The sequence below is a fragment of the Phragmites australis genome, chromosome 18 (assembly GCF_958298935.1).
Source record: "Phragmites australis chromosome 18, lpPhrAust1.1, whole genome shotgun sequence".
NCBI lineage: Eukaryota > Viridiplantae > Streptophyta > Magnoliopsida > Poales > Poaceae > Phragmites > Phragmites australis.
Window position 1 is genome coordinate 4,854,908 of NC_084938.1, and position 70,735 is coordinate 4,925,642.

The 70,735-nt window shown below is 46.1% G+C and overlaps 4 protein-coding genes across 6 annotated transcripts; 1 reads left to right on the plus strand and 3 right to left on the minus strand.

Moving 5' to 3' along the window:
* Window positions 1-4,590: 4,590 nt before the first annotated feature.
* LOC133898456 (RNA-binding protein L-like) lies at window positions 4,591-12,027 on the minus strand. 2 transcript variants are annotated; one of them, XM_062339159.1, is made up of 7 exons: window positions 11,536-12,025; window positions 9,697-10,156; window positions 6,846-6,895; window positions 6,633-6,763; window positions 6,449-6,551; window positions 6,195-6,380; window positions 4,591-4,838 (listed from the first exon to the last, which is right to left on the minus strand). In XM_062339159.1, exons 1-7 carry the CDS (start codon window positions 11,917-11,919, stop codon window positions 4,836-4,838), a joined length of 1,317 nt encoding a protein of 438 aa, XP_062195143.1. In that variant the 5' UTR covers window positions 11,920-12,025; the 3' UTR covers window positions 4,591-4,835. The 2 variants fall into 2 exon arrangements, with proteins under 2 accessions (XP_062195143.1, XP_062195144.1); XM_062339160.1 differs by lacking the exon at window positions 4,591-4,838 and having other exon boundaries at window positions 6,202-6,380; window positions 6,449-6,516; window positions 11,536-12,027.
* A 6,759-nt stretch (window positions 12,028-18,786) lies between these two features.
* On the plus strand, window positions 18,787-22,346 carry LOC133898334 (uncharacterized). Its single transcript, XM_062338996.1, has 3 exons — window positions 18,787-19,278; window positions 20,302-20,427; window positions 20,509-22,346. The coding sequence occupies exons 1-3, from the start codon at window positions 18,964-18,966 to the stop codon at window positions 22,063-22,065; spliced, it is 1,998 nt and encodes a 665-aa protein (XP_062194980.1). The 5' UTR covers window positions 18,787-18,963; the 3' UTR covers window positions 22,066-22,346.
* A 224-nt stretch (window positions 22,347-22,570) lies between these two features.
* Window positions 22,571-24,742, minus strand: LOC133898335 (uncharacterized). The gene is made up of 4 exons (XM_062338998.1): window positions 24,636-24,742; window positions 24,369-24,486; window positions 23,023-23,114; window positions 22,571-22,892 (listed from the first exon to the last, which is right to left on the minus strand). Exons 1-4 carry the CDS (start codon window positions 24,703-24,705, stop codon window positions 22,828-22,830), a joined length of 345 nt encoding a protein of 114 aa, XP_062194982.1. The 5' UTR covers window positions 24,706-24,742; the 3' UTR covers window positions 22,571-22,827.
* Window positions 24,743-50,187: 25,445 nt separating this feature from the next.
* Window positions 50,188-57,808, minus strand: LOC133898336 (putative aconitate hydratase, cytoplasmic). 2 transcript variants are annotated; one of them, XM_062339000.1, is made up of 20 exons: window positions 57,513-57,808; window positions 55,906-56,010; window positions 55,272-55,432; window positions 55,103-55,195; window positions 54,746-54,931; window positions 54,492-54,653; window positions 54,017-54,161; window positions 53,782-53,924; window positions 53,327-53,383; window positions 53,167-53,246; window positions 52,995-53,070; window positions 52,724-52,909; window positions 52,571-52,638; window positions 52,355-52,473; window positions 52,142-52,263; window positions 51,900-51,998; window positions 51,275-51,754; window positions 51,091-51,193; window positions 50,759-50,997; window positions 50,188-50,621 (listed from the first exon to the last, which is right to left on the minus strand). In XM_062339000.1, exons 1-20 carry the CDS (start codon window positions 57,766-57,768, stop codon window positions 50,547-50,549), a joined length of 2,955 nt encoding a protein of 984 aa, XP_062194984.1. In that variant the 5' UTR covers window positions 57,769-57,808; the 3' UTR covers window positions 50,188-50,546. The 2 variants fall into 2 exon arrangements, with proteins under 2 accessions (XP_062194984.1, XP_062194983.1); XM_062338999.1 differs by having other exon boundaries at window positions 50,759-51,001; window positions 51,095-51,193; window positions 57,513-57,806.
* Between the last annotated feature and the right edge of the window lie 12,927 nt (window positions 57,809-70,735).

The window sequence follows — 70,735 nt, forward strand, 5'->3', positions numbered from 1 at the left end:
TGTTGAATAGAAAGTTCATTCCCAGAGGATTGCACTTTCAAACCTTTCGAACTAGGAGAACATACTCCTAGCAGTCTGATCGCTATTGATCTACCGGTCTGATTGCCAGAGGCGCTTAGAACCCAAAACCCTCTGTATTTCGGTATAACTGTCGACCCCGCAGTCCAACCGAGCCGTGGTCTAACCGAGCTTAGCTGCGATCTGACCGTCAGCTTGTGTGGAGGCCCAATGACTATCATTTCGTTTCGTCGATGAAATTCGACAAAATTCTTTTCCATTTGTGGGAGATTCCCATCCACTTCATCGCCATCACCTTCTCCCTTAGTTTGCCGAATCTCGAGTTGAGATTCTTTTTAAGGGGGGAGCTTTGTCCACATACCAAAACACTAATTACGTAATTAAGCATGTATAATCATAATGACATTATGTTTTATGCGATTAATTATTATTTTGGATATTCTTTAGAGTGAAAATGGTTTAGGAAGAGATAGGAAGACCCTAACAACCTTGGAGAAAAGAAGAAAAGAAAGAAGAAAGAAAAGAGGGGAGGGAATTATGAGAATTTAGCACCAAAAAAAAACCCTTCTCGCGGTCTAACGAGTCTCACCGTAGTATGACCGCCAGTGCACAGAGGCTCCCTTAAGTGGTCGATCGCCTCTCTCACTCCCTCTCCCTCTCATTCACTCTCTCACTCCATCAAACCCTAGGAAGAGTGTGAGAGCTCCAAATCGACCTATCGACGACTGGAGATCGGAGGTAGGGACTCCCACGAGCTTCCTGGAGGACTTCCCCGAGCTTCTTCCCCCCTTCCTCAAAGTCGGAAGGGTTTCCTCGCCATTTCTTCCTCCGCGAGCTCATTCACCCTCCGAGAGTCCAATCGATGGATCAAAACTTCCCCGGAGGATCCTGATCCAATTCAAAGTTCCTCTACACTGAGGTAAACATCCTCGTACCCTTTTCCCATCGATTCCTAGCTCTAGCCGACCGCTGTTTTGATTTGGACCGAAAAACCCTAGGAAAGCTAGGTGTAGATCTCATTTTGGGGGTTTTACATGTTCGGACCGTGCATGTCATCCGAACGATCAAGTAAAATGTTCTCCTAGTCTTGTGGAGTACTTTAGTGCCCTTCATCACTAAAGATTTCGCCGGAGTCCTCGCCGACGACCCCACAAAGGTGTTGCCAACAGGTTCTGGGGGTTTGACTGCTAGTACGTCGGTTCAAAATATATGTATTTAGGAGTCAAACCGCCGTTAGGGCTGGTATGACCATTGGTTGGTGGTCTAACCCCCATCATGCCTTCGGTCTGACCACCAGAGGCCAAAACCTTCTGTACATCGGTGGTCTAACTGCCACTTCAATACCGGTCTGATAGCCAGCCACTTAGAGTTATATGCACTTAGGTTGTCTTATCCGAGGTTTCAAACTTCGGAACCCTGATCATTTGGTTGTCTTTTGCAAATGTTTTCAAAACACGGCACTCTATTAATATGCAAACACGCATCATATGCACACTTTTTCATCGTTTGATTAATTATGCAATGCATTCTTAATTCATTTCAAGAGTGTTACGTGATCCAAGCGAGTGAAGGTGCCGCCAATCTACCGAATTTCTATGAGTGTTGTGCCGGGAGTATCAGGCAATTGCCAAAGCATTAAGGCAAGCATCTAAGCATATTGCACCTTTTAGTTGGAATAATGTGGAGTCTAAAATGATGAGTTATCGCTTATGTACGTTTGCATGTTTAGTGAGTCGATGTCAGGCTTATATGGGCAGAACCTATGTGACTGCATTACTCTTACCTTGAAATTGTTGATTATCTATATCCTTGTAGCCTTGATAACATTGTTGATGTCTAACTTAAGAGTTATTCAAAATGCTTAGCAATGCTTAGGTCCTCGGTAGAAGACGATCAATGGTTCAACCGTTGTTCGCGAGCTTAGGACTTACTTATTATTTACAAACACAATGACAATGATGTAGGTTGTATGAGAGGTGGGGATGATGCGAGGTGTGGGTGGTGTTAGGGGTATCTTCTGCACCGGAGTTCCTCAGTGTAGTTCGGGAGAGGAACTCAGATGCCATAGACTGTTTGCATCGTTTAAGCATCATCTGTCAGTGTAGTTGGATTTAGCATTTTTCGTACCAACCACATGTTGATCTAATGGTAAGATAAGTCAAATACCTTTGTAATTGTGATCATTTGGGTTTGCACATCGACGGTATGAGCGAGCGGGTTTGTAGAGACACTTGTGGTTACTCCAGGAGTAAACCAAAGTGGGCTCCGCACCGAGCGATATCTGGTTCAAATGGTTGGAGCTAATTGGAAAAAGTTGACACAAGTACCCCTTGGGTGGGCCTGTGTGGTCACTCAAGTCGTATGGTCCTCGAGTCATGTGGGTAAAGTTATACCTCCCTGCATGGTGTAAAAACAATTTGAATTACCACGCTCTCGATTATGAGCATGCTTCTGTTCATTTGCATCGGTCGTAGAGTGACGAATGTGAGATGATATGGTGTGGTATGTTGGTATGGGTTTGAGATGGTTCAACTTACAGTTATGTCAATGAAATGGTTCAATTTATATTTATATGCAAGTTAGTAGTTACAGGGTAGAAAGATATATATGGTTAAGTATAGGTACTCACACATAGGTGTCAGGTTGCTTACGCATATGAATTACTTAACTTTGTGGTCTACTCCTTGCTAATGATTCAATTGCATAATACTTAGAGTCGAGTTATTATATGTACATATTATGGATTAAGTCTTGCGAGTACTTTCATACTAACACTGCTCTTTCATGTTGTACCTATAAGGAGGAGCTCGTATTTGGCTATTTCACGCCCATCGTTGTAGGTGGTGGGAGTGAGTAGTGCAAACTGCTCATGTGGCGTGCTTTTGGGTGGAGCCTAAGGACATATGGTTTCACCTAGCTTCTGGTGTTGATATGTGTTAATCTTCCGCTACGTAGTTTCTAGTTAGGTTAGAAGGTAAATCTGTTTTTTATCCTTCTAGCTTCTTTTTGTTGTAAATTATTGTAAATAGTTAAATGCTTAAGAATTTGTAATATAATTTAATTAGTCGTTCTTTTTTAAGCTATGTTGTGATGCTATATGTTGGAAAGGCATGTATTCCGATCTTAAGCACAAAACACGTGCCGAGACTACCGGGATGGTATTCCGGTTAATCATCATGGTCGCGATTAATTGAAATATTATTTGGATAGTTCCTCATGACTAAGAATACTAAATACAATACCCACATCCTTCTAGTGGACCATGATGCTTTGATTCTCGGTCAAAACCAACTAACTAGTACTAGGATCTAGCCTACTGAGCAACTAGATGCTAAGCTTCAGGTTCACTATGCAGATGGAGGGAACATCAAGGATGCCACCAAATCCCATCTCCCACAGATGCATCTTCTTGTACTCGTTGAGCTTGGATACAACAAGATGCACCGCTCTCACTAAGCATCGATTTGTGACGCTGCTGGATCCACCACCTTCATCATCACTACTTATTGGGGAAGCAGGTGTAGCAGACGATGCCTTTGTACCGCGAGTAGGAGCCAACGAACTTGCATATGCCGACCTGTGAGGAGCTGAAGGAAACACCGAAATCCAATCCTCTAGTCGTTTCTTCACCATTTTTGCATGACGCCAAATGTCATAGGACTTGCAGTGAGAGGGTTGTGGCAGGGATAAGAGATAATATTTGGTTCGTAAGCCGATGAGGAAGTGAAATATCACACCTGTTCGAGAGCTTCCAGGTTAGGTATTACGCGTACAGGAAGGTGGTATATCTCGAAACACCGGCAACCAGCTCTGGGCCTTTGACCTATACATGCATTCCACCACCCATCCTCATCGACACCCACGCGACTGGCTTCGGTAGAACGTGGAACGGTACTAGCTGTCAAAAGAAACCCTGGGCGCCAGCACGATCCGTGAGGGATGAGTGGGCACCAGCACGGTCCATGGGGGACGAGTGGACGCCATCGCGGTCCAAGGGAACGAGTGGGAGACTAGAAACCACATGTCCTGTACTACAGGAAGACGCACATCCACTAACAAGCCGAGTTGTCTAATCACCAAGAAATCTATCACCACGCGTAAGAGAAGTATCTGACACTAACAGTAAAAATCTGAAAAAAAATCAAATACATTATTTATAGAGAGCCACTTCCAACCACTTCACCAATCCTAACACAACACCGACGGTCCAGATGCCAACAACACAAATTGCCAAGAACAGACGTGCTCTTCTTCAAAATTGTTGGGCAGGCAAGCAAAATTGTTAGCCTTATGAGTTTCATATGTAGCAACTTACTACATCACGTATGCTCGAAAACTTGCAGTAGAAACAGTAACCAATCCAAAAGGGAATAGAAACCCATTTAGCAAGCTTTTGGCTGTAGGACATGTTGGCTCAGGTACCACGTAAACAGAAGCATCATTTGCAAGGCACATCGATTCAAAATTCATCGTCCGCCAAGGTGAGGAAACGACGCAGTGAAAGAAAGGAGTATGGAACTGTTTTCTCATTCAAAAAAATAGAAAGAAATACTCGAAAGAGATGTTACGGGATAACATAAACAGCAAGCAACGATAAGTTAACAGCAGTAAACAAGAGGCGACACAGTACATTGTTATTGCTACAGTTACTCAGATAAATAATGATAGAATCACAACGCACCATGACAAAATCTGGAGTACTACAAACCATGTCTGTATAACCATAACCCAGGCATGCATCGGAAGCTCTATCTTACAGCAACTCATTCATCTACTCACGTCATCGCGCCCAAATGATGCGGCCGAGACACTGGATCTCACTGCAAAAAACGACAATAATTTGTCAGATTCTCGTATTAATATACATGCGAACTATGAAGATATGCAGATAAATAAGTTAACTAGTCAAAGAAGCCTAAGAGGGCATCAAGAGCAAGGTCAATGCTCCAATTTATTTTAGTCTCGCAAGAAAATAAATTCAGAGAACTATCGAACAGTTAAGATTTGCCAGTCTTTGTGCGTCAGTAAACAGTACAAACCAAAAGAAGGGGCAAGTACGAATAAGTCAACCAGTGTCTTCAACTCTAGTGCTTATTCAACTTCTGCAATCTCCAGCATGAGTCATTTTGAATGATAGTACCGTATCTATCAACAAAAAGAAAATCTAAACAAAAAGAGACCTGAAAATATAACTCTAATACGTCCTTTCATCTACAAAATATATCATTAATTACAAGACAGCCAATACAAATTAGCCAAGTCTAAACAATAAAGTTCCATCAAATCTAGTCGAATCTGAAGAGAAATTGCATTACTTAAAGTTAGAAGACCTAGTGTAACAAAATAGTGAACACAATACAAGGACACTAGGAGTGTAATCGGACCAAATACAGACGGATATCGTTGTTCCTATATTCTATCTCACTTTTTTTTTTTTTCATCGGAATCAGAGCCAGAGACGGATGGTGCCAGATACAGGTATGGATGCGGATAGTCTCGATCATGAATACGGATTAATACGGATCGAATATGTGACGAGTCAGATATAGATAATGTCGGTCACGAATATTTATTCAGATATTGAGTAAAAGCAACAACCATATATATCGCATATGTTATGATTGTTCGACCATTCCATATATCCAAAACAACTACATTTGAGATCCAACAAGCAAATCAACAATATACTCCAATAGGAGTTATGTTAGAGCAAAATTGGAGAAATTATGAGTGCCCAATATGCTGGCTGAAGCTTCTATTAATAATTTGAACATATTAATAACTTCAAATGAAAAAAGTATCAACTACGAACTTATAGATCTCGTCGAGAGCTATAATTTTCATAAAAAGATCGTCGTCATCCAACTCCATATGAAAAAGTTAAAGCGTAGGAAGATAGGCTCGGATAGTTGTCAAATATATCCGATTTTATTCTCGGATATCCGATATCCGACGGATACATGGCCCCCTACATCCAAATCCGATATCTGACACAACTATCCGAGATCTGGTCCAATATCCGAGATTTCTTTCAGATATCCGATATCTGAGATCTGATTAGCATCTAAAACGGTTCAGGCGATCGGGCGGGGGGGGGAAATCCAGCCCGTTTTCACCCCCAAAGAACACATATCCCTACGAGTCAGGTTGGACCAACAATTAACAAAAAAACTCACCTGCTGCTGCTGTGGATGCTGAGCTACTGGTTGCTGTTGGTAATTTGGATAGCCAGTGTAAGCTCCATAACCATATATATTAGGGTCCTGAGATTGAGGTTGAGCATACCCATAGGCCTCATAGCCTTGCCCGTAGCCATAATAACCAGGATTAGCCCCGGCCCACTGATTGGAATCCTGTTGAGGCTGAAAATACAAACGCATCAGCTTCAGTTGATAGGAGGGGAAAAACGAGTTGGCATGCAAGAAATAACCTGAGTTTGTTTGTTTGACGGGCTGCGCCCCCATGAAAGCCTCACATTCTGCCCTCCAATCAAGGTACCTTGCAGAATTACCAATGCCTCCTCAGCAGAAGATCTGAATGTACAGTAACCGAAACTATTTATATGATTGTACACATCACAAACAAGGGAAAAGTAGGGTGCAAAATCAGCCAACCTGGTAGCATATTGAACAAAACCACATCTTTTGCCAACAGGGATCTTGACATGGACCACTTCCCCATAAGGCATGAAAACTTGTCTCAAGATATCTTCAGTGACATTGGGGTCAAGGCCACCAACAAAAATCTGTGCTCAACAACAAAGACAGGTTATCAATAGCTTGATAAGAACAATTGCTTGGACACAAGAAAGTAGCACAAGAACGCACGGTGGTATTGTTAGGATCATTGTCAGACTGAACTCCCTGAGCACTTGGTACTGTAAATAAAACACAAATAAAAAAAGGCATAATGTAAGAATACCGAACATTGAGGAAAAAAAAACGTGTATGTGGATGCTTATCATGCATATTATGAACTTCAACAGTTGTAAAACGCTGTTCCGTTAAGAAATGCTGCAATGCATATGCAGATATTCCATGCTATACTGCATTGGCTAAAAAATTCGGGCAATCCAATCCACAATAACTAGTTTACAGGATACAGACAGCCCAGATAAGTATAAAGAATTACAAGCTGATGAACAAAAATGTGCAGCAGACAAAAATGGTCTAAATAAAGGAAAGAAAGAATATAACATATCAGTTGTTCTGTGTCTAATCTCCAATTCTAGGAACAACATCAGAGAACACACTTGCATTATGGGGCTTCAATAGCTAATAGGCCCATTCAGGAATTAATATTTAACTGCATGTTTTTCTTAAACAATAACTCCATTCTTAAAAGCCCTGTAACAACATAAACTCATTTAACTAGGCTTGTATGGATGATGTACCTCCAACATATTAAATTTCGGTGGAACTGAATATCGGAAGTCTATAAAAGTTTAACAGTTTTTGTTTCACAGAGATTGTTGGTTAACATTAGTAGGGCAAAATCCAGAAAGTCGGCAACCAACTATTTTCATCTAAAGTCATTATATCTTGGGAGATCCAAAATATATCCACAAGCTCAAAGCAAGCAAAACATAAGGGAACATAGAGCATTTGTGCCCAACATAAGGAGGTAATAAAAAAACAGTAGACTTGGCTATCACTAAGCCAACTGAAATCCAACATCTTGAACGTGACACCAAGGGAATATTTGGATCCCTTGCTGGGCACTGTGCAGCCTTGCTGAGCAAGGCTAGCTGTTTGGTAGCGATCCAAAAAGCTTGTTTTGTCGGGCAAGCTCACTCAGCCCAGCAAGGTTTTCCTTGCCCGTGCAGGAGAGCCAAATTGCTTGCCACTGCTCTCTTGTGCTAGCTCGAATCAGCATCTTCTTCATCGGTGGAGGAGCTCCTCGTCACGCAAAATGGTCTCCCTCGGGATCGAGCCCCTCTTCGCCCGAATCAGCATCTTACCCCACGGGATCGAGCTCCTCTTCGCCCGAATCAGCATCTTCCCCCACGGGATCGAGCTCCTCCTCGCCCGAATCAGCATCTTCCCCCACGGGATCGACCTCCTCCTCACTCGAATCAGCATCTTCCCCGTCGGGATCAAGCTTCTCATGCCAATCGACCACCCAACTCTCCGCATTGGGGATACGCCACCCAGATCGAGCTCCATGCCGCTGGATTGACCTCTCACACGGACGAGCTTGCGGTTTGGAAGAACAGAGGAAAGGGGAGGCAAGGGAACCAAACGGATGTGTGAAATCTTGCCTTGCTTTGACAAGCGAGGCTTGGCTAGCATTGCTGGGCGAGGCGAGCTCAGCAAAGGATCCAAACTGACCCCAAATCTCAGGTTTCCGAAGGCAAATAAAATCATGACTGCAAATGAGCTAACAACTAACAACTAACAAAAAAATAAAGGGAGGGAAGGTCAGCGGAAAAAAATGTTGCCAGTTTTTTTTTCTTCCCTTCTCGTGTGCGCACATTGGAATGCTCCATACTGAACTCTAGCTTCTCCCTTAAGCTCCTTTCTTGGAGAAGCTAGGAGAAAGGGGCCTGAACCTCTTTATACAAAAGGCTTTTAAGACTAGCTAACAAGTTCCAGAAACTACACCCATTGTGGAAAGGTTTAAGCTATTGATATATCACATCAAAGCCCTCTAGAAAGAAATTTAAAAGCTTCCACACAGAAGCACTATCGATGGATAGATACAGCATAAAAAATGGTACACTTATAGAACAAGTCTACCATTGCTGTTATAGCTTAAAACACTGTCAACGAATCAGCAATTTGGCATGTTTCCCCACGTTATTGAGAAGTTATAGAAGCAAATTGGATCTTACATAAAAAAAAATGACAAGGTAATATCAAATGGAAGTTTACAAAAGGCATCAATACAAAAGCTTGCCCTGAAAAATGTTTCAAGCATAACATCCTTCCAAAAAAGGTTACAAAAAGGAAAATGTAGAAAATGTGAACCCACGTGAAAAGAAGTGCAGGTTCCCCATTACTAGGTTATGAAGCTTATAAACACTATATACATGCATTCGACTTGGAACCTTTGAGTGGTGAAGGTTCTTAACCTTGAGTGATAACTTTAATAAAAGAACAGAAAAAAATAAATGGACTGTGGCTGGAGGAAATGAGAGGCAAAGGTTCTTAACCTCAAGTAATAGATTTCATAAAGGATACAGATGGAAATAACTGGACTGTGGCAGGAAGGGAAAAACTAAGAAATAAAGTAGATACCGAAAGAACCAAGATCAAATTTAGGACATAAACAATTAACACTGACCTAACAGAGGCCACGCATTACACAAGACATGCATTGCAGCTCAAGTCAGTTCCAAGGCTCCTACATGAAGAGCCTGTTGGTATCCTGCTTCCAGACAACAGGAATTTTATGAGTATTTCAGAACCCTAATGTATCAAATGATCCGAATTCACAAACGAAATGCTGTGAAGCTACCGACTTGTTCCAAGACTGCAACCAAGCTTCAATACATTTGGAACAAGTAGAGAAAACAAAATCACAGTCTAACTGAACCAGTAGCAAGTAGCAAGTCACAGCAAACACAACAATCACATAACAAAATAGAAACACAAAATGCATGACAACTAACAAGTCAAATGCAATAATATGCAGCTAAAACAATATCAATTCAACTGGTGTTCAGTTATTGCTTACCTTTCTCTTGAACTCCAGTAGTTTTCTTATTTGCAGCTGGACCAATACGCATAGGTCTTGAAGAACAGAGCATCCCATTCATTTCAGTCATTGCGCGAGCTTGCTCATTAGGATCACCAAATTTCACAAAGCCATAACCCTTTGAGCGCATTGTCAGTTTGTCTGTAACAACTTTTGCACCCTTCACAGAAGGGTAATGTACCCTGAATGTCTCTTGTAATATGTAGTCTGTAACATCAGCAGCCAAGTCACCAACAAAGATTGTATAATCAGGGGAGTCATCACGTTTTTCACCAGCAGAGGCCCAATTCAATCGGAATGGCAACTCAACATTTGGCATCATTGTCCCATTGTATGTCTGAAGAACTCTTTCGGCAGCAGCACGGCTTACAAATTCAATAAAACCATAGCCCTGAAGTTGTGCAGTCTGCTTGTCACGAATTAGCTTCACAGATAGTACCTACAAATTCATGAGCAAAAACAAAAGATCAGCATACTCCTATGAATAAAAGCCAAAAAAGAGTTGTGAGTGAAATGTGCAACGGTAACAACTGAGTATGCTGACAACAGAAATATTCTAAGAATGCAACTCAGCATTGCAACAAACACCATGGCCACAGCAGTTAGTACACTTATACTTCAGCTAACCATGAAAACAAGTATAGACAAGGAACAAACCCATTGAAACTACAAACGAAGACCCCAACGATCAAATGCAAACAAAATATTCAGAACAAGAAAAGTTCACATGTTTTACGTTAAAATACCCTCAGAACTGCAAACATTAGAATAAGTAAACCTTCCACGCCAATAAAAAATTAAGAATAAATTTCAAAAAACTGCAGGTCTTCTGGCATATGCATCAAAAAACTACACATTTAGTGGGCACCTGTTATCAAAAAAACTACACATTTAAACAAGTGTATAGGAAAAGTTAAAAATTTAGCAGACCCTATAATATTAAAAATAACAAGGTTTTTTGAGCTATGTATCAAAAAGCTACACACATTTAAGAGGGTGAATCATCAGTCTAAATGTGTAATTTTCTGATGACAAGTAAGGCTAAATGTGTAGTTTTTTAATATAGTTGCTTAAATGTGTAGTTTTTTATAGAAGTTGTTAAATGTGTAGTTTCTTATACACTCGCTTAAATGTTAGTTTTTTTATACATATGTCAAAAAAAACTGTAGTTTTTTAACTTTACTCAAAAATAATTACCACCCTGAGGCAACCAGAAAAGGTATCAAACGAACGCCAAGACACATCCCAGATCCCATACGCAGCATATTAAGAGGAAATGCAAGAGACCCAGATAAACCCAAAAATACCAAAATCTATATGCATTACAATATTCACTTAAGTGTGGTATGCATCACAATTACCCCATTCTAAAAACAACGAAACTCACTTAACTGTGGTATGCATCACAATATTCAAACCCATCGATGCATCTGGAGCAAAATCTTAGGGAAAACACGAAACAGTGTTCAGCTACTCCGGACCATTGCCTAGGAAACCCCTCTCTGGTGCCAAACTGTTGTAGACATACATGAACAGAACATTCTAAATCCACAGTTGATACCAATAACATCATACTCAAGCCCTGACGATTCTAATTCACAGTTAGTTAATCACATATAGCATCAAACTCTAGCGAATCTGAATTCATAATTAATCCCGTATATGATCAAACTCTATTTATATCATACAACATCCATGAACGCAACTAATTAACAAATACAGCAAGCGCTATACGGGGTCTGGAAACAAGCATCAATGGACTCCGCGTCGAACGGATACATCGAACGGAGCGAAGCGAAGATTCCCAGACGCACGTACCTCCCCCGAGGATGCGAAGCACCCGTAGATGTAGTTCTCGTCCATCCAGTACTGCAGATCCCCGATCCAGAGAGTCCTAACCTCGTTGGGCCCGGTGGGGGGCGCGGACACCGCCGCAGGAACCGGCGCCCCGTAGTACGCGGCCTGGGGCGGAGGCGCCTGGCCGTACGCGGCCTGGGGCGGCGGAGGCGCCTGGCCCCACATCTGCGGCGGGGGCGGCACCTGGTGCTGCTGGGGCGGCGGGGCGTACTGCTGCTGCGGAGGCGGCGCGTACTGCTGCTGCGGCGGTTGGGGCATGGGCGGCGGGATGGCGCCCCAGTGCGGAGGCGCGCCGGGAGCGGGCTGAGGAGGGGGGGCCACGCCGGGCTGCGGCTGCGGCATCATGGCGGCGGCACGGGTGGACGAGCGTGCGAACCCTAGGGTGAGGCGAGGGAGGAGGGAGGTGTGGAGGAGTAGGCGATTGAGTTTGGATTGGGACGTGTGGATGTGTCGGGGCACGGCTAGATATTTTGCCTCTGCCTCTCTTTTTTTCTTGAGAGGAATTTCTGCCTCTGCCTCATTTTTTTTCTTGAGAGGAATTTTTGCCGCTGCCTTTTTTCAATGGAATACAAATGTATAAAAGAGGAACTAATTAAGTGTTCGTGTGTTGTGATGAAATAAAATATTAAAAATAGTAGTATTAATCACAAACTTAAGATATAAAAATATTGATGTGTTATGGAAGCACCGCCGAACAAATACGTTAGAAGCAATATCGTAGATCGCTTTTAGATGACATTCAAAAAATTAGAAGGAGATTATCCGCTAATTTTTGTCCTAATTTTTTTAATTTATTTTTATTAGTAAAATAGATTCTATATTCGTAACCGATAAGAGACGAATGGGCTACAGAAATAGAATGGATAACAAAAATTGAGTAAATTATTCAAAATTTACATGACTTTATTAGATATGAGAAGAATAGAGAAAGAGATGAGTAGAGAAATGATACCAGAAAGAAGTATGATGCAATTTTGCCAAATCAACAATGGCCACGGGAATCACGAAATGGCATCCCATGTCGCTGTCGCCCCTCTTCGACTGCCACCACTATTTTCGGCATACCCGTTCGGGAGCTGCTCCGCATCATCCAAACTTCCGTGCTCACTCGCCGCTACCAATCAACGGGTCTCCGAGTCCTCCAAAGTAAGCGCCTCACCACCCTCCCCACCTGCCCCGATGTAAGCGTTCAAATCCCTACTTCTAATTAGGATTGGTAAACAAATTTTCCCGACCACAATAAAAAATATTTCCTTTTTCTAATTTAATGTATAAGACTGCTCACTAACTTAGGCTATTAATTTGTGCTTGTGTAATATAATGGAGAAATTGTGGTTGTGAATGAATATGCAAGAGAAATTGTGGTTGTGAATGAATATGCAAGTCACGATGAACTTGTTGAATTGCTGCTCCAATTCTAGTTGTCGGTGTAGCAATTCTATAGATTTTTTTTAACAAATCTTTTACGCCCATTACAACAAATGGGCAGAAAACTAGCGCATGAGAAAATTAGAATCCCTATCTTTTTTATGATCATAGCTAGCTCAGGGCCAATTCGAATACCGAATTAACTCATCAGAGTGATGTTTTTTCACTGATAAAGTGATGTCGAGCTTCCCCTGTCTCCTAATCGGCGCTACAGTATTTTTGAACAGTAAAATATGTCTGCTGCAACAGTGATTTGCAGCGAATCACTGTAGCACAGGTAATGTACGGTAACCCATCGTATCGAATTCACTGTAGCATGGATACTGTAAAGTTACTGTGTCAATAAATCTCGATGTTCGTTCTCGATCCACGACTTGCGGAAGGACTAAAGTCACATATAATGTATTGCACGACAGTCCACTGTAGCGAATTCACTGTAGCGGTGACTTTGGATCTCAGTCCCTTCTGCAAAGTACTCTCTTCTCCCCCAATAAACACCTGCTATCTCGGTGAACGCTCACTTAATGCACGAGATGTGAGAAACTAAGAATAGAATGGATTTTAGTGTGCTAGTGATCCAATTACTAACCAATAAGCTAGTGACAGGTTTTATTGACAGAACAAGTGTTAATTTGCACTGTTATTTCTAAAATGCAAAGGTGAATTGTCAAAGCTAAAAGTCGATTTACGATATGCATTAAGTTCAACATACATGTCGTATATTATCAATTAAAACTTCAAGTGGGATCTGTAATTCTGGAGCAGTACGGTGCACATTGGCGCGCCACATTATACCAGTGTTATGGGAAATATCCATTCCAACTGTTGGCAGCGTGTGAGTTGTCACATTTTGTATGCTGGGAGCATTTAATTGTTCCAATGATTAATCAACTGCTTCTCCCATTTAACTGTCAAAGTAGATAAATTTTATTTAATTAAAATTCGTTAGTACATACTACTGTACAATTGTATACAGAATATGTATCATATAGACGAAGTAAACTACGTAATGATGTAAACGATCTAATGTGAGTTGGTCAGACATTACTGTTCTCACTAAACCTGTTCCCTCAACAATTTTTTTTAGCTTGTCCCATGAGAATTTCCAAAGGGGGGAAGCATGAGAAGCTCTGGCAAGTCGTCGAAGGTTGGCAGGACAAGATTTTGGAGCTTCTGCAGGTACTCAGGGATGGTTGTTAGTTTGTTTTTTCCAATACGTAGGAGTATTATGCATCATTGTATTAAGAAGACATACCAAAAGATTAATTATAAATACGACACAAGGAGACTCATGCAAGGTGGCAACGAAGTGACGCAAGGCCTAACGGACTACTTACAGAATAAGCGATTTAGGTGTCGTGCTCCCGCCGCTATCCATAATTCCGCATCCGTCTTGATCCGTTCAAGAAGCAACGACACCGAAAATAAGCGATGATCGAATAACCTGGCATTGCACATCATTGTCAGTTTGATGCATCTGAAAATGCACATATGCTCAAGATGCAAGAGTGAGGACTCATTATCTGTTGATTCCACATCCCATGTCGTCAATCTGGGCAATCCACGATATGGAATGCGCATGTCTTCCTGCACATATGGATCTTTCCCAAACATAAGTTATAAAAGGTTTGGCGAGCCAGCAATCATGTTGATGTGTTCTTGGCCTAAAAGCCTGATTTGTGAAGCTCTAGCTTGCTGAGGTTAAGGGGCACGTAAGTGTAGCTCCATATTGTTGTTTGAACCGTGCCATGTAGCTTAAGACGTTGAAGATTGCGCAGGACTAGCATAGTTAGCAGTTCATCTAATAGGAGGTCAACTCCTTCGTTAGCTTCTTGGTCCAATGACGTGAGGCACTCCATGCTAGAAGCAAATTTTATAGGACACTGTCTAGAAAGATCCTCGTGAGATCACATCCATACTATCCATCTCGTGATCCAATGGCTGAGCTGAAGATGAGAAAGAGTGTAGACAGGTGTCATCCCAGGAAAGAGGAACTTTCGTAAGACCGGATCCTATAGAATTTACTTCTCTCTATACTGGCAAGATAAGTAAGAAAAACCTTACATTGTGCACTTCTTGATAGCTTCCATACTTGTAGAGCAGAGGTTGGTCAACCTCTTCTTCTGAACCCATGGGCCCCAAGGGACACCATGGAGGTTGTGTAATGATTTTACTTGGTGGGGGGGGGGGCATCCTTAAGATGTCATGCTAGCACATGCCGTAGTGATTGGATTCCAAAAATCCTGTGGAACTTCAACTATGTGGGTGTGGGTGACCTTGGAAGTTTCTTCAATCTCTTGCGTGCAAGGCCGAGGTACCTTAGATGGACCAGCCACCCAATTTCCTCTGGCTAGGTAGATCGTTGCACTGCACCTTTGAGATCAATCACGCGTAAGAACTTGCATCGATAGCTGGTGAAGTTTTTCCCACGGCCTATGATTAGCTTCCACACCTTTGGGATGTAGCGGATAGCAGCTAGCTGTGCTCTTGCCGTCATCATCATAGGGGGCTTCTGGAAATTCACATAACAAGAAGCCCATGTATGGCTGTGCGAGGAAGATCGGTGGTGCGGACGGATATAGAGCCCGGTGGTAAGACTTCAAAGAGGAGTTGAACCGGCAAGGGTTCGAGCCCCCATCCTGCACCCTTGCCCTTCCAGAAGGCCGCGCAAGTTGGGGAAACGCCGTTAGAAAAAAAAGAGGAAGATCAGTGGTGCTGTTATGGACTTGGAGAAAATTGCTCTCATGAGCCTCTGACATTTGTAAGGCAAGGACATTTCCACGGATACTGACGGTAATGATATTATTGTTGTAGTCCATCTGAACCAAATTGATTAGACACTAGGAGATTAACATCTTCAGATAGTCCTGCGCATGCTCCTCCATAGTTCACCCATCAGTAACTTGCATAAGCCCCTCAGCTACCCATAGACGAACTATCTTCTCAGAGTCGATAGCTTCCTCAGTCTTGAATGCAGCAAAGTAAAGGAAGCATTGTTTGATATGAGAAGGGAGGTCATCGAAGCTCAGCATGAGGATCTTATCTATTAGAGGTCGCCTGAATGGTATGCCTACTGGCTTTCTCTGCTTCTGCCTTTCTGGTTGTTGTTTCACTTGTTGCTGCTCTTCTTATTGATTGATGTGGTAGTTGATTGGTGATGGTCGATTAGTGGAAGATAATTGCGCTAGTCGTCCTCGTCACAAACAGGGCTCCACCCTGTGGCGAGAGGCTCTTACCATGTCGGTCCTTTATTAAACTTGATCTATTCTTTGCTTCTCTCGTAACTGGTACATGGCTATCTCTTTATATTTGTTGCTTGTCTTGACTTCTAAGAAACGTATATCTAACCTATGGAAAGATCAAACCAAATCAATCGGATCCCTAACAAAGGAAACTAATCTATCTATTCCCTAATAAACCAATCTAACTTAAGATAACTAAATATCTACTTGATAGAGGGAGATGCAGCCGCTACAGTATCCTGGCTAAGGCCCACAACACTCCTCCATCAGGAAGTTGGAGATTTCTTGTTGTCCATGCAGCATTTTTGGGAGCATCTATACAACACTCGGGCGTTGTATATGCTCCCAATACCTGATTTTTCAACCATCCAATTTTCAGATATACGGCTCAGATTAGATCTAATTTTGTACTAACCAAAAAAACAGGTGCTATTGGGGGCTCTTAACACCCAAATTTTTATTACACCATCATTACTCAAAAATTACACCTAAAAAGTGATTGTAACTCATGTGTAAAGTAACTGTAGTTCCAAGATAAACTAACTGTATCCAAGGTATAAACAAAAATTCAGGTGGTAGGAGGCCTTAAAACACATGAATTTTTCTTAGCTCATATGCCTGCCATCCCTGTAGCACAAATCCGAGGCACCAAAATTCAAGTCGTTGGGGCTAGCCTAAGGCTAGCCCCAATGGCTTCCCTTCGAGGACCAAAATCTCATCGTGAAGGGATTTTCGTTCCCTTCAATGTTTCAACGGTTTTCCTTCATGATTCCCTTCACGACAGGATTCACAGGATCATTCCCTTCAGGACGGGATTCTCTCTCCTTTCCCTTCGCGATTCCCCTCGAAGGGAAGCTATTGGAGATGAGAGAAAATAAAGGGAATGAAAACGGAGAAGGGAATCAGGAAGGAAACAAAATGAAGGGAATATGGTTGGGGATGGTCTTAGAGCCCTCTAAAACACTAAGGTGAGATTTAGCGATTCCCTTTCTAAAAGAGCAGCATGTTCCATCTTCCTAGGAAGAAATTGTGATCAAATACTGCGAGAATCTCCTGTCTCTCCCAGATGATCTGCATCTTCAGAGCTCTCTCATAGTCTCATAAAAGTTAGATATCAAGTCTTGTCCCAATATTAAGTCAATGCCAGAATGCGGCTTCCCTCCTGCCTTGAGAGCATGTTTCTGTTTATTTACATCGGTCGTAGAGTTTTTGGAGTTTGGGGATGGGTGATACGGAAGGGTATGTTGAAAATGGTTGTTTATGACCATTGATTATATGAGATAATTCCAGTTATATTATGTTCAAGTTGTTGGTTACAGGGTAGGAAGGTATATTTAGTTAAGTATAGATGCTCACACATAGGTGTCTAGGATGATTACGTTTATGAATTTACTTAACCTTGTGGCATACTTCTTGCTAATGACTTAAATGTATAATCCTTGGAGTCGGGTTATTATATGTACCCAATATGGATTAAGTCTTACGATTAACTTCGTACTCACGCTGCTCTTTCAGGTTCTACCGGTGTGGAGGAGCTCGTATTTGGCTACTTTATGTCCGTCGATGTGCAAACTACTCATGTGACATGCTTTTAGGTGGAACCTAAGGGCATATGGCTTCACTTAGCTTTTGGTAATGATAGATGTTAATCTTCCATTGCATAGTTTCTAGTTTGGTTAGGAGGTAATATGTTTTTTTATCCTTCTAGCTCCTTTTTGATGTAAATTGTTATAAATGGTTAAATGTTTAGAAACTTGTAATATAATTTAATTACTTACTTTTTCTTAAGCTTTGTTGTGATACTATATCTTGAAAATACTTGTGTTCTGATCTTAGACACAAAACACATGCCGGGACTACCGGGATGATATTTTGGTTAATCATCGTGACCGTGATTAAGCAAATAATCGTCCTGATGATTAATTGGAATACCATTTGATCGGCTCCTCACACTAGTGTTTCTAAAAAAAGACTTTGGCTAAAAGGTGAAAACTAATATGCAATTAAGTTCTAAAAGCCTTGAACAAAAATTACTAAGTTGAGAGCACCATGTGATATAATTTTGAAAAGGTTTCCTCATATTCTTGAGTGAGACGAGCAAAAGTTTCAATGCCTCGATTAAAAGCATCTTAGAGGAAGAACATCCTATATTAGCCTACCTGAGCGTGGTTGACTAAGACGCAAAGGCGTGCCATCTACGACCTCAGTTTAATCCCAAACACAGATAAAAGGTTTAAAACACTCTGTCACTCTTATAATCTTCACGATGTCCCCTTCGTCGTTACCCTATCACTCTACTCCACCTACCAATTCTACCTATTTCTTAACCTACAAGTGGTCTAAACTCCTCTTGCTTCCTCTCGAATCAGTGTCTTATAAAACCAAATATATTTTCCTAATGCATATTTTTATGTGCCTCTTCTGAATTAAACGATGTAAAATCATACAAATGGGAGAAATAGGTCCAAGTTACCCTAGTTGAAACAAACTCTTCAAACAGTCATTTCGTAGTCATAAATCGACACACATGCTCCTCAATCCTCATTGAATGCCTTCTCCCTTACAGGTCCTCGAAAAAACCGTTCTTTCCTTCCGTGCCCCATAATTCCCTCCCCTTGTCGCGTCCGTCTCCAACGTCTCCCAAGCCTCGCTCTCTAGTCCCTCTCCCCTCCACCCTCGCCTCCTCGCGCCGCCGGAGCCCTATCCCCGCCAGCCGCCAATGCCGCCATCCTCCCGCGCCTCCGCGTACTCCTTCGCCCTGCCGCCCCGCGCCCCCCGCCGCCTCCGCCATCACCGTCCGCTCAAAGGCACACCCGCCGCCGCAAGCACCGGTGGCGGCGGACGCCGAGGCTGGCCGGCTACCCCGCAGCTGCGTTGGGCCGCGCGGGGCGGCGAGGGCAATGCCGGCGCAGAGAAGCCGCGCGGGGACCCGGCCACCTCCGTGAGACGGCTGGCCGCGGCGGTGTGGCGGCTGCGCCCGCCGGAGGAGGCACCCGCCGGCGAGCGCGACGTCACCGGCCGTGTCGGCCTCGAGGTACGTAACCCCAACTCGTGTCCCCCCATCACCGAAAAAAAAAGTTCGATTTTTAGCCCAGTTCAGCTCTGCTCCCGCTCGAAATTTCGGCATTTCACTGCTTCCTCCCTCCGATTCGGCGTACGGGAGGCGAATCCAGGACGGCGACGCCTTCATCAAAACGCATTACCAGCCTGACCCTCGTACCATCCTACCAGCATCCGTTCCAGCTCGTGGCGCCAAGCAGTTGCTAGCCGTTGCGGCGTCGCACGGCGCTGCCGAATCGAAGCCCAGATCCCCATTTATGGAGCGTCCCTTTCAGTGTCGCCGGTGGCATTTATTGGTCAGGCCGTGGGCGCGTTTCTTGTGATGCACCCAATCTTGCTCATGTGATCTGCTCCTAACTCCTTCGTCGGGGACCCCGGCCCAGCGCCGGCATTGAATCGTCGGTGCGCCGTGCAATTAAGCGGGCACGGCTGTACCTTCTAGGGTTGTTGATGTGGGAGTAATCAAGTTGTCTCATGCACTGCAGCTGCTTGTGTAGTGTTTACACCACTGGAGTTACTGCTGTTATCTTACCGGATGGTTTGGTGTAAACTAGGTTATGAGTTAAGTTTCCACTTAAGTTAAAGGTGCCGATTATATGCAGCTGTCATTTATTGTTGCCATGAGCATAGCAATAGCGGGTGCTGTTTTTGGAGGATGCTATACTGTTTCATAAAATTGCTCATTGTCGAATTTGTTGAAATCATCTGGATGGTCTGACCAATAGAGTTACCTCGAGTTTATAAGCGCAGATAATACATCTTTGAATTTATTTTATGTACCTGTTATCTTTCACAGGTTTTTATTGGTTTAACGATAATGTTGCGTAGGCTGTAACTTCGAGGATGGGTAGATCTGAGGGGAGCTATCTGAATTTGTTACCTATATGACGTTTTGTTTCTGGAAAGAGATGAAAACTAGCGATATTTATTTTCTGCTTTTGTGACAGTATGTTGGCTATTCATGTTCCTTTGTTGGTTTCATTTACTTCTATGACAGCATATACCGAGACATTTACAAGCTCAGCTTCTGAGGAGGGATCCTCTTGGTCACCACCATCATCTGAAGAATGACAGTTCAAGCCCCGACTCAGTCCTGGAGCCACGTAGTGGAGAGCTTCACAAGGTAAAGCTAGAAATTACTTTCACCTAAATTGCTGTTATTGGTCCCGTGCTGTAAGTTAATTCAGTGAATTTAATTGTGCAGGTACAGCTTCATCTTGCCTCTAACTTGGAGAACGTAACAAAATGGGAGCCTATGAACATAAAGGGGATTGAACCTGATGGGGCCTATGTGATTGCTAGTCAACTAAATCTAGTTGAGGAACAGCAAGGGGAAGGTTATGTTGCTGCCCTCCAGATGGAGCTTCATCAGGCACGGGATAAGGTGAGTGAGCTAGAAGCCGAGCGGCTTTCAGCCAAGAAGCAACTTGATCACTTGTTCAAGAAACTCTCAGAGGAGAAAGCAGCTTGGCAAAACAGAGAGCACAAGAAGGTTCGAGCCATTCTTGAAGATATGAAGGCAGATCTTGAGCATGAGAAAAAGAACCGGAGGCAATTGGAGACTATTAACTTTAAGCTTGTTGATGAGTTAAAAGAGGTCAAAATGGCGGCAAAGCAGCTGCTGCAGGAGTATGACAATGAGCAGAAGACGCGCGAACTTACAGAGGAGGTGTGCAACAAGCTGGTGAGGGAGATAGAGGAACACAAGTCAGAGATAGAAGCATTGAAGCAGGATTCTCTCAAACTGCGGGGGGAGGTGGATGAGGACAGGAAATTGCTACAGATGGCTGAGGTGTGGCGTGAGGAGCGTGTGCAGATGAAACTTGTTGATGCAAAACTCACTCTTGAAGCCAAATATGAACAGTTGAGCAAACTACAGCAGGATGTCGAGGCTTTCATCTCCACTTTCAGCTCTGCCAAAGGAGACAGCGCACTTGTCCAAGCAGCAGATAACATGGTACAAGCAATTGGATCAGTCAGAGCACAAGAGGTTGAATTCACGTATGAGCCACCGCGGGCATCAGAAGATATACTGTCCATCTTTGAAGAGCTGCGCCCAAGTGAAGAGCCTGAGAAAAAGAAGACCGAACCGTGCCATAAGCAAAGTTACGCATTTTACGAGACAGAAATCCAAGAAGCTAGCCCGATGGCTGATATATTCATGGAAAACCGAGCCAAATTGTTCCCAGATGGAAGCCCTTGTGATGAGAGCGAGACAGAAGATGCCAGCAGCTGGGAGACCATGAGCCATGAAGAGATGCAGGGCTCAAGCCGTTCGCCGTATGGAAGTGAACATTCAATCAACAAGATCTTTGACAGAATTTCATGGACAAGTGGAAATGATTCCGAGGGTGGCCAGAACAACAAGCTGTGTGATGACTTGAGCAATAATTACTTGACAGACATGAAACAGCCCAAGAAGAAAGAGTCGGCCATATCGAAGCTCTGGAAGTCATCCCCTCTGAAAAACTTTGATTTCCGCGCGAAAGAAGCTGCAGAGATGATAAATGGGAGATCATCAAATGCAAGTCTCCCAAATGGCGTGTATTCTACTACCAAAGGCGCGAATCAAGAAATGGGACTCAGCTCCCCAAGTACAGCGCAATGGAGCTCTCCGGACTCGATGAACAGTCAGCTCAACCGGGGTTTCAGAGGCTGCATGGAGCTGGTTCAGAGGCAGAGCCTGAAGGCGAAGCTTCTGGAAGCTCGGATGGAAAGCCAGAAGATTCAGCTCCGTCATGTGCTCAACCAGCAAACTTAAGTTAGAACTGCAATCTGCGTCAAGAAATAAAATTCCAAGCAATGGATTTACTTCATTTCTCTCGTGCATTGTAGCATGTAACCTAGTCTCCTGTATTTTCACTACATAGAACTGAATAGCTAGCTGTAGCCTTGTAGCTGACCTGGCCATAGTTGATGCTTCTGTCTAATTGTAGCAGTACATATGACAGGTTGTACCGTTGAGTGTCATCTTGATGTGTAATGTAGCAGTAAACAAGAAGCAATGTTTAGACAAACTGCACTGGCAATGAAGAAATGTTCTCTCTCTCGTCCTACCGACGAGAGATGAGGTTAAATCCCAGTATTATTATAAAGTTTATTCATGAGTGCGAATGCGTTTTCTTATCAAATATACAGGATATTTCAGTGCCGTGGTGATGGTTTGTATGCAGCATTTAGAAGTGGGAAGCTCTGTAGAAACTGCTGCTATGGAGCTCATAGAAAATCTGATAAAAAAGCGCATACGAATTCCAAGCGTGAAATCAGGACTACAGAACACACTGCATTCAATCGCAAGAACAGTCAGCAACATCCCCGTACGTCAGACATTTGCTGAAGAAAGTAACAACGAATTCCCAGTTATGTCAGACACAAGCTCACTTGGAGCTTTAATTTTAGAGACGTTTCATGTTCCAGAATTGTTAGCCAGGTACATATTTTATTCCCTTCACATACATATCTATTTTTTCCACGGCTAGATTGCGAGTACAAGATCTGACGAGTTATTAGAGTACAGATGAGATCACACGTTGCTTTGCTTGTAGAGCTTCGTGTCTAGCACTTGCTTCCCGCACATTGCACACACTCCTGAAAAAAGGTCAATACTATGATAAGAATCAGGATTTTACAAAATTTCGGATAACATCACGTAAAGTCATGCTAATATTTTGAATGTATGAACGGACTTGTATCAAGTACCCAAGACCGAGTTTCTAACCTTTTGAATAAGCACAGGTGTGGCAATATTTTGCATCCTGGTGCACCTGTTGCTTGCAGATTATACATTTGGTGTTTCCATAAGGAGTCCACCTGAGATTAAGCACCAGTGCACAGAGTTAGACCACAATCACAATATCCTACCTTCCAGGTGTATAATTTGAACACTTAAAAGTTAGAAAAAGAAAAGGATGCGATTTCAATAGAGACAAGAAAAAAGATGGCTTTCGTTCAGGAAAATGTCCAACGAGGTTGTGGAATCTGTATATGGAGAACCCACAGCTAAAACTTTAAGCAACATCACAGGTCTTGAGCAAATACAAAGAAAATAGACTAACCAATGGAGATATAGGATAGTTCCACGGAAACTCAAGAGCATCTTACTTGAACATAAATATTGAACCATAATATAAATTTTAAGTTAAAGAGCCCAAATGAAAACTGAAAATCTCAGTGCCCTACTTCTCCATATCCATATGAACCCCTAGCTAATACCTATTTTCATCATTTACAAATGAAGACTCCTATTCCTTTTCCTCAGCTTCTGTTCTTTTCCCCTTTCTTTCCACTATTACTATATTTTCCTGAAAGGTTCGTTGATTCGAGAGGCGATTTGTTCCTATTTCTATGTTCACCCAAATGACACTTAAAAAATTCAGTTAAAAAGACATGTTGTAATAAGGCCCTGCATTGTGGAGGCACACATGCTGTTAGGGGGCATTAGACTACCATGGTACCACCATCATAGAACATAAGGCAGCCGGAACCTGGTCCCAAATGGTCAAGAACAAGAGCTTGTATCACCGGCATATTATCAGCCTGATTTAGTTGATGGGGAATTGAGTTTGTCTAGTTGCACCGAAAAGAGAGGTGCCATGATTTTCTGAAAATATTCCTTTGGGCGGCTTAAAGTTCAAGTCTACCAGCCTGTCCGTTATGTTCGACCAAAACACACTTCAGTCAGTTGCTTGATTACTATGGATCTTCATGTGACCACTTACTATCCCCATAACATCCTGGAGCTGCCATAGCTCTGGTGTTTATTTTTTTCTCTTTCCTTAAAAAACAGACCCTGGGATCCCAAGCAATTGGCATCGACTGTTCACCCATCTGATCTGACTACTGCTCCGTGAAACAATGTTTTCAACAAGCTCCTTGTTGAGCTAACCATATCAATTCATCAACGACAGCTCCCTTTTCCCCTAAAACATCTCATCCACCCTGCGGATCGAATCGGCGCTTGGATTTTTGTGGAGGATACCAGCCGGAACTGAACCGCAAAGAACCGGTAGTAGAGGAGACGGCTCGGTGGGGGGTGGGGGAAACTAAGGTGAGAAGAGAGCTGGCCTGTTCTTCTTGGAGAGGAGCTTGTTCTCGTTGATCTTGCGGCCGCCGCTCTCGTTGGTGTTGCTGGCGCCCTCCTTCCACTTGTCCGGCACGATCACCTTCCCCAGCTTCTTCTCGCCTGTAGGCCAAATTCCATCAAAATTTTCAGAGGAAAAAAAATGCAGATCCCAGCACGGGGGAACTTCTATGGCAAAAGGAAACCGGCGAAATTCGGGAGCAGAAACGTCTAGGGCGAGGGGAGAGAGAGAGGGAGGGAGAGGTTCTTACACTTAGCGCACACCATCGCGCCGCCGCCCCCGCCGATTCCCTGTTGTTCTTGCGGCTGGGGTTGGGACATCGGAGACCCGGCGATGACATTGGGCCAGGCCCGGAACCCGGCTCGGCCGACGAACATCCTCTGCGGGCCCAATCTAGAGCGAAAATGTCAAAAAAAAATCAAATTAGGAAAAATGGGCCCCAAATCAAGAAAATTTGTAGTGATACAGCATGAGGCCTGACTCGAAATCTTTTCGTGAAGAAAAAAGAATAGGCCTCGTAACTTTGGTCGGGCCTAGAAAACAAACTGCACTTTTTTTTTGCACATTTCGTCGTGCTCTTAATTATTTTTCAGAATTTTCATAATTATTTTGATAGCATTTTAAATTTGATAACATTGGAACGCTGCATTTTTTTAAAAAACATATTACCTGTTTGAAGGCGACATGGGTATAGAGTTGTAAAATTTCAAAACAAATATATACATTTGCAATTTTCGGATTTAAAAATATATAAGAAAAAAGTCCATCGCGCAACACCGTGGGGTGGGCTGTTTCGGTCATGTTTCTTTTATCTCGATGTGGGCCTCAACGGGCCCAACGAGTGTCGAACCCAACCCACGTTGCCATGCCATAGGCCTAGTCGGCTGCCATTCACGTTGGCGCAGATCTGGAAGGCTGTCCTGTCACACTGCTTCTAGCGCTTGTTGATCAGGTCGTTTCCTACCTACTCTACAACCTCGCTTGTCGGCATCCCGTTTCTCTCGAGCACGCTCTGATACCTAATTGCTTGGCCGCTCTACTGGTCCACTCAAGGCTGCATGCTCTTTGGCATGTGGGTGATCGCGCACGAGTGCAACCACAATGCCTTCTTTGACTTTCCGATTCTCAATGATGTCCTGATCTTCGGTAGGGTCGGTTCTGAGATTTTAGAAATCAGAGTGAAATTAAAGAGAGGTCTATTAAATTGAAATATAAAAAATAATTAATATATAAATTGTAAAGATAATATTTATTTTATTATTCTGATAAATATTTAAAGTATATCAAAAATCACCTTAAATATTTTCTAAAATCATCTTAAATAAGTTTTTCTAATATTTATAGATGCGAAGTCACTGATAATAATATCAATATCAATTTTATCCAGTAATTTCTTTTTAATACATAAATTACGAATCTATTTAATTTTTTTAAGATACAGACATAGTTATTCGATAATTTCAACTTGGCTCCGTGATGCTTGACGTGGGCAGCTGGTTTACGTGCGGTCAGAGAGGCACGGCGGCGTCGGTGCGCGTGGAACAGCGCAGCCAGCCCAAAGCAGTGCGTGCGGTACGGCCTCGTGCGGCTCACGTGGACGCGTGGAGGTGTGTTGGCTTCTTCGGTGGTTGCAGCAGCACACGACGCGGGTGGACCAGAGAGGAGCTACGGCTCGGGCAGCGCACGTGAGCAGCCCACGAAGCGGCGGGCGCACGTGGTAGGGCCCACCAGGGACACGATGCGAGCTCGGCCCAGAGTCCAGGCGCGGCGACGGTCCAGCGCGGAGGGCCCAGGCAGGCAAGGTGGCGAGCGCGTTCTGGTGGCCCACGGCGCGAGTGCCGACCAGGCACGCGGCCCAGGCTGGAGGTCGTCTTGTGTGATGGGGTACAGAACCGAATACAATAAAATCTATATTCGGTACACGATGTGTCGAATATAATACCGTCATGTTGTGATTTTATATAATTATCAATTTTTAACAAAATTTGTAATTATTTGCTAATTTAAATGTATATTTCAAAATTTCTAATTCACCATGCACGTAATCTCTAAGGCAGTCGGCAGTCTTAACACTTAGGTATGTTTGAACATGTACAATTTAAAATATAGTAGTGACAATATTCCCTCTTGTATCATTGATCATCTCAAGATGATGGTGAAAAGTGATGATATAAATTAGCGGAAGAATGACAGTTGTGTCAGTCAATGCTATCAGGGTAAGATGATTGTCGTTTATGAGGTAGTGATTGGAAGTTATGAGGATAGGTACAAGCAAATCCACCATCATCTTCACGGTCATAGCTCTTGCTCATCCATGATCGACAAACTGGGAGGTACTCCCAGCTCTATAGTTGTAAGAGGTGTAGGCAGCCTGAAACAGATCTCGTCTTATTCGACCGCTGAGTTGCGGCACACAATCATTTGTACGTAGTAGCCATCACAGCAGATCCTCAACTGTAAGATGATGACCGTGAAGATGATAGTGGATTTGCTTGTACCCATCCTCACAACTTCCAATCACCACCTCGTAGACGACAACCATCTTACCCTGATAGTTTTGACTGGCACAACTAGCATTCTTCCACTAATTTACATCGTCACTTTTCACCGTCATCTTGAGATGATCAATGATATAAGGGGGAATATTGCTACTACTACATTTTAAATTGTGCATGTTCAAACATATCTAAGTATTAAGGCTGCCTACTACCTTAGAGACTACATGTATGGTGAATTAGGAATTTTGAAATGTACATTAAAGTTAGCAAATAATTACAAATTTTGTTAAAAGTTGACAATTACATGAAATCACAACATGCTGGCATCATATTCGGTACACCGTGTGCCGAATACTGGGAATTGATCCCGACCTAGGTAGGCGTGGGTTCTTCCCCGTGGAAAGCACTCGGATCGGGCCCAAAAAACCCGTTAATAGGCGAGGATCCCAGAGGGGAGGCTCCCAAATGAGCCCTAATTGAGTGTTCCTTCCCCTTCCAACACACGATTTTTCCTCTCTTGCCATTTTCACCCTCTTCTCTGATTCTAGTGAGATCCGACACCAGGGCTGGTAGTTAGATCGGTGGTGGGTGGGGTCAGCAGCAGGGGCGACTTATTCATGATGGATTAGCATGGTGGGTGGTGATGGTCATAGATCCGGCGGCGGGAGCCACCGGAGACAACAAGAAGAGGGCAAGGTGTTGATGTCAGGGCACACATTAGCTGAGGATGGAGGCTAGTGGAGGAAGAGAGATGGGGAGCCATTGGATTCGAGATGGATCAGAGATTCAACGGCCCAAAATTTGGTTGCTAGCTAGGAAAAAAAATATCCGAGTGGACTATAGACTGGGCCTTTGGCTTTGTAGGTCTCTCTGTAGTCTTTGCAAATGCTTACCATGTTTTTTTTTTCCCTATTTCTTCTCACATTTTTAGATGTTTGGTTTTGCAAGTTACTCTACTTTGTGGTCTTGAGGCCAGTTTGTGGTCGCCTACCTGCTTACTCTGAGACTTAGGTGCTCTAGTTATTTCAAGGTCTGGTGTACATGACGCTAAATTATTTCAATTTGTTGCAGTTAGAGATATCGTATACATGCATTTGCTTTTGTTAGTGTGTTGTTTAACTAATTGAAAGTCAATTGTAATGTAAAGAAAAGAGACAAACAAATAGATTCAAACTCTTAATTCTTATTGACAGATGTGGTGTTTTATACATGGTAAAAGGGTGCCCGTTCGGGAGGCATCGCTCCCGAATGGGTGTCTACCGCCCAACGAGCACGAACAACCATCGGGCAATTGCCAGTTGAGCAACCGCTGGATGGTTGCTGGCATTGATCACTACTGTTTTCTAACACTCCTCTTGATCAATGTCGATCCATGTATATATCATCTTGAGAACTACTCCAAAAATAATGTTAGAAAAATATGAGGAGAGTAATAGTAATATATTGTTAAAACTCTTTTAAAACCCAGTAGAAAAAATAAAGAGAAAATAATACAATATACATTGATTATTGCCTCATTATCATACGAGAAAACCTTGAAAGGGAAAGCCCATAAGAGAGTTTAGAGAACAATAGGTATGATCTGTGGATCAAATATATCTTTGATACCTCATTTAAAAACCCCGATAGAGAAAATAGGAGATATAACATATATTCTTGTGTAGATATTGTCTCATTAAAACTTTTTATGAGAAACCTTGTAAGTAAAACTCATATAAGAAAAAAGAGTACAATATGGTGTATGAACATGTTAAAATTCAAGATGAGACTCTCCCTGATTCTTGCAAATCTCGAAGACGTCGCATACCAATACAATGAATATATTGGAATGTCAAAGTTGGTAAGAATTTTGTGAATAAATCTACGAGGTTATCACAAGATTTAGTTTGCAAGATATTTATCTCTCCATATTGTTGTAACTTATGAGGATAAAATAATTTAGGAGTAATATGCTTAATGATATTGCTCTTTATGTAACCTATTTGCATCTGAGCAACACAAGTAGCATTATCTTTGTAGGTAAGGATTGATGATTCAATGGAGCCAATATCACATGACTTTTTATGTGGTTGATCATTCTATGAAGCTATACACATGTATGTGTTATTTTAGAATGATAGGTGGATGTAGCCACTGAAATCTATTTTGATGACTCATATGATATGGCTATATCTGTCGGTGTATTTAGAACCAGGGGTCCCTAAGTCCCGAGGCCAAACCGGCCGCCCACCACATATCACCACCCTGCAAGGTAAAAGCAGAGACTCGGGAGAGGGTACTCGGGGCTGCGCGTGGCAGCCCCCGAGGACTCGGTGCCCCGAAGGTCCCTCTAAAGTGCTCGGGAGAGGGTGCTCGGGGCTGCACGTGGCAGCCCGCGAGGACTCGGTGCCCCGAAGGTCTCACTCAAGTACTCGGGAGAGGGTGCTCGGGGCTGCGCGTGGCAGCCCCCGAGGACTCGGTGCCCCGAAGGTCCCTCTCAAGTGCTCGGGAGAGGGTGCTCGGGGCTGCACGTGGCAGCCCGCGAGGACTCGGTGCCCCGAAGGTCTCACTCAAGTACTCGGGAGAGGGTGCTCGGGGCTGCGCGTGGCAGCCCCCGAGGACTCGGTGCCCCGAAGGTCCCTCTCAAGTACTCGGGAGAGGGTGCTCGGGGCTGCACGTGGCAGCCCGCGAGGACTCGGTGCCCCGAAGGTCTCACTGAAGTACTCGGGAGAGGGTGCTCGGGGCTGCACGTGGCAGCCCCCGAGGACTCGGTGCCCCGAAGGTCCCCCCAAGATGCTCGGGAAATAGTGCTCGGGGCTGCACGTGGCAGCCCCCGGGGACTCGGTCCCCAGAAGGTTCGCGCAAGATCGTTCAAAGACTCAAAGGGCCCCGTCGCCAGAGTATCATCCAGTCAAGGGCCCGATGCCGCATTTAATAGGCGCGCGTGGCCTGGCATTCTGACATCCTGACATTCTCGGCTGCCCACGCCCCAGTGTCAGACCCGGCCATGCCCTGGCTGGGGGGCGTGGGTTCATTAAATGCACGGGTCCCGTCCCGTTTCCACTTGCGCACCTCGGGATAACGTTACCAGAATCGAAGCACTCGGCCTGCCACCCTGCCCTGGCAGGAGAACAAGACAGAGTGGACGCACCGGGCACCTCTGAGGCTGTCCGGTGGGTTTTTTTTTTATGGCACCCCGAAGCTTCCGCAGCGGCTAGTGGTCGAATGCGCGCCGCCTTCCTCCACCGCCCCTGTCACTTCGCCAAAGTGAAATGATTAGACCTTTCTCCGTGGCACCTGGGCACTCGCGTCCCCTCTTTCCCATTCAGGATATGTCGAGGTCGGCGCATCTATAAAAGAAAAAGAAGGGGGGCACCAAGAAGGGGACGGAGAGACGAACAACGAAAAAGAGGAGGACAAGAGAAAAACAAGAGGTCAGTCAAAGAACAAGAAATCACCACCCCCGATCACAAGACAATCAAGAAACCAGCCAGCTAGAACATAAGAGCCTCCTGCTCTTTGTAAACAGCTCTCCCTCGTGAACCAGATATACCCTTGAAGGATCTCCTTCAAGGATAGATATAACACTCATACAGGAGTAGGGTGTTACGCCTCCACGCGGCCCGAACCTGTCCAAAAACCCGGTGTCCCCGCAAGCCATCGCATTTTATTTCCTTTTCCGCTCATTTCCCGTGCAAGCTTTTCTAGGATCATCCCCCCGGCCGAATCTCTAAAAAGGGGTCTCTCGGGATCCCTGCGACAGGAGTTCACTCTCCGACAGCTGGCGCGCCAGGTAGGGGGGAATATCCCTAGATTGTTTGTTTCCCTTTTTTCTCCACAGGAAAAGATGGCCGGTGGGCATCATCTCCAGTGTTCCGGCTCCACTTCCAGTAACGGAACGCCGCCCCACGGCCAAGAGGTTTTTCCCGCCCAAGGGGATCAGGGCGCTGGGCCCATCAGCGCCGCCGCTGCCGGCGTGCTCTCTGACCCCCAGCAGATGGTCAGGGCCCCGGCCGCTAGGCCCGCCTCTGGATCACGTCGGGCGCCGCCCCGGCGCAGGCTCGCTTTTAGTGAGGCCAGCCCAGGGAGTGCCTTGCTTGCAGCGCAAGCCCTCCTCAGGCACCCTCCCATTCAGGCCACGCCAAACACTCCGGAAGGCCGGTGGATGCAAGACATCGCCGCTTTGGTCGGCACCGCTCGCCGCCAGGTACAGGTCGAGAGTCCTCGCGCCACTTTTCAGCGCGGTGCCGCCAGAGTCGGCTCCTCAGCAGGCAACACCCGCACGGGCCGGGGGGTCTCCAGGCGGAGCATCATCCCCCCGGACGTGTCGGAGGCCCGGGACCTCCGCTTGCGCCTCGACGAGCGCAGGGGCCGCGAAGATGCCCGGGTCACTCTCGAGCGTCAGCGGGAGACCCGGCAGGGGGTTGGGGCAGAGGACCAGGCTTCCTCTCTCCCGGCCCACGACCACCGGGGATCCCCGGCTCGCCGTTCCTCTCCACCAAGAACCCCCGCTCGTGCTGCGGGGTACGGCACCGGTTGCCGTGCCTTCACCGCCGAGCTCCGTCGGGTGAGGTGGCCTTCCAAGTTCCGCCCCGAGCTGCCAGAGAAGTACGACGGGTCCATCGACCCCGTCGAGTTCCTCCAGATCTACACGACGGCCGTCCAAGCGGCCGGAGGCAGCGAAAAGGTGATGGTAAATTACTTTCATGTTGCCTTGAGGGGTTCCGCCCGCTCCTGGCTTATGAACTTACCCCCAGGATCTATCAGCTCCTGGGACGACTTGTGCCACCAATTTGTGGCCAACTTTCAGGGTACGTTCGCGCGTCCCGGGCTGGAGTGCGACCTCCACGCCGTCCAACAGCAGGAAGGGGAGACGCTGCGTCGATTCATACAGCGTTTCAGCCAGGTCCGCAACACTATTCCGCGAGTGGCCCCCCATGCTGTTATTGTTGCCTTTCGGCAGGGCGTACGCGATGAGCGGATGCTCGAGAAGCTAGGCACGCACGAGATCGAGACCCCTGCGGAACTTTTCGCACTGGCCGATAAGTGCGCCAAAGCGGCGGAGGCCAGGGCATGGCATGCTCCTCGCCCCACTTCCGATCGACCAAGTTCTTCCCGCTCTGATAGGCGGGAAAAGAAAAAGAGGAGGAAGCGCGAGGCTGCTCCTGTTGAGCCAGCTCAAGCCCCCGCTCGTGGAAGGCAGCAAGAGCCCGATCGCCGACAAGAGCGTCGGCCCGAAGCCGATCGGCGCCCCGTCAGGACTCCTGCTCGGGCTCCTCCTAGGGCCTCGGCGCCCGCGAGGGCCCCAGCACCGGTTAGGGCATCAGCTCCAGCAAGAGCCCCGGCCCCTGGTCGGCCCCCTATTCCAGCGAGGGTCCCCGCTCCCGCGGGGCCTGAGCCAGGTAAATGGTGTCCCATACACCAGACCAGATGGCACGATCTCACGGAGTGCCGTACGGTCAAGGGACTCGTAGAGCAGCGCCAGAGGGAGCGCGACGAATCCCGCGGGGGAGGCAATACCGAGGTCATCCCCGACAATACCGAGCTCGGCTTCCAGGAGCCCGAGCATACGGTTGCCTTCATCAACGGAGGCGCCTACACACCCTGCTCGCGCCGTGGCATCAAAGTCATGCGGCGCGAAGTGTGCTCGGCAACCCCGAGCGAGGAGGCCGCAAGACCCCTGAGGTGGTCGGATGCTCCGATCACGTTCAGCATGGCCGACCACCCCGTCAGTACTGCAGCTGTGGGGCGACTGCCTCTGGTCGTGTCTCCCACTGTCTGCAATGTTAAAATCGGCAGAGTGCTGGTCGACGGCGGCGCCGGTCTCAACCTCCTCTCCAAAGAGGCCTTTGAGAAGCTGCAAGTGCCTTCCCGACGCCTGAAGCCGTCACTCCCCTTCTGTGGAGTAACGCCCGGGCACTCCCTGCCCCTCGGGCAGGTTGAGTTGCCTGTCACGTTCGGAAGCCGGGACAACTTTCGTACGGAGAGCGTCCTCTTCGATGTCGCAGAGCTCCCTCTCCCCTACAACGCCATCCTCGGGCGTCCGGCGCTTGCCAAGTTCATGATGGCCGTGCATTATGCATACCTTACGGTTAAGATGCCCGGCCCCGCAGGCTCTATCTCCGTGACCGCTGACTCCGGTGGCGCTGTCTCCTGCGCCGAACAAACCTATATGGCCTTAGTCTCAGCGCAAGCCGAGGCTGATGGCTCTTCAGGGGGCCCGGGACCCTCTACATCCAGACCCCGACTCGCCGCCAACACTTCCGTTCCAACGAAGGAGGTCAAGGTGGGCGAAGACGCTGCCCAGGTTGTCCGTATCGGCAGCGACCTGGGCAGCAAATAGGAAAGCGCGCTCGTCGCCTTCCTCCGGGCTAACGCAGATGTGTTTGCCTGGCAACCGTCCGATATGCCCGGGATCCCTAGGGAGGTGATCGAGCATCACTTGGCCGTGCGTCCGGACGCTCGCCCGGTGAAGCAGAAGGTCCGGCGGCAGGCGCCAGAGCGCCAGGAGTTCATCCGCGAGCAAGTCCGCAAGCTCCTCGACGCCGGATTTATCCGAGAAGTCCTCCACCCCGACTGGTTAGCAAATCCAGTCGTCGTCCCGAAGGCCAACGGCAAGCTCCGCATGTGCGTGGACTACACCGACCTTAACAAGGCTTGTCCAAAAGATCCTTTCCCTTTACCTCGCATTGATCAAATCATAGATTCAACTGCGGGATGTGATCTTTTGTGCTTCCTAGACGCGAATTCTGGGTATCACCAGATTCGCATGGCCATAGGGGACGAGGAAAAAACTGCTTTTACTACCCCGGTGGGGACTTATTGCTACATGTCAATGCCCTTCGGCCTGCGCAACGCTGGATCATCCTTCCAGCGCGCCATTCGAATCACACTTAACTCGCAGGTCGGCCGCAACGTCGAGGCCTACATCGACGATCTCGTGGTCAAAACCCGAGACCGCGCCACCCTGCTCGAGGACCTTGCCGAGACTTTCGACAGTCTCCGCTCTACCCGCCTCAAGCTCAACCCGGAGAAATGTGTCTTCGGGGTCCCGGCGGGCAAGCTCCTTGGTTTCTTGGTCTCTGGCCGAGGAATCGAGGTCAATCCGGAGAAGATCCGGGCCATCGAGCAGATGCGACCCCCGGCTCGACTCAAGGAGGTCCAGCGCCTCGCCGGCTGCATGGCCGCCCTCGGGCGCTTCATCTCCAAGCTCGGGGAACGGGGGCTCCCCCTCTTCAAGCTTCTGAAGAGATCCGGTCGTTTCGACTGGACGCCGGAGGCCGAGCAGGCCTTCCGCGACTTAAAGAAATACCTTACCTCGCCGCCCGTTTTGGTGGCTCCTTCTCAAGGTGAGCCCCTGCTACTTTACGTTTCGGCCACTCCTCAGGTTGTGAGCGTAGTATTGGTGGTGGAGCGAGACGAGTGTTCAGGGCCGGATGCTGGGTCCCAGCTCCCAGAGGCCCCCGACCACTCACCTGTCCTCGTGGCTCCCCCGGAGCTAGGGGTCGAGCCCGAGCACGCTGCTCTTCCTAGCCAAGGAATCGAGCTCGAATGCCCGGCCAACCCCGACCATGCCGTCGCCCCTGGGGGCTGTAGCAGCCCCCCGGGCGGGGCCACCGTCCGGGCCCGCCGGGCACAGCGACCGGTGTACTTCGTCAGCGAGGTCCTCCGGGAAGCCAAGACAAGGTATCCTCAGGCTCAGAAGCTGCTCTATGCCGTGCTCGTCGCCTCCCGGAAGCTGCGCCACTACTTCCAGGCGCACAAAGTCTCAGTGGTTACCACTTATCCACTAGGGCCCATTCTCCGAAATCGGGAGGGCACCGGGCGCGTTGTCAAATGGGCAGTAGAGCTGGCGGAGTTCGATCTACACTTCGTTAGTCGCCAGGCAATTAAAAGCCAGGCGCTCTCCGACTTCTTGGCAGAGTGGACCCCCATCCCCTGCGTCGACCCAAAAGAGTTTTCTGCCTATCCCGGGCGCGACATGCCCGGGTACTGGGTCATGCACTTCGACGGCTCCCTCTCGCTGAAAGGCGCAGGGGCCGGAGTGGTTCTCACCTCCCCAACGGGTGAAGAGCTCCGGTACGTCGTACAGTTGCATTTCTGCGCATCCAACAACATGGCGGAGTATGAAGGTCTCATCGCTGGCCTCCGGGCTGCGGTGGGGCTCGGGATTCGTCGCCTCCTGGTCAAGGGGGACTCCCAGCTGGTCGTCAACCAGGTCTCCAAGGAGTACCAGTGCACGGATCCTCAAATGACGGCGTACGTGGCCGCGGTCAGGAAGCTCGAGAAACGCTTCGATGGCCTTGAATTGCGGCATATCCCTCGCCGCGACAACGCTTCGGCCGACGAGCTATCTCGCCTGGCCTCATCACGTGCGCGCGTCCCTGCCGGAGTCTTTGAAGAAAGACTCACACGGCCTTCCATCCTGCCTGCCGAACAGGGTGAAGGGGAAACCTCGAACTCAATTCAGGGGACCCCGGCGGTGCCCTCAGTGGGAAGCCCCGTCAGGGCGCCGCCGTCCGGCGAGTGCGCTGTGCTCACCGAATGTTCTCAAGATGCCTCGTGGATGTCTGACATCCGAGGGTACTTGAAAGAAAGGTTCCTACCCGAGGATGAGGCGACTGCCGAAAGGGTTGCTCGGCAGTCCAAACGCTATGCCATAGTAGACGGGGATCTCTACCGACGTAGCGCAGGAGGTGTTCTCCTGAAATGCATCTCTCGGGCAGAAGGCGGCGATCTTCTCGCTGAGATCCACGAGGGCGAGTGCGGTGGCCATTCATCGTTCCGCACGCTGGTCGGGAAAGCCTTCCGGCAAGGTTTCTACTGGCCCACAGCTCTCCAGGATGCTTCCGAGCTGGTTCGGCGCTGCAGGGCATGCCAGTTCCATGCAAAGCAGGTTCACCGGCCAGCTCAGGCTCTCCATACCATTCCCCTGTCATGGCCTTTCGCGGTCTGGGGTTTGGACATTTTGGGTCCATTCCCCCGAGCAATCGGGGGCTATGCGTACCTATACGTCGCTATCGACAAATTCACCAAATGGCCGGAGGCAGTCCCAGTCGTCAAGGTGACCAAAGGCACGGCGCTCCAGTTTATCCGCGGTATCACTAGCCGTTTTGGTGTCCCCAATCGGATCATCACCGACAACGGCACCCAGTTCACTAGTGCCTTGTTCGGGGACTATTGCGAGGATCTCGGCATCAAGCTTTGCTTCGCTTCCGTCGCTCATCCTCGGAGTAACGGGCAGGTCGAGCGTGCCAACGCGGAGATACTAAAGGGCCTCAAGACCCGGACCTATGACGTGCTCGCTAAGCACGGGAAGGGATGGGTGGATGAGCTGCCGGCTGTGCTATGGGCCAACCGGACTACGCCAAGCCGCGCTACCGGGGAAACTCCTTTCTTCCTCGTCTACGGCGCCGAGGCGGTCCTCCCCTCCGAGCTTACTCTCGGCTCCCCTCGAGTGCACGCGTACTCTGAGGGTGAGCAGGAGCATCAAAGGCGCGACGACGTAGACTACCTGGAAGAGCGCCGGCGGCGTTCTGCTGTCCGGGCGGCTCGGTACCAGCAGAGTTTGCGCCGTTATCATCTGCGTCACGTCCGGGCCCGGTCTTTCGAGGTGGGGGACCTAGTTCTCCGGCGCATCCAGTCGCGCGAAGGAATGAATAAGTTGTCCCCTGTGTGGGAAGGTCCGTTCACCGTGATCGCGGTCCCCCGGGCAGGTTCTTTCAGGTTGGCAACGGAGGAGGGGCAGCCACTCCCGAATCCGTGGAACATCGAGCATCTCCGACGCTTCTACCCGTAGATGGTCAAGCTCGCGGTTCAGGTTGATAAGGCCGGGGGCTTCTCCTCGCCCGAGCAATCTGGAGGCTTCGCCCCGTATGGTAAATCGCTGTCGCCCAACCTTGTAAATATCGTACATTCAGTATTTTGATAAAGCAATCACTATGGCAAATTATTTCTCTGGATTCCCTATGTTTAACCTGTCTGGTGAGGTGCTCGGTTGTGCGAGAAAAAGTTCGCTCTCTCGTTTTTTCCCATTGATAAAAGAATCCCAATCGGTATACATGCGGGCAGTCGCCACTGACTTACGTCCGACATGGTAGGCAGTGGTATTCGGTGTCGTAACGGGCTCCCGGGTACTAACCGAGTTTCGGGGCGCTCTGGGTAATCCCATCACTCGAGCTGCTCGAGTAGGCCGGAGCTCAGGCCCCCGGAGCGAGCTGTCGGTGCTCGGTCTGGCCTGTCATACCCGGGCGCCACCGAACCATAGGACCTCTAGGTTATGCCTCTGACCGCCCTTGTCTTCCGGTTCGGGTATTCGAGAGGTCTCGGGTCGAAAAAACAAGAGCAGTCTAAGGCAAGTACCGCACTAACAGAGCGCACCAGACAAAGAAATTCTACTTTTTCTCTATCAAGTCACAGGACAGCAATCACAAGCAGCTCGGCCGCGAGGGCTTCAATGCCCCGGTCTCTGGTCGGCCCCCAGGGTTCTTCGGGTGGTCCTACCGCCTAGGCTTGGGTGGTCGAGATCACCCGACCCTAGGAGCCTCGTATGCCCATGGGCGGTCGGGCGCTCCGTTGAAAGGATCAAGTTCCCGGGCCCCCGGGCTTGGAATCAACCCCTTCTGGGTCGGCTGGCCGGAAGGCCGACGGCTGCCCGGTGAGTGGTTATATTCAAACAAATCTGCTTTCAGTAACTTTATGTTCCCGAGTCATTCTCGGGGGCTCTCGCACTTTAATCTGCTCGGTGAGGTGGTCTCCTGGCCCGTGAACAAACCCTGCCGCGTGTCGGCCTTTTTCTAGAACGACAGAGCGGTTCGTAGAAAGGAGTACCGTGCGTGCGATAACGTTCGACCGAAGCCCTTCGTGGTGGTCGTGGTGGTCGGTCCGCTCTTAAGGACCCCGAGCTCTACCGGGTCCTCAGGTGCCCTGGGTAATCCTATCACTCGAGCTGCTCGAGTAGTCCGGAGCTCAGGCCTTGGGGGCAGGCTGTCAGTACTCGGTCCGGCCCTTTCTTGAGCCCGGGCACCACCGGACCGCGAGGACTCTTGGTCACATTCTCGCTCGCACGCGTCTCCCATCTACCGGCTGAGTGGTCGCAAGGTGAAAAGGTGTTCACAGGGCACGGCGTGTTCCGGACAGGGCTGTTCTATCTCCCGAGCAAGGAGTCTATGTCTTTGTTTCTTAAGCTAGGCAGTGCGGACTCACGAGAGCTTAAAAGCTGGCTGCGCCAACACACACCAGCGACTACAACTACTTCGTTTTTCGGGGATGGAAAGGTCGGGAGCGGCCCGACTGAGTACTCCTCGGGACTTCCAGACAGAGCGCCGGAAAGAAACCTCAAGCATACAAAAGAAATTGGAGTTTCGAGCCCAAGGAAAAGCTGCCATTATATTCGCAAGACCTGGACAAAGCTTTTTCTAAAGGTTCGCTCCTACATCTGCAACAAAAAAAAAAATAAGGGCGCCGACGGCCTAGTCTGCGGCAGAGGCGTCGGCTGAGTCTTCTGAGTCGTCCCCGGGGGCTGGCGATGGTGGTACCTCCCGCCTGAAGCCGGCCGCCACCGCAGAGGCGGTACTGCTAACCGCTGCCCGGGCGGCCTCCTCCTCAGCCTCGACCACTCCCTCCCGCGCCGGCTCCAGCGGGAAGTTCGGGTCCCTGCTTCGATAGCAGGCCAAGACATGCTCGGCCACGGCATGAGCCAGGCCGCGTCCCTCCCGGGCGGCGAGCTCCTGGACTGCCCAAGGCAGGGTCTCAAGGCGCTCGCAGACTTGCTGCAGCTCCAGCACTTGCCGCGCGGGGCCGTCGCCCTTCGTATCGCCGACGAGCCGCCCAAGGCCGCCTTTCTCCATGGCCCGTCGCATCCGCCGGAGTATATCCTCCAGCATCTGCACCAGGTTAACCCGCGAGACGAAGGCCGCCTCGAGCTTCTCCTTGGCGACCCGCAGCTGTGCCTCAAGTCCCTGGTCCCCGGCCGGACCAGAAGAACCGCCAGCTGCGGCAGGGGCAGCATCCTGCTTCGCCTTGGCCACCACCTCGGACAGGGCTTGTTCACGGGCGGTCAGTTCCGCCTCGTGTTTCGCATTCTCTTCCGCCCTGGTAGCCGCGGCGGCCGCCGCGGCAGCTGCCTCGCCTTCCCGGCGACTCAGCTCGCCTTCCCGGCGACTCAGCTCACTCTCCCGCCGGGCCAGCGCCTCCTCCTGCTGGACCACCGAGTCCTCCCGGGCTCCGAGGTCAGACGCAGACAGCGCGTTGTCCACTTCCCGGATGGAGACGTCTTCTTCCCAGCGCTTGATTTCTCCTCTGATCCTCTGGAGGTCGTCTTCCCAGCGCTGGAGGTCGGCGCGCGTCTTCTCGACCGCGCCCTCTCGGCGGGCCAGCTCGGCCTGCCGCTCCTCTGCAAGCCGCTCCCGGGACGTGACCGCCGCCTCCCTCACCTGCGCCTGCCCCATCCTGGCAAGGGCATCGGCAGCCTGCCGCCTCGACGCCTCGGCCAGGCGGGCGGCGTCTTCAAGTTCCCGCGCGGCTCCCGCGCGGATGTCATCAAGGAGTTTTTGCTCCCGCACGGTTGCCGCACGGGCCTCCTCTCGGGCGCCGGCCAGCTGCGCCCTCTCCAGTGCCAGGCGGGCGCGCTCGGCTTCGAGCTCCCCCTCCTTGGCATCCACCGCCGCGCCCAACTGCTCGACGGCAGCTCGGACGCCTTCAATGGCGGCCGAGAAGGGATCGGTAGGCCGGCCGGGCACCGCGAGCGCCGAGGGCTCCCGGGCTTCTCCGCCGGATCCCTCCGGGGGGGCCAAGCTCTCCGCCGGGCCCTGCGCCGCCATCCGCCCCGGGCTCTGACTGACCGGGGTAGGCTCCTCCGGAACCAAGGCCTCGGACGGCGGCTGCGCTCCTGCATCAGCCGCCTTGGCCACCGGTCCCGACGAGGCATCCGCCTCCACTGTTCTCCGCCCCGGGCTCTCCGCGCCCGGGGTAGGCTCCGCCGGCGCCGTTTCCGTAGTCGCCTCCACTACCTCTCTCCCCACAGCCGCCCCGTCGATTGACGCCTCCACGTCAATCGGCGCCTCCGCCGTTCCTACACTTGCCTGCGCTGGCGCGGCGGGCAGGTTCGGCTCCGCCCTTGGCGCCTGCTCCTTCTCCGACGCCGCAACGGCTGCGGCCGGCCTACGGGAGACAAGTAAAAGAGTCAAAACTTAGTTCGGGCCGAAAATACCCATGGGAAAGCAAGAGAAATAACTCACCGATATCGCCACTTGGCCGCTGGGAGCCGGACGTCCGGGTCCGGTGACGTCGGTCCGGACCCCTCCCGCCGCCTCTTCCGCTGGGGGCTCGGCTGGGCCACAGCACGGGCCTCGGGTGCCGCCACCCGAGTCTCGGACTCCGCCGTGCAGGTCGCCGGCGTGGTCGCAGGCATCGGCGCGGGCCCCATCCGCACCAGGCGCGGCTCCAGCACCGGGAACGCCGCCGCTGCCGTCGGCGACGGCGGAGACTCCGGCGGCAGGATCAAATTCCGGGGTCTTTTTCCCCGGTCTCCCGGCGTCGACTCCGCGGCAGCTTCGGGGGCAGCCTCTTCTCCGGCGCGGCGGCTGCTGGTTGCGGCAGCCCCGTCGCCGGCCTGCCCCGCGCTGCCAACGCCCTCCTCGCCCAGGAGATCTTCCAGCCCGGGGAGTTCGGAGGCCTCGGGACTCCGACTTCTTGGCCGGTCCACGGGCCCTTGGGCGTCGAACTCCGGCAGCCGCCTCAGGATAGCCACCCGGTCGGGATTGGCGCAGAGCGCCATCTCCGGCCACGGAAGCTCCACCCGGCTCATGTCCTCCGACCCGGTGATCACTCGGATCATCCCTCGCAGCTCCGCCTGCCCCAGATCCCAGCTCGCGCCGATCTGGGTCCTGGTGATGTCCTCCGGCCCGGTGTAGAACCAGCTTGGCCGGGCCCGCTCCCGCAAAGGCGCCAGTCGACGTCGCAGGAAGTCCGCGACCACCATAACGGAGGTTAGCCCGGACTCGCGCAGCTCCAGGATGCGCTCCAGCACCGGCTTTAGCCTCGCATCTTCTGGCGGCGGCGCCTCCCATGTCGATCGCCGAGGTTCCGCCGCCTTCTCTGGCAGTTCGAGCCGCTCGTGGGGGTCGGTGTCGACAAAGAACCAGTCCCGTCGCCACTCCTCCCACTTGCTGCGCACCACTTGGGGGATATATTGGTCCCCCAGGCCTTCCCGAAGCCGAAGGTTGCAGCACCCCGCAACATCCGCCGTGGAGTGCCCCCTCTTCTTCCCCACCGGTCGAAGGACGAAGAAATGGCGAAGCAGCGTCGCCGACGGCACCACCCCCACGAACATTTCGCAGAGATGGGCGAAGACCGCCAGCGCCACGACGGAGTTGGGGCTCAGGTGCGCCATCTGGATGCCGTAAGTCTCCAGCACTTGCATGAAGAATGCGGAGAACGGCGGCACCAGCCCCGCCGCCACGAAGGAGGTGAAGAGGACCGTTCGTCCGGGAACGGTCGTCGCCGGCGTCAGAGTTGCCGGCTTCACCGCCACAGCGCCTTCCTGACCCTCCGGCACCAGCAGCTTCCTAATTTTGTCCGCCGCCTCCTCATTCCTCAGGCGAGACTCCGGCAAAACGCTGATCGGAGCCCGATCCCGGCGTCCCCCTCCGACCTTCGACATCTCGTCGGAGAAGAGGGTGATTTTCGGTGAAAGGAGAGAGAAAAGTAGAAGCACGAAGGAAGCAGAAGCGCGAGTGCGAGGGAGCGTGAAAAAAGGGAACGGACCGATCCTTCCCCCCTTTTTATATCTCAAAATTCAAAAACTGCCGCCCCGACGGTTCGCTCGGCGAAGTATCGCCTCGATCGACGCAACTGACAGGCGAATCTCCCGCCGATCGCGCGATGTCAGCATTTTGCCAGGCGTATTTTCCTCGATCTGCGCGGCAACCGCACGGGCCGCCCGTATGATTATCACACCCCTCGGAAGTTGTATGGACACGCGTCCACTCATTTGCCCGTTGGGGTCTGCTTGATGTCTAGAAACCGCAGGGGCCACCTCCGGAAAGCTTGCCGCGTGGCATTCGGCCCGCCTTGACCTCGGTCGCGACGAAGGGCCCATTCGCAGTCTCTGTCCCATCGGCTGCCAAACGGGCCCGGGGGCTACTGTCGGTGTATTTAGAACCAGGGGTCCCTAAGTCCCGAGGCCAAACCGGCCGCCCACCACATATCACCACCCTGCAAGGTAAAAGCAGAGACTCGGGAGAGGGTACTCGGGGCTGCGCGTGGCAGCCCCCGAGGACTCGGTGCCCCGAAGGTCCCTCTAAAGTGCTCGGGAGAGGGTGCTCGGGGCTGCACGTGGCAGCCCGCGAGGACTCGGTGCCCCGAAGGTCTCACTCAAGTACTCGGGAGAGGGTGCTCGGGGCTGCGCGTGGCAGCCCCCGAGGACTCGGTGCCCCGAAGGTCCCTCTCAAGTGCTCGGGAGAGGGTGCTCGGGGCTGCACGTGGCAGCCCGCGAGGACTCGGTGCCCCGAAGGTCTCACTCAAGTACTCGGGAGAGGGTGCTCGGGGCTGCGCGTGGCAGCCCCCGAGGACTCGGTGCCCCGAAGGTCCCTCTCAAGTACTCGGGAGAGGGTGCTCGGGGCTGCACGTGGCAGCCCGCGAGGACTCGGTGCCCCGAAGGTCTCACTGAAGTACTCGGGAGAGGGTGCTCGGGGCTGCACGTGGCAGCCCCCGAGGACTCGGTGCCCCGAAGGTCCCCCCAAGATGCTCGGGAAATAGTGCTCGGGGCTGCACGTGGCAGCCCCCGGGGACTCGGTCCCCAGAAGGTTCGCGCAAGATCGTTCAAAGACTCAAAGGGCCCCGTCGCCAGAGTATCATCCAGTCAAGGGCCCGATGCCGCATTTAATAGGCGCGCGTGGCCTGGCATTCTGACATCCTGACATTCTCGGCTGCCCACGCCCCAGTGTCAGACCCGGCCATGCCCTGGCTGGGGGGCGTGGGTTCATTAAATGCACGGGTCCCGTCCCGTTTCCACTTGCGCACCTCGGGATAACGTTACCAGAATCGAAGCACTCGGCCTGCCACCCTGCCCTGGCAGGAGAACAAGACAGAGTGGACGCACCGGGCACCTCTGAGGCTGTCCGGTGGGTTTTTTTTTTATGGCACCCCGAAGCTTCCGCAGCGGCTAGTGGTCGAATGCGCGCCGCCTTCCTCCACCGCCCCTGTCACTTCGCCAAAGTGAAATGATTAGACCTTTCTCCGTGGCACCTGGGCACTCGCGTCCCCTCTTTCCCATTCAGGATATGTCGAGGTCGGCGCATCTATAAAAGAAAAAGAAGGGGGGCACCAAGAAGGGGACGGAGAGACGAACAACGAAAAAGAGGAGGACAAGAGAAAAACAAGAGGTCAGTCAAAGAACAAGAAATCACCGCCCCCGATCACAAGACAATCAAGAAACCAGCCAGCTAGAACATAAGAGCCTCCTGCTCTTTGTAAACAGCTCTCCCTCGTGAACCAGATATACCCTTGAAGGATCTCCTTCAAGGATAGATATAACACTCATACAGGAGTAGGGTGTTACGCCTCCACGCGGCCCGAACCTGTCCAAAAACCCGGTGTCCCCGCAAGCCATCGCATTTTATTTCCTTTTCCGCTCATTTCCCGTGCAAGCTTTTCTAGGATCATCCCCCCGGCCGAATCTCTAAAAAGGGGTCTCTCGGGATCCCTGCGACAGGAGTTCACTCTCCGACAATATCACTATGAAATCAATCTATAATATGACGTTATGGGGATCAATTATATAGACAGTATATGGATATCTCACTATGGTCATATCTTGATTTTTCTAATAGAATAAAACTAGATCTTTGGTGCCATAAAGATATCTGTGGATATCTTCTTTAACTCCCATCTAATAGCGTTATTAGAGCTACGCTATTTGAGCTAGCAAGTTATCTTGATTCATATTTAGGGATTAAATGACTATAAGTTGTTAAATATGGATCAAGATCCATTCATACCTTGGGTTGATGATGAAAAGATATTGAAAAAGTTCTATATCTTAGTGCCATCAAAGTGCTCATATATCAATCCCTAAATATTAATAGATCTTGATTCATATTTAGGGATTGAATGACTATAAGTGTTTTGATGTATATAATTGTTCAATATTATTTGGATATTGGTGGACTGATGGATAAATATTCCTGAAGAAATATGCGCAAGTTGTAGACTTAAGAGAAATTTGGTTTTACCCAAATTATTCATCTCAAATTCCATCTTAAATTGATTATACACTCTATCATGTGTGGTTTAGAGATGATACAAAATCTAACTGGAATTTTATTATAAACACATATATGCAATCATCATGGTTGGAGTAACCCTTATATGGATGAAACTCATTTAGTCAGTTATGCCATAATCAACTTAACTATTTAAAGTCATAGAGTGACTTAAGTTGTACATAATATATATATTACGATTTGTATTTAGATTTAGAATACGAAGTCCATTAGAGACTTATATGTCTAAATCTATCCAATTCATTTGATCTGCCAATGGTATTGAATATAGGAACATAATTTTCACACATACCATAGGGTATGTAGCATCGTAATTGATACCGGTCTTTGTGTGAACCCTTGTACTACAAGCCTCGATATTTCACCATTTTATGTAAAAATTCATTTTACTTCCATAGGGAAGACATTGTGTTATTGAGCGAAAGCGATTCTCCTAAATTACCACCTTTAGTTTGACCAAATTTGAATGCTAAAACACTCTGCCTAGGACTTTTGGTCTAGATCTAGTTGAAGGTGTACGGCAATTTTGAGAAGAAATATATGTCAACAATTTGTAGTCTTTGTATTGATTGATTCTATGGAACCAATATATTTTGTGAAAATATTGTCCTGTTTAACTCTGTGTATTTCTCAAAATAATAGAGTTAGAGTGTTCCAATGATGCAGTGCCTGAATTTGTGTACACATTTATGCTAGATATTTGGATGCCGAACATCCATAGGCATTTGGATAGTGAATATCCATAAAGTTTCTATCAACTTAATGTTGATTTGCATTTATTGTCTTGGAGGATGTTCTCCCCTGTTTTCAAGAATGCTTGCAAGATGTTGTACCCCTTGGGACAATACTTCTCCCTTTCTCTTATTTTAGTTTGAGAGTTGAGTGATTTTGTTAGGTAACTCTACTCTTTCTAGCACATTAATAGTGGGAATCGGTTTTGATGACATCTTTATGACGAGTAAACGTATCTGGCAGATTATTTGCAATATGTTACAAATATAAGATATTCTGAATAAGAGTTCAGATCTCTGGTACGTGGATATGAGGATTGAATATAAATGTGTGTGATATTCTCTTCTGATTCCTGATATTTTTTGTGGTATTAATCTCCCCCTAATGTCGAGAATTGTCCTAAAAATGTTATGAGCATACAGACAATGAATATGTCATATGTGAGAAAATAGAGGTATTATATGATTGACGGATAATTATACTCATATAGATCACCAATGAATTTTGATGTATGCTGTAGGGTGGTGATATCGGTACATACAAAACGTAACTGATTCACAGATGAAAATTACTTGGTTGAGGCTAAATTTTCACGTACTAACTACAACGGAGGGAGCAATATGATTGCAGTTGGATAAATTTGGTTTATTGATGCATTGTGTAAAGTCACATGTCACCAACAAAATATTAGCAAATTGCAATTCTATAGTTGGTCATGCAAATGATTTGATTCTCTTGATGAGAGACTCAACTATACTATTATGAGTATAGACATAGGATACTTAATGCTGTAGTGCCCAAAACCAAACTATAATGTAAATAGAATTGATCCTGCGTCCAGGATTATTTGCTCTAATTTTATAATTGGGTCAACGAGTTTGGCATAAGTGGTGCCTTACGTATAAGGGACATATGTGAGTCTATTTTGGAGATGCATCAATCAGAATTATAGAGTACTTATATGGTCTATAAAATTATTGAATCAAGTCACATGTATGGTCTTGAATGTATTCAAGAAATTGGGTAGCGTGTTATGAATTTTAAGGTAAGAGGGCTTTAAAATTTAATTCCTTGTGACACATGCGGTGTGCACAAATATAAGGATTTTGGGAATTGGTGTTGTGACCAATAGAATTGTTAATAATTTTTTCTCATCATCTCTAAGGCAGAAGATCAAGGCAATCATGCCAAGTCTTGATTTTATCAAGATAGAAAAATTATTTTGTACGCAATATGTGGTACGCGTTTGATGTATGTATAGTACAATTCAGATGGTATATAGTGAAGCTTGTCATATCTGTTATTTTGATTAAGAGGAGAAAATCCTCTTTGTTGTCATCATGTGTTTCAATGTGAAAACCATTTTGATGAATATCTTTATAACTTAGTAAGGTACGAGTTGAATCGGGATATAATAGAGCATCATCGATTATAACTTGAGTACCCATAAGGAGAGTAATTATGCACGATTAGAGCCAATAATCACTACATCACATCCTACGATTATCAAAATATATCCTTGTCTCTTAGTAAGAGTTTGGAAATATTTTGTTTCCTTAAGTATAGAATTTATGGTGCAACTGTTCACTAAGCACATTTCCTCCTCCATCAGATTGACTTTCGTAGAAATCTATATATAGAAATGAATAATTTAGTATGAGATATATAGAATACATACAAATTTATGTAGTATCATAATGTTGATACAATATTGTGATATATAATATATATAATGATGACAACATATTTATTACAATAACTAATAGACGTAGATAAGGTAATATCTAAGGAGTTGAGAGACTAGTTAAAATCTCCAAACATGTCATTCAAAGCATATTTGACGATCATGTTCTCCGTGCTCATGGGGTCTTCTGGCTGCTGGAGAGTCTGGTTGTTACTTGGTTGTTATGGAACTTGTTGTGAACTAGAATCCTTGTTATTATCAAATTGAAGATTGAAGTGTGTTTTATGTTTTTGCCCTTGAACAGGTCGGTTACATCCCACGAGTTGTAAATACATATTAACTAAATATCTCATGGTGCGACATTTCTTAATGTAGTGCATGTAGCATCCAAACTTACGACAAACATTAGATTTGTCAAGTTTGGGTTGAGAAATGAATTTCCCCTGCTCTGGTGCATGTGGCTTCTGCTTCCTATTGTGTCTGTGTTTACCTTTAAATTTTGTTGGTTGGCTTCTAAAAAAGCCATCGAACTTGTTGTTACTCTAGATATTAGCATGCATTTCAGGTAAAGGAGCAACACCTATTGGACGCTGATGATGATTCCATAGAAGGAGTTCATCATGCTTTTTGGTTTGAAGTAATACATGTATTAAGTCATAATAAACTTGGTATTCTCTTGCACGGTATTGTTGTATAAGATTCTATCAGCGAGAAGCATGGCATATAAAGTTTTCTCTATCTTCTCTGTATCGGTAGGTTCTTTTTCGCAGAAACACAATTTGGAACATATTTCATGAATAACGTGATTATAATCTCTGATAGATTTGCAATCCTGGAGTCGAAGATATGTCCATTCATGACTTGCATCAGGCAGAATGTCTCTCTTCTGTGTTCATATCTTGTTTTGAGAGCTAGTCATGGAGTGTTCGGATTTTCTTCCATCAGATACTCAGATTTGAGATCCGGATGGATATGATACCTTATTAAGTATAAAGTTATATATTTAACTTGATCTGTTAGCGACAGGTCTCCCATTTAGGGAGGTTGGAGTGCCACTACAATTTCGTGGGACGCAAGACTAACCTTGACGTCCATAGCCCAAATTGGGTAGTTGTGACCTTCGAGATTCGAGAGCGAGTTCATCGAACAAATTTGATTAATTTACTGTAGGTGAATGAAAAATCATCATGGTAATACTGTAATAACGATGCAAAATTTGTAAAGTTAAGTTGAGACTTGAATTACATAGTGTAGACCTCAAATTATGTGGCTAACACATTAAAGATAATCACCAAATGTGGTGTAGATCTTGCAGTAGTAGGAGACATAATCTGACATTTGTCAGTAGATATCTATGTTTCTATTATGTTGTGCTAAGTAGAATATTTGGAAGAACACATTGAAGGTAGTCATTAAGTCATAGTGACAAAATATAGACCTCACAGTAATGGTAGATAATCTGCAAATATGTAGTAGATTTTATAGTTTTATTACCTTGTGTTTCTCAAATATTAAATTGAGGTAATCACTTAATTTAATTTTGTATTTTAATTCGGCTTGAATTAAGCACTTTTGGGCATAAGAGCACTTTGGGCTTAATTAAAGTGAATTAATATGTAATTTAGCAAGAAAATAATTTTAATTACAAAATTAACACGATCGTTAACACAACTGCATATTATAGGGAATGCATAATAGTAAACATATTGAACATTATAGTATTCCAGATAATACAAGGTTTGGAATATAAAATTACAATAGATAGTACAATGGTTGTTAACTTTAACAAATAACTGGAGTGTTATTTTGATGAAACCTGAGAGGTTTATTTTAAAACAGCCAAGAATAGTGGATCTCAGCCTTTAGGCTGAGACAACTTGGGCTAAGGCCCATTCAACCTTTGGGTCCAATGGCCTAGTATGGGGGCACGCGCAGGTAGGGGGCCAAGACAACCTAGGCCGTAGCCTAGGCGGCCTTTCGGCCCATGCAGCCAAGCAGGGGGGAGGGGGAGGGTGCGGAGGGGAAGGCAGACCGAGAACCTGGGCCTTGGCGGCCTTTTGGTCGGCCCAGGTCGGGAGTAGCGTGCGCGTATAAGAGAGGTGAGGTAGCTGGAGTCGCCGCTGTTAGGGGCCCCGAAGTAGAGGCCTATGGCCACCGGGGAGCAGGAGCCCAGGCGAAGGCCGTGCGGGAAGGGAGGAGGCTAACTCCTTCTTCGAGCTTGGCTGGTCTCGTCCACCGACGCGGATCATCAAGACTCGACACGGAGGAGTGGTGGGTGGCAGGGTTGAAGAGGGGTCGTAGTACCGGGTGGGGGGTCTCGTGGCGAGCTGCCATGGTGTCCTCGGGTTGACAATGTAGCCGGGGCCGAGAGCTGTCACTGCAACCGTCATGGTGCCCACGGTGGGGCTGTAGGAGAACGGCACGAGGCCGTGCACCGAGCAGAAGCCGTTGGCGCGTGGAGGCGGCCTGGGTTTGACAACGCCGCCTGCATCGATCGTGGCTGGTGTCATGTTGGGGTCGGCACCATGCGTGTCAACCTGAGGGCGACGGAGCCGGTGAGGGCCTCGATGACCACGACAGCCTTGGTGACTGTGACCCTGGGTAGCGTGAGGGCGACGACGACCGCGACCCGAGGTAAAGTGAAGGCCATGACGGCAATTGAAGACACGGTGTGGGTGGCGATGTCAACCTTGACACTGAACACGGAGGAGGGCGGAGGCCAGTGCCATCGTAGGTAAGTTCCAGTACGCATGGCACTCACCTTTGATGGATCAAGGCCTTCGTGCCTCTGTCGTGTCTTGAACTTAGTAGAGTGGCTGATAACATATTGAAAGTCGATTGCAATGTAAAGAAAAGAGACAAATAAATAGATTCAAACTCTTAATTCTCATTAATAGATGTGCTATTTTATACATGGTGAAAGGGTGACCGTTCGGGAGGCATCCCTCTCGAATGGGTATCTATTGCCCAACGGGCACGAGCAACCACCGGGCAGTTGCCAGTTGAGCAACTATCAAACGATTGCCGGTGTTGGTCACTACTGTTTTCTAACCGAACTTACAGGTTATATGTCCACCTGGCAATTCATGTTTTGCATTTTTTATTTTTTAAATCGTGTCCTTGTGTCTGCTAATTGTTTGGAGCAATCATGTGTTAGCCCCATGTCACCAGTTTGGAACAATATAGCATTTCAATCACATATGATCCTTTTTCTTTTTGAGGATATCTATTTTATTGGATTGAATTGTTCATGTTTGGTCATCAGTAGAGAAATTTTCGGACTCTCAATCGTATGATCGCTTTCTGATCCTAACCTAACGATATATGCTGAAGCGGACATTTGATGTATGAAATGTGCTCATGACAAGATGAAGTCCACTTAAAAATCATAAATTTTATTAGGGGAATAATTAAGCATTGGAGCCAAAAAAATTATGCTCCTAGCTCCTAAGTAGGTTCCCCAGCTCGTTTCATGCCCATCCATTCATCTCCATAGCAGAACCGCTTACTGTTATTTCTTCTCCATAGCACAATTGCTGGTTGTTCATTTGGGTAAGAATTCACCAGAGCGAGCGAAACTGGCCCACCAAACCCTCCGACAATAGCAATACTAGACGAGAGAGGTCGGAGGAACCAAACATACCATTACCTACAGCAACATTTACCGACTGTAGAACAAAAAATAAGCCTTTCAAAAGGAACTGTAATGCCAAACGGAACCTTAACCAACGATTCACGGCAGCAAAGCCTGTTCCGCACACACGGTTCATCGTCGTTACCAAACAGCAGGCAAAATTGTTCTTCAATCACGCTAACACCAGCTGGTGGTTCCTGCCTCCTGCAGCTTTTATTTCTACTTTATTTATACGATGAACAAAGGCCCTGATATCTGAAGTGAACTCTCTACATTGACCCAGGCTGCCCGCCCTAGTTCCTGGGGAAGAGTCTGCAACACCGTCGTCGTGGAAGAAGTGTGATATTCCCTAGTTCTGTCCGCCTGCCAAGTTGCGAATGACGTACGGGAGGATGCCTCCATGGTTGAAGTATGCCAGCTCCACCTACAGCACAAACAAAGTTATGTCATTGGTTAGTGTACAAACCAATTGAGAAGCAAGTTAACCATACTTGAATAACGCAATACAAAATGGCATATCTAGTGGAAAGATAAAAAGGATGTCTCCCCGAGTGCATATACCTCTGTATCGAAGCGAAGGGTGCAAGCGAAAGATTTCCCATTGTCAGCCGTGACAGTCACATCCTGGCCAGGACGGATCTCGCTGAGGTTGGTAGGGAGGTTAATGTTGTACCGCTCATGTCCAGTTAGGCCAAGCGTGTCAGCATCCTCGCCAGCTTTGAAGCAGAGAGGAATGATTCCCATCCCCACCAAATTGCTTCTGTGGATACGCTCGAAGCTCTTGGCAATAACAGCTTTAACTCCCTGAAAACAATGAATACCTGATCTGTCAAATACTACGGTTTCTCAGACAAGATGATTCAAATGAGGACATAAAATCTGAATAGAAGAACTTGCCAGGAGCATTGGTCCCTTGGCAGCCCAATCACGAGAACTGCCGCTTCCATACTCAGTGCCAGCGAGAATTATAGTGGCATGGCCCTCAGATTTGTATCTCTGCAGTAGGGACCATGGGCATTATGAAATAATATTGACAGAAGTGAAGAGACAAACCACACAATATTTCATCTAACATACCATGGCCGCATCAAAAACGTAAAGCTTCTCCCCAGTAGGAACATGAATGGTCTTGGGTCCAACTTCTCCGTTCAAAAACTTGTTCACGATCCTAATGTTTGCAAATGTTCCTCTTGCCATTACTTCATCGTTACCACGACGGCTACCATACGAATTGAAGTCCTTCCGGTCCACACCACGCTCCAGCAAATACTTGGCAGCGGGACTATCTTTGTGTATGCTTCCTGCAGGAGAAATGTGATCCGTCGTAATACTGTCTCCAAAGTTCAGTAAGCAGAAGGCATCCTTCACTGCATAGGGACCAGGTGGGGACATGGTCATGTCCTTAAAGTATGGGGGCTCATGAATGTAAGTGGATTTTGGATCCCAGGAATAGAGCGAAGCTTCTGGGACAGATAGCTGGTTCCACATCGGGTTCCCTTTTGTGATAGCCTGGTAGGTGCTCTTGAACATGTCAGGCAGCACACTAGATTGGACAACCTGTTAGGTAGCATTTTAGTAACAATTATTGCCACAAAATAAGTGGAGACAGAAACATCTCTAATATAATCAAATGACACGATAGGAACAAGTCAGAGTTGCGTATAAATAACTGAAGGCAATGAAGTTACAGTACAGAATATACCCGGGCAATTTCTTCTGTTGAGGGCCATATATCCCTGAAGTAGACTTCCTTGCCATCCTTTCCAACTCCAATGGGCTCTTTCTCAAAGTCAATGTCAACCTGAAAAGTACAACTTCTAATGTTAACTAGTTCTCTGCAACAAAAGCACAGATATACTGAATTTTATTTGACCATGCCAGCCTTTCATACAGAAATAGGTTATGTGATGATACCATCAGTGGGAGAAAACAATGTGGACTTACAGTGCCAGCAAGTGCATACGCAACAACAAGAGGTGGTGAAGCAAGGTAGTTAGCCCGAGTCAAAGGGTGCACACGACCCTCAAAGTTACGGTTGCCCGACAAAACAGCAGCAGCAACAACATCTATCCAAAAAAGGTAAGCCATAAGCCAATCATAGAGAACACACTGAAATTCCTGCAGCTAAAAAGTCAATGTTCACAGAATCCAAATTACCATTTTCTGTAATGGCAGTGGATACAGATTCATCAAGATCACCAGAGTTGCCAATGCAAGTGGTACAGCCATACCCAACAATATGAAATCCTTGCTGGTTCAAGTACTCTTGAAGACCACTGTAAATAGAAATCATCAGATTCCATTCAAAGGTGCCATATGATACGCACTGAAATTCTATGTTTAACCATTCTTTATTGAACAATGACAAGATACCTCTGAAGCAAGTACTTCGTGACAACTCCCGATCCAGGGGCAAGGCTTGTCTTCACCCATGGTTTCACCTGAAGAAAAGTATCATTTCACATCAGCAGAAAGCAGAGAAAAGTATTCAGTACATGCGTGTGATTACATTACAAAAGAACAAACCTCAAGACCCAACTCGCAGGCTTTCTTAGCTACAAGGCCAGCACCAAGCATAACACTAGGATTTGAGGTGTTTGTGCAGCTAGTTATTGCTGCTATAACAACACTACCGTGCTTAATTTCCGCAGGCTGTCCATGAAAGTCAAATTTGACAACTTTATCCTGCTGCTCCTTTGGCACTGCAAAACCCTGGAATTCCGTACATGTATTTCGTTAGTAACATCAGGTGAAGCACTGTTATGCAAGACTATATGGTATAAAACCAAGCAGTTACCTTGAACCCAACTTTGTTGTCCAGGCAAGCATGCCAATCTGATTTCATTTCCTTCAAAGGGACTCGGTCATGAGGCCTACAAGTTGAGGAATACAGTAAGGCCCAATATACCTCCTAATTAGCAGAAATGCAATGCTATTGTCCAATGAGAAGAACAGAGTGAAGATCATACCTCTTTGGGCCGGAAATGCTAGGCTCCACCTCAGCAAGGTCCAGTTCAAGATAAGAAGAGTAAGTCCGTTCTGTTTGAGGCTGCCATCATAATGCAAATATGATATTTTACACGACAAACAATAACTGAGACTCAAGTGCTGCCGTGACAAAAGAGCTACCTCATTGTAGTCCACAAACATCTTGTTGGCTCGCAGGTATGCTTCAATCATCGACACCTAAATTAACATGGAAGATTGAACTTACAAAATGGAGCACATGAAGAACTCATCCGACAAAATAATTATTTTTACAAATGAAACTAAGAGAACACTGAATAGGAAACAACGATAGGGATGGCAATAGGGACATAGAGTTTAGGGGGAGACAACTTTCTATCCTCTGAAGTTTAGTAAATCCCTGTTGGGAACAAATATGGAATAGTTCCTACTGAATAAAGCCAACTAGAGAAGCATGGATCCACATTCCCATGGGGAGTAAAAAGATACTATGCCACGCCCAATGGGGAAAATCCCAAGGTATGTTATGAATTGCCAAATAGTTCACACTTATAGTTGGCATGAAAATATCGATGTGATGGTAGCGGATAAAAGAGTTTGCAGATAGTGAAACATACAGTTTCATCACTCCGCCCAGTCAATTTAAGGTAATCCAATGTCACATGGTCTACAGGAAAGAAGCCCATTGTAGCTCCATATTCTGGTGACATGTTTGCAATTGTGGCTCTGTCAGCTAAAGACAGCTTACCCATACCTTCACCTGGATAGAAAAGAGTATGAAAAATATGTCAATAACATACAACTAAATTACACCTGGACAGCACGTTCCATCTACTAACATGAAGTACTTACCATAGAATTCAACAAATTTGCCAACAACACCATGCTTCCTTAGCATTTGTGTCACAGTAAGAACAAGGTCAGTAGCTGTGACACCACTCCGCAGATTTCCAGTCAACTTGAAGCCAACCACACCAGGCAAAACCATGCTCATTGGCTGTATAAGGTAATAACAAACAGGTCAACTGGAGTTACATCAAAATCTACTAAAATAGTTAAATAATATATATACTCGACATTTATGTGACTAAGATGCTTATCTAAATCCCAAGCATAATCAACATACCAAAAGGATATAAGAGAATAAGTCATCTCAAGACAAGTTCCAGAAATAGCATATTACAAAGTGAACTGATTTAAGTAAACAGCATTATAATCTAGGGTGTCTGGAGAAGATGTCAGAAGTGCACTTTTTTCCTCAGCACAAAATGCTAGTAACAATTATCAATCTGTCATTAAAGGAGAAGGGGGTCCGTTTGAGATTTACCTGACCAAGCATTGTAGCCTCAGCTTCAATACCACCAACCCCCCAGCCAGCAACACCCAAACCATCAATCATAGTGGTGTGTGAATCAGTACCAACTACGCTGTCAGGATAGAGAATGCCATCTGTGTTGAAAACAACTCTGCCAAGATACTCAAGATTGACCTGATATTTGTATACAAAAAACATCAATGGAGTTAATCAGATAGAAGACATGGTAGCACAGCAGAAAATTTCCATAAGTCTAGAGTATTTACCTGGTGCACGATACCAGAACCGGGGGGAACAACCAGCATATTTTGGAAAGCAGTAGAGCCCCATTTGAGGAAACCAAATCTTTCTTTGTTGCGGCTAAACTCCAGTTCCATATTTGATTGTACGGCATTCAGCGACCTAGCTACATCCACTTGCACTGAGTGATCAATAACAAGATCCACTGGGACCTGCATTCCAAATGAAAATGTGCACATCAGAAAAATAAGATGTTAAGATATAGCTGTCAAGAGGATGGATAAGTGATGTCATCAGAAATATAGCACTTTAACTTGTGGCCTACTTGAAATATTTTTTATGTGAAAAATTATAGATGTCCCAGAACAAACTGAGATATGTACCAATGGGTTGATCTTGTTGGCATCACTTCCCAACTTGGCCATCGCATCACGCATAGCTGCAAGATCTACAACTGCTGGAACTCCAGTGAAGTCCTAAAGAACAATGTCAATGATGAGCAAAGGGCATTTAGAAACAGGGGAGATCATGTGTGATGTTGCCAGTTCAAACCTGAAGAAGAACTCGTGCTGGCTTGAAAGGTATCTCAGCCAGCTTTGGAGATGTGTTTTCCCAATCAATGATTTTCTCGACATCATTCGGGGTAACCTGGAAGTTATCACAGTTGCGGATAGCTGACTCGAGAAGAATACGGATGGAGTAGGGCAGCTTATCTGATAAATCACAAAAAGAAACCTTTATTCAATAACAACAATAAAAATATAATATACAAGATTAGTGCTGCAAACTATAGCATTGGCAGAATTACAAATCACAAATCAATTTGTCCAGGGAGATTCCCACTATATATAACCAATGACATGCTCTCATGCAGCATGTTTACAAGACCAAATTCTACATGGAAATATAGCATTCTCAAGTAAGGAGGAACATAGAATTGTGTCACTATTTCATTTTTAATAACCTGGAATTTTGAGAAATAGAAAAACTGACAAATAAACTTCTTGTTGACTGGAAGTGAGGGATTGTAATAGTATTCCACGATAAGCATGTATTATAATTTTCCCTCAGTCTAGGATGCTAGAATCACACTCAACATACACAGCCCAATTGAGAATGTGAATGGTAATTGGTAATGTCCCAAGCAAAGGGAGGAGAACATTTCAAATGCAAGCAGAGCAATTACCAATCCTTGGATCATTTAGTGCCGGAAGGCTGTAGAAATTCCCATATTCACCACCTCCAGGCTTAGGGAGGCTGGTCAGAATATTCTTGAAGGCATGCTCAGTGGCTGCAAGCAAAATAAAGCAACAAGAATAGCTATTGAGACAAAGAAAGACCTATGCATAAGCAAATCATGAATAATGTCTGCTCCCTGATAAATTGACTCATGCCATAAATCGTTAAATCTGAAATTCGTTTCCTGTAGCTCAAGGCACTTAATAGTCAAGGAGAATCAGTATGTAAAAAGACACAGATTCAAAGTCAACTTAATGAGTCATCAAGTTGGTAGCTCATTGAAATTAGTCAATTATAGGAACTCAAACACATATCCAAGCAAGACTAGGGAAGGCTAGATAATCAAAAGTGCATAAGCGTCCTGTATAGGGAAAAAAACTGAACTATTGGTCAACTGATAATGCACTACTACAATATATACTTAGCACTAGAGTCCACAACAGCCTACGGCAACAATAATGGCATCAGTTCAGAGATAACCATAATGTGTATCAAACCCCAACTAAGTGATGATCACATGAACGTAATATCATCCTTATAGTACCAAACCAATCCCACCAAATACCACTGAAGACAATTATGGCCTCATATAAGGAGGCCTTCCAAAAGGAATCAATCCTCACAACCACCAGGGAACCAAAAACAAGCAGAACATCACTGCCTAACTGCCGACTCCTCATCTAATCACTTAATCAGTATCTAACAAATAAATTAGTAGTAACCCAAAACAAATCATAACAACCGATTCGACTGCTTGGAAGGTGTAACAACTAATCATGAACCATCATATCCCGAGCTCGTGCTCTGTTCCACATGCAGCATGACACGAAAGAGGCGCTAGCCTAAAATACAATCTTAAGCCGACTGCTTCAGTCCGATGCAGGTACAAATACTGCAGCCATCTTGTGTACTTCGAACAAAATCAAATTACATCACAGTACCAAATAAAGCAGCGAAATATTCATCTAGAATATCTAGATACAAAGGAAAAGGGGTAAGTACTAGGAATCTATTCTCCCTAGCCCCTAAATCCCTATCAAGCAAACGAATCTAACTCAAGTCTCTATATCCATCAGAGACCTCCAAAACAAGCTCACTCGAATCCTTCTCGAATCTCTTAATGCAAACACACATCGAATGAATCCACGCCTCGACACGGGAAAGCAGCAAGCTCCCAATGGATCGGCTCCAAGTCCCTCAAACATGTACATCCATCAGATCGCATCACTCGCATAAACCCCAAAAGGCCGAGTGAATCGCTAGCCCCTCTACTCATCCATGGACCAAACGAACCAAATCCACACGGCGTGAACATCTCCGGTTTGTAATTCGGAACCCCTCGCAGCAGCGCACGCCTCCTCAAGTCGCCGAAATTTCAGTTCACACAAAAATTCAAATCCCCACGCGCGCACATGAAGAGAGAGCGAGGGAGAGCAGAGCACAGCGAGCGCGTGACCGACGCGGCGGCATCATTCAAATCGCCCGTGAACACCGCCGGGAGACACCCCCCCCCACACACACACACACCAAACGGCACCGTGCGGACGCACGCACCTTGGGTGGCCATCCTGCGCTGGAACCGCTCGACGGCAGGCACGGCGGCCCCGATCTGCGCCCTGACGCCGACGAAAGGCGCGCGGCTGCCTGACAACCCACCGGCGCGCGCGAGACCGCGGCCGGCCCACGCGACGCACGGGCGACGGAGCGCGAGGCGGCTGGGGGAGGCGACGAGCGTTGACGCGGGCGAGGACTTGCAGGAGGCGGAGGAGAGGGATCTGAGGAGGAGGCGGGCGGAGGCGGCTTTATACATGGAGGCGGGCGCGTGGGGCAAGTTGGCGAGCGAGGAGGAGCTATCAAGTCGGGCCGCGGAGGCGGAGGCCAGTACGGGGTTTGGTGAGGCGAGGCGAGGCGATGGGGGAATATCTCAGGTCGGGTTGGGTTCTAACCCTGGTTAGTTGGTTGGGGTTCGGGACTTCGTGGGGACGCCGGCTCGTGGGTCCTGTCGAGGCTTGCGGCGCACGGGGCCGTGGGGGTTGGTTTACTGGCAATTGGAGCCGGCGGGAGGTTTGGGCTGGCCATTCGGCTCCTCTGCGGCTGGGTGGTTGGGTCCGGTGGCCTCGCCGAGGCGGAAAGGTCAGGTGCCGAACTGTGGGTTGGGTTGTGCGCCCGTGGCATGGCACCTGCTGCAATCCAATCAGCCAAGAGGTATCTAGGCCCTGCGATCTACGGTCCCTTGGCATGGCAGCTGCTACGATCCGATCTAAATTATGTGAAAAAACTTTTTTTTCCACCAGATTATGAAATTTCATATTACAAAAGGAAGCGTGAATTATATGAGTCAATTTTTAGATCGTTATCATTTATTTTTGTTTTTGACTAGAATCTATAATTAAAATAAAAAATAAATATAGCCTTAAAAGAGAGGATTTATAGATTTTGAAATGAGATCATACTGGTAGATACATATCTTTATAATAAAGATCATACTAGTCAACAGATACTGATGTAAGGTACGCGTCAACGGGATTCCTACAGTGGATGAGCTTCAGCAATGCAGATGATATAGCATGAATTTGTGTGTTTGACATTGGAGTTTATTGATTTCGTTATTTTGTAAGTTCAACGATGAGCATGCAGGTTCTTGTAGTGCCATTATAGGTTTGGGAAATACGCTGCCGGTTTGGCACGGCCAAACGACCACTTCACGTGTCGCCAGAACATAGAAAATAAAACACCATTTTCATGGTCTAGGTAATTTGTCAAGTAACTAGGCCGTGTTGCATATGAGGAGGTAGCACATGGTGGACAGTGAAAGGCAAGCCAACGAGAGTTTTTTTATTTATAAAACTCATATGTATTAAATATTAAAAACCGAGAACATAGTCACGGAGGAGAAAGATCCTTGATGATAAAGATATAGATATAGTATATATTTATGCTACTGAGTGTAATACTTGAACAATTTCTAAAAGACGAACCATAGCAGCAGAACTTAACAGGAACACTTTAAACAAGTCAACGAGGTTGATGGCAAGGAGGGCGATGGCAAGCCAACCGGGGTGGTGACAACGGGTTATTGGGTCATGCGCTATGGGCTCGTGGCCAAGCAGAGGAAAATGCTCAAACTCTTCAAGAGCGGTGGAGACAATGTGTGGATTTTAGAAGAGAAGGAAAAGGAAAGATAACAGAGAAACGAAGCAGCAAGGAAGGGTGAGAATGGCAACACTTGGTCGAATCTTTTTAAGGGAAAAAGGTCCTCGGTGGTGGCAAATAAGATCATGTTTCCAGTCTTCTATAAGACATGGTCGCAGGACCGGCCTGACATCTCGGTGGATCCAGCACGAAACAAAAATTAGAGGCCTCATAAAGAAGATAACATTTATTTAAAAAAATCAAATGTCTGGTATATTTAGAAGTGTATTACAAAGACACTGTTCTTTGGTGATAATGGTAATCCATTAATTAAGAAGTAAAAATTATATTATTTGATTACTTAGGACAATACTTTTTAGAGAATATCACCACAACCAAAACATAAAAGAGCTCGTCATGCAAGAATTAGATAAGGAATAAAAGCACTTGAAACGTTTAGAAGATGGAGACTTCAACCGCGTAACAATTCACAGTTAGAAAATGACCTAGAAAAAAAATCAAATTATCTTCAAAAAATTAGTGCAAGGCTATAATTTAGATAATTAAAATAAACAACTAAGAAAAAACTTACCATAAAATCGCAAGTTGCAACAGCAATCTCCTTCTTGCTAAGTGATTCTGGCATTCTCACTCTACGACTTCACCTCCATAAGGTGGAGAAAGTAAGACGGTTGTTGCGGCGTTCGATTTTGGGAAAGAGAAAAGAGAAATTTAAATAGGATTGGGCCACAGCCACATGGCCTACTCATCGTCTCATTTATTGGTTGCGACTGCAAGATGATGGAAAAACACAAGCAAGAGCATCGACTTCTTCTACTAGGGATTTGGATTGGACCATAATTTAAAACTTTGGCTAATAATATATTTCAAAATATTTAGTTTGAAAATCTTCAAATTATATATATAGATTTGTCTTAAAAAATACTTTTATAATATCACAACTTCAATAAATTTTATAAATACATTCTAATAAAAAATATATTGAAAACTATATCTTATTTATAATGATATGTATTTTTGATGAAAGGAGTACCTTGAACGTCAAACATCAAGCTTCACTGAACACAACCCCGTTACGTCACCACGTGGATCGTGCGTGTAAGTTAGGCACAGCGATCGGGACAGTCACATTTAATTTGCAGATAAGGTCAATCGTTTCGTCATTTATAATGTTTTTGTTTCTCAAGTGATACCTAAGAGATGAGAGAATATTTAATTAATGTTAAAATAAATAATTTTTTAATGTATATTTATGTTATTTGTTTTTTAAGTCTTTCAAAACAATTCATTATTTTACAATTATTTAGAATTCTCTTAGAGCTAGTTTCCTCTTAAAAACAAACTGTTTCTCTCTCCTCTCTAAATTAATTACTATACTATTTTTTTTACTTAGATAAATATCTAATTAATATATAAAAAACTAGCGGTGAGAGTGAACTGAACTAGCAAAAAAGTACTACATCCCCACTATGGGCACGATCCTAGTAGCTAGTTAACACAATAACGACTAACGCTTCATGGTAGTACGATTTCCGTTTAGCATATCGTCACGAATTTCAACGTTACATTTAATCAGTGACTTGTATAAAAAAAATACATTGCTTCGAACAACACATATTATGCATTACGAAAGTATATTTTATAGTTATTTGTATATTATAGCGGTGATTAAAATTTATGAACGTCTAACCAACACAGATCGTGAGATAAGTTATCTCTATTATATAAAACAGAAATTAGTTCTCGTGTCACTTCTTATACTCTTATCCTATTTAATAAATCATCTAAAATTTAAGTTATTTATTTACTTTTACCTTTTACCCTCGTTATTTAGCATCTATATCTCGTTACTGATACGAGACTCATTTTATTAATAAAAAATAAAGAGAAAAAATAACAAATAATCTTCTTCTTTTTTACATTATCTTAAATCAAACTACAGTATCGCTCCTAACTTATTTATTTGATAATACTCTCATTATACATCAATATTTTTATATTTAAGTTATGCTTGATGCTATCGTATCTAGTATTTATATTTTTCTGCAACACATGGTTAGTCCTTGCATATAAGAGGGTGTGCCATAATTCATATAAAACGAATATTTTTTTGGCTGGGAATTCCGACCACATGCCGCTGTTGTGATGTGGGCGCCCAACGGAAAGAGATGGGCATATGAGAAGGAGGTGTGGCCTCTTGGCAACTGCTTCTGTTGTTTGCTGGCTTGGTTCACCTTTCTCGCTTGCGGTGGGAACGTGTGCGATGCCGACGATATTCCTCCTCCTTTCCGAACCGGTCCAGATCAGATCAGATCAGATCTTTGGAGCAATGCAAGAGATATTCCTCGCTCTGGGCTGTATATTGTCAGTATATATAGCCATGCTGCCCTCGAGAAAGAGAACACCACCTTGCAGTAAGTAGCACGTCTCTGCCACCCTTTGCCAATGGAAATTTAATTAAATAGGAGATAGTTTTGTGAGTAATTTTGGCGTTCTATTTTCTAGTTTCTTTTTTTGCATGTGTTAGATAGGAGCGAATCCACTCCCATGAAGGCATGAACCCTAACACTAACCGCTATCAATTTGCCACCGCAATCAATTCACACCCAAGTGGAAATAGGAGAAATTGGGTCATTACTCGAAACACATGGATTTTGTACAAAACAATACAATATCCAAAATACAACAGGGTCTTCTATATCTAAACGTGGTCGCATTTGAGCTCAACCGCACTATCCATGTCAGCTAGCTGCTTAGCCACCGTCCGATCGGAGCAGCAGTGATTGAAGACCCTCTGATGTGAAATAGTCATCCGCTTGGTCGCTCGCTTATAGAAATGTCGTCCGCTTGGTCGCTTGCGCATTCCAGAAATGTTGTCCGCTTGGTCGCTCGTGCATACCAGAAAAAATCGTTCCTCGCTCGCAGCTCGCCGATAAATCTTTCGTCGCCTATGGACTCCACTTGCGCGATTCCTGAGTTTTCAAGACCAGGTCCTTCCGATCCTAAATCCTCACTGCCGCCATCCAAATCGTTCTTGCAATCCTCGCAATCACCGGATACTCACCATTTACCAGATCATCGTAGAGCCTAGTCCGACGGGCTGTTGCGTGGATCTGGGAGAGCAAAGTGGTCGGAATCAATCCCCAAGGTGAGCACGCCGCTACTTCGGTTGTTGGCCTTCTATTTTGTGCACTCTTCGTTTCGGCTTGAGCACTCTTCTCTGGTACCGAGCACCACCACCCTCATCTGCCCCCATCTCAACTGAGGCCACCATACCTGAGCGCACCACCCGAACGGGCCACCGCTGAGGGTCGAACTCGCCGCCGCCAGCAAGCTCGTCTTCCTCCTCCCCATCTCCTTCCCCTTCTTCCCTCACCCAAGAACCCCAAATCCCTAACCATATCCAAGCCATACCTTAGCCGTTCCTTGAATTACCTCCATGATAGTGTAGAATTGGCCTTCACCGCCTCATTTTGCTGGTTGCCGGAGCTCCTTCCGCCTCGGCTCACCATCGGCCACTTCCACCCCCATCGTCTCTCTCCCTTCCTCTCCCTTCTCGTTCTATTCTGAACCATAGAACAACCACCTCCGTACCTTATCCCTACTCCCCCTCTTCCTTCTCTCTCTCTGTTCACCCTCTCTTCTTCCTCCTCTCACTTTCCTGGTCCCTAAAGCAAGACAGAAAAGTTATGGCGGACTCTCTAGAATTTGAGCGGTCCTTCAAAAATTGAACCAATTAGATGTCAATAATCCTCTCTTTCCCTCTCTGAAAATTTCTACTCAACACAAAAAATGTTTCTTAGCCTGTGATTAGCAATTATGTTTTTCCCTCTTTTTTCTATCTCTCCATGTGTATGTAGATCTGAAATATCTGTTGGATTATTATTTTTTTGTTAGAATGATAAATCCATGATCTGAAACATATACGTGTGATTTTTTAGACGATCTGGTAAAGAGCAGGTCAAAGTAGATAGAGATTGGCAAATCTATTTGCAGTTTTGTTCCGTTGAACAGAGGAAGGGAGAGGTGTGCCTCTGCAGATATAGAATCGGATCCTTTTCCTTACAATTCATCATTCATTTAGTCATAATTGATGCTGAACTTGCATCTTGATGGACATTTGACCGTGAATCAATTAACTCATGTGCTGATTTGATTACAAGGATGACACATATCTGCTCGATGGAATGCCTCATACAACAAATGCTACAGACCAAATGCTTTTTAATGGTAAAATTGTATGATTCTTGGTTATTCTTAATACCTTCATGTCCACACATTAATTTCAGTACTGATTGAGTGGAGAATACTGGTGGTATAGTGGCCACAAAGTACGGACAACAACTTGGTTATCAAGAATAATGTCCAAATTTGAAGTGTCGAGGTCTTCATAAAGGTGAGCTTTCTTTTCCATTTCCTTCACTTCAGAATTTCAGATGTAAGCGGCAGTGTAATTTGATCTTCATTTTTGTAATTATTGATACTAAGAAACAGTCGCCTGCAATGCGAGGAATCTGAACCAAAGATAGTGGTACATATAGCTACATTAATCTGTTTTTGTCAAACCAATTTGCAATGCTTATAAGTACCTCATGTGCATACATACTTACTAGCAATGATCTCGTGTGCTTATAAATATTTGCTTGCACATTGTCTCTTGAATGTTCATATGTCAACTGATGAGTTCTTAATCATTAGCATCAATATTCATTAACAATTAGTGTTTCAAGGGATTTTATAAGTAAACATCAGTTGGTACTAGAGGTTATTGCTATGTCATTGTGCATTGAAATGAATGTTGTCATGCTATTACCAAGTTGACAATATAAAACAACCAAATGCAGTAAATCTGCTAAAAATTATTCAAACATATAGACTCCCATGTTGCATCTTAAAAAAGAGACTGATTTCCATGTTCAGAAACATAAAGAATATAAAAATAGTGAAATAGACAGAGGAGACTAGCGCTCTAGGAATATTCTAATTTAAGCAAAATATATATTTTGCATCTTAGCAGTGAGCGTGGCTCAACAGATGAATTTTATGTACTGAAAATTACCTTCAAAGCATACAATGTCACCACACACTTGTGCCACACTAATTGGACAACACCATCATGTTGCCAATGACTTGAATCATCTCAAGATCATCCATTGATAACTGCACATCTTCCACCTTAAAATTTGTTGATTGCTGGAAGAAAAAAATGCAGCCTCAAGAACGAAAGCAAAAAAAAAAACAAAATGGAGAACATGATATCCTTATCGGAGTTCAAGCTAAAAATAATAATCATTCGGGGAAATTGAAACCAGATGCTATTCCAACTAAGGTAAATTTACATCTCTATTTTGCAGGCACATATTTTTTATCCACAACTTGAAGACAACAATACTATTAGAACAACCAAGATAAATTTAGATAGTATATATATTTATATTACACAATTTGTGTACCACGTTATCCATATATTATCTATTAACTTACTTAATTTTTTTTAGGTATATTATGTATCGTTCATAGCTAAAATAACAGAGGATAGTAACATGCTGATGGGTTTAGAAATTGATATTCCTAAGACAATGCTACATCCTGTATAACAAACTTATTTGCTATGGCTAATCAATAAAGATACCACACTTTCACCTCATGAACATTGTTGATTACAGTTACAATGAAAATGGTCCTATAGGAAAAAAAATGTTAATCTATGTTTCTTTTACATCTATTGTTATCCTTTTTCCCCTCTATTTAATTTTGCTTGTTATATACTTTCAACCACTCAGTACTCACAAATTTCTTTCTGTGCTGCTGTACGATCATATATTTATTATTGATGATAATAACAGACATAAAAATGTTAGTAACACCAGAGCATAATAAATCTGATTTAAACAAAAATAATGATCCTTACACAACAAAAAGTAACAGAGAAGATGTGTGTATTGATAAAAATGAAACTAGAAAAAAAGAAAACCAAAAAAGGTTGAAAATCTTTGGAGCTAAGCAGTAATGTTATTTATGAAAACAAAAGGCAAAGTATACGTGAAAGACAAGCTAAACGACGTTGTTTAGAACAACAAACGAAATATTCATATCTAATAGCTCCCTATGGTATGATCTACTTTTCACCAGATCATATACAATCTCTAAAAGAGTCATATCCTTGGTATGGAGAAAGAATAGGCTAGCAACATCTAGTGAATATGGCTAAGCAAGACCAATGGCAACATCAACCATTTTAACATCCTCCAGCATGATCATTCACATTAGCATTGAATATAAGCCAAATTAAAGAAGTAAAATATTAATGTGATAAAAAATAAGAAACATCATATAAATGCGTATACTTGCATATGCAATGCTCCTTTTCACCCTTATCCCTCCACAAGCAACATAAGAGTGTGCGTCGTACCCCTCCATAGATAACATACGATATTGTACTGGTACGATCGTGGCTATAAGACGGTGACATAGCTCTCAATGTAGGAAATGCATATGCATAACATGCTTCATGCATAGCCAACGACATAACTTCTAATATTAAATATTTTCATGAGAATACATATAGATGCACATGCTATGTTCTTCCTCACCCTTACCCCTCCTCGGGTAACGTAAGGGTGTGCATTGTACCCCTTCTCAGGTAACATACGTCACTGTATCGGTACAGTCGCGACCAAAAGGTGATGATAAAACAACAATGCATGAGATGCATATGTATGACATGCTTTATGCATAATCAACAACATAACTTCTAGAATATGCTTAAGACTTCAAGAACTACATAACTATGATAAAGAACAACTGCAAAACAACGAAACTCGCTTCATCCACTTCTTAATTCAAGATTCAAGTAAACTTTAGAAAAGTAAATACTAAAAAAACAAGCTCATGCATAAACGAAAGACATACTTTCAACATATAAATATATTTCAAGTATTGCATACGAAGAGTATGAACATATGCATGTAAATAACATACCCCACTATTTTATACCTTATAATCCATGAAATCATCAAATCTTCATAAGGTAGACATAAGCAATATGCTCACATTCAATTTAAAAGATTATTAAAGAGTGCGGCAGTTAAAACATGGAGGCAACCAAATAATAGAATATAGCATAATGCAGCCACTACATTCACCTGCCTTTACCGATGACGAAAGCGGGAACTAGAAGTGCCCCAGAGCGCTAACACCCGAACAAGTACATAAATTAGCACTAAAATTCTGCAACAACAAAAACAAAAGGAGACACGCTCTTGCACTCGAAAACCCCACAAACAAGGCGATATCAAAATCGACGGAGAGACATCTACTGCTTTACTTGCAAGATGATGAGCGAGAACTTCCTCTAATGAGGTCAAAGACCGTACAACAAAAACAACATGCGGGCTAACTCTCAACGAACGACAACATTGATTTAACAATTACTCCTAAACCGCTCACCCAAAAAGAACAAAACCAATGCCATCGTAAAGCTTTCAACAAGGCCTACAACCTTCATTTTAAGCTTATGGTCACAATCGACACCGATTAAACCTCATTTTGCATGTTAGGGCACTGCACACGACGAATCAACCAAAACACTAATCCAACGATGAAGATGACCGATCTCCACTATCTACAAGCAACTAAGGACTACAAAGAAGTCACCTTTAGAGCAAGATCGCAAATCGACAGTGAAAACAGTCCAACTCGCGAAAATTCCTCTTCTTCTCCTTTCTTCCCTCTCCTCTTTCACCTTTTTCATCTCCTTTCTTCGTTTTCTTCTTCTTCTTCTTCTTCTTTCTTCTCTTCTTTTCTTCTCTTCTTTCTTCTTTTCTTTTCTTCTTCTACATGGCCGGCCTATCCCCTGTTCATGCCTCCTACCCGACCGTGGTCTCCATCGGCGACGGCCAAGTGGCGCTACGGGTAGCCCGGGGTGGCGCTGGGTGGACGGGGCAACAGCTAGGCGTGGTAGGAGGCGGCGGTGGCCGGTGACAGCGGCAGGGCGGCACGACATGGCCGAGTGGGCGTCGGCAAGACGACAACGACTGGGTCGATGGCCGAGACGACAAGAGGCGGCGGTAGGCCGACGGCAGACAATAGGCTACAATGGCTAGGGTTTGGGAGGCACGGGAGCGAGTCGGGTGGAGTGGGGGTGGGATCGGGTGGGAGCCGATCCCACCGAGTCCTTATCCTTTATTTTTTTTTCTTTTTATCCAACATACTAGATTTATTGGGCTCGTCATAGACTCAATGAGTCTTCAAATGGGACGATAGATAGCAAAATAGAATCATTTTGACGAGATCTATGCATCCGCGGTCTCCGATTGTCCATCCGAGCATCGGTTCGAAAGGTCAAATTTTGTACTCCTCGAGAGTCCCACGGTTAACTGTTGAATTTCGTATTTTTGGGTATTACACCAATCCCACCTGATCTTATCTTCTTTTTTATTTTAATTTTCTCTCTCTTCATCCAACGATCTAAATTTGCTGGGCTCGCCACGGCTTCACCGAATACCCAAACGGGACGTTAGATAGCCAAACAAAACAGTCTCGACAAGATCTAAGCATCCATAGTCTCCGATCGTCCATTCGAGCAACGGTTCAAAAGATCAAAAACGCACTGCTCACGGATCCCACGGTCAACTTTTGAACTTGCGCAATTTCGGCTATTACAGTTTCCATAAACAAGATCTATCAATTGCTAGTATTTCAAAAGAATCTCAAACAACTGGCTATTGTTGGGAGTCATGATTCATTCCATGCGAATGAAGTGGAAGCTAAGGATGGAGATTGCACATCTCAAAAGACCAATGGGGATATGCTTCGTGTAGAGTTTCATGTTGACAACTTGTTTTAGAAACATAAGGAAGATATCACTGAACAAGCAGTGGAGATGACAACTTGCACGGAAGTTGATGAGGAACATCTTGGGATGATTGAAGAGCAGAAGAGCATAAGCGTCGATGAAGAGCAACAGATTGTTACTGAGGAAGGCATTTCAGTGGCTGAGGTTGAGATGGGAATGGGTGAAGATGAATTTCCGCATCTGCTTCCTGAAGAAGAGAGTTCATGGGCTGAAGATGAAGTGGGGATAATTGAGGATGAAAAACGGTATGAAGTTGATGAGACCTCTATCTCCGACGAGAGCGTTATCCAGGAGTCACCACAGGGTGAAGTGGATCCACAAGAGCTACAGAGGATGCTTCAAGAGCTTGCCGAAAAAAATTATTCACTTGGAAACAAACTTTTTGTTTTTCCAGAGGTAGTAAAAGCTGATTCAACTGTTGATCTTCATTTAAATAGTGATCTATCAGCTTTGGCCAATGAACCTGACGTACCCATCAAAGGAGCATTCAACGGGTGGAAATGGAGGCTTTTCACTGAAAGATTGCACAAGAGCGAACTGGGAATGGACTGGTGGTGCTGCAAGCTGTACATTCCCAAGCAAGCATACAGATTAGATTTTGTATTCTTTAACGGTCGCACTGTCTATGAAAATAATGGCTATAATAATGATTTTGTGATACAAGTAGAAAGCACAATAGATGAACATTTGTTTGAGAGACTTGCCATTGAAGAAGCTGAAAGAAGGAGACAAGCTGAAGAGCAGCAGCAAAGGGAGAAAGAATGGGCTGCAGATGAAACTGATAAGGCACAAGCCAAGGCTGAGGTAGAGATGAAAAAGAATAAATGCAAAATATATTGGGTTTAGCCAGTACATGTGTTGATAATTTGTGGTACATAGATTCTATCACAACTAGACGAGGGGCTACTGTCAGGTTGTATTATAACAGAAACTTTAGACAGCTTGTTCATAGTAATGAGATTTGGATGCATGGTGGCTACAACAATTGGATTGATGGACTCTCTTTTGCTGAAAAACTTGTTCAACATGATGAGAAAGATGGCGATTGGTGGTACGCAGATGGTATGACATCTCACACTTCTCTGCACTTGGTATATTATAGCATCATAAAATACTCTAATGTGCATGGTGCTCCTTTAAATATAGCATTGTTCTCCATATTTTAATAGCCCATGAAGAATAAAAGGCCTAGTAACTTGGAAGCCATATAAATTTTGCAAACATCTACTGACGTTGATTTCTTAAAGTACATATCTGATGAGATAAATGATTTATCTTAGATTCTTAAAGTTTGTTATTTACTCCATTAACTACAAAGATAACACCTGTTTTTTATGTACAGTAATCTTACCTGAAAGAGCACTTGTGTTGGACTGGGTTTTTGCCGATGGGCCACCAGGAAATGCAAGGAATTATGACAACAATGGCAGACAAGATTTTCACGCTATTCTTCCGAACATCATGACCGAGGAAGAGTATTGGTTGGAAGAGGAACAGAGGATCTTGACAAGGCTTCTACAAGAGAGGAGAGAAAGGGAGGAGGCAATTAAAAGAAAGGTCAGTAGCAACCTACCTTTTGCATTTCTGGTGTATTTGTTCGGGTGACCAGCACCAATTCCTGTTTGTAACTTGCCTGTAGCTGACTAAACGTAAATCTAAAATCAACTTAGAACCTTATCAATCGCTGAATCCATCCTTAACTAGTCATTTTGGGTGTTAACCAGTTTGGGTGTTGACGACTTTCATCTCGTTTGGTTGTTTTCCACATTCAAATATACGGTTCCACCAAAATTCATCCAAACTTACTTTAGTCTTTGAAACACAGCATAGCTAACCTGACCATAGCTAACTGGTTTGACCAGTAACCGGCGATGACCCACCCAGTTAGCACCATTTATTCAGAGCTTTGGTTGTGCCACTTTATTTTACCAAAGAAAAGCTGCTGTTCTTTCTGGCGGATATATGCTGAATTACTGACGTTCAATGACAGATAGGGTTATGAGACTTTTGGTTGACTTTTGCCACCTTTTGCTTGCACAGGCTGATAGAAGTGCAAAACTGAAAGCTGAGATGAAGGAAAAGACTATGAGAATGTTTCTGGTTTCCCAGAAACACATTGTTTATACTGAACCACTTGAAATAAGAATATCACGGAAATGGAGTGCGCTGCGCGCTTCCACTCCTTCCCTCCGCCGATGCTCACCCCGAGCTTGGCTGCCACCCTCCACCCAACGCTGGTCCCTCCATCACCGGACTCTAACGTTGGCCACCTTCTGGCATCCCCATCTACCTTATCCCCTCTCGTGCCTCCCTTCCTTCCCGACGCAGTTTCGTCAGGTCGCTCAAAGGTGGAACGATGACTCTGTGGCACACCCTCCTCTGCTTCATCCGCTGCTAGGTCACCTTCTTCTCTGTCGTTGGCAGCTGTGCTGGCCCCCATTGCTGGCAGGTTGTCCTCCGCGCATAAAGGGAAGGACATCCTGCAGTTTGAGGGAAACTGTCGTCCCCACCATTATGCGTCCCCCACCGGTTTCATGGATGCAGCCAGGGGTGTTAGGCCTCCCTCGCCTGCTCCCCGCCAGGTGGTAGCTGCCTTCCGAGGTCCCTCCCCTCCTCGACCACCAGCCACCTTGGTTCTGCCGGCCCAAGCTGAAGACTGGGGCTAGACCGTGGTCTTTCGCCATCGCCGTCCTCGGGTGCCTAAGACTCGCCAACCCCCGGCACCGCGTAAGTGGTGTCTTCCTGCTAAGCTCGACGGGAGATGCCT

Excerpts from the sequence above, each read along its gene's own strand:
- LOC133898456 (XM_062339159.1), bottom strand. The coding sequence starts at position 11,919 with ATGATGCCGCAGCCGCAGCCCGGCGTGGCCCCCCCTCCTCAGCCCGCT. Across the intron at positions 6,764-6,845 it reads ATGATCCTAACAATACCACC|ATTTTTGTTGGTGGCCTTGA; the intron begins GTGCGTTCTTGT and ends TGTTGAGCACAG. Across the intron at positions 6,381-6,448 it reads CGTCAAACAAACAAACTCAG|CCTCAACAGGATTCCAATCA; the intron begins GTTATTTCTTGC and ends TTGTATTTTCAG.
- LOC133898334 (XM_062338996.1), top strand. The coding sequence starts at position 18,964 with ATGCCGCCATCCTCCCGCGCCTCCGCGTACTCCTTCGCCCTGCCGCCC. Across the intron at positions 19,279-20,301 it reads CCGGCCGTGTCGGCCTCGAG|CATATACCGAGACATTTACA; the intron begins GTACGTAACCCC and ends CTTCTATGACAG. Across the intron at positions 20,428-20,508 it reads GTAGTGGAGAGCTTCACAAG|GTACAGCTTCATCTTGCCTC; the intron begins GTAAAGCTAGAA and ends TTAATTGTGCAG.
- LOC133898335 (XM_062338998.1), bottom strand. The coding sequence starts at position 24,705 with ATGTCCCAACCCCAGCCGCAAGAACAACAGGGAATCGGCGGGGGCGGC. Across the intron at positions 23,115-24,368 it reads CTCCTCTCCAAGAAGAACAG|GTGGACTCCTTATGGAAACA; the intron begins GCCAGCTCTCTT and ends GCTTAATCTCAG. Across the intron at positions 22,893-23,022 it reads CACCTGTGCTTATTCAAAAG|GAGTGTGTGCAATGTGCGGG; the intron begins GTTAGAAACTCG and ends ACCTTTTTTCAG.
- LOC133898336 (XM_062339000.1), bottom strand. The coding sequence starts at position 57,768 with ATGTATAAAGCCGCCTCCGCCCGCCTCCTCCTCAGATCCCTCTCCTCC. Across the intron at positions 54,162-54,491 it reads AGGCTACAATGCTTGGTCAG|CCAATGAGCATGGTTTTGCC; the intron begins GTAAATCTCAAA and ends TACCTTATACAG. Across the intron at positions 52,910-52,994 it reads ACAACAAAGTTGGGTTCAAG|GGTTTTGCAGTGCCAAAGGA; the intron begins GTAACTGCTTGG and ends ACGGAATTCCAG.